At 35.6% G+C, this 72089-nt stretch overlaps 3 protein-coding genes and 1 non-coding gene across 4 annotated transcripts; 2 read left to right on the top strand and 2 right to left on the bottom strand.

Annotated features, from left to right (window-relative positions):
* The first annotated feature begins 15387 nt into the window (after nt 1–15387).
* On the top strand, nt 15388–17240 carry LOC145074000 (ubiquitin-conjugating enzyme E2 7-like). The gene is made up of 6 exons (XM_079020448.1): nt 15388–15572; nt 15673–15775; nt 16344–16441; nt 16621–16721; nt 16818–16895; nt 16993–17240. The coding sequence occupies exons 1-6, from the start codon at nt 15524–15526 to the stop codon at nt 17068–17070; spliced, it is 507 nt and encodes a 168-aa protein (XP_078876574.1). The 5' UTR covers nt 15388–15523; the 3' UTR covers nt 17071–17240.
* Nucleotides 17241–21270: 4030 nt separating this feature from the next.
* TRNAH-GUG (transfer RNA histidin (anticodon GUG)) lies at nt 21271–21342 on the bottom strand. The gene has a single exon. It is a non-coding gene; the product is annotated as a tRNA-His (tRNA).
* An 85-nt stretch (nt 21343–21427) lies between these two features.
* Nucleotides 21428–26134, top strand: OVA1 (methionyl-tRNA synthetase / methionine-tRNA ligase / MetRS (cpMetRS)). Its single transcript, XM_079020459.1, has 11 exons — nt 21428–21839; nt 22089–22232; nt 22324–22473; nt 22566–22733; nt 22801–22925; nt 23005–23098; nt 23684–23782; nt 23934–24114; nt 24898–25013; nt 25175–25459; nt 25607–26134. Exons 1-11 carry the CDS (start codon nt 21498–21500, stop codon nt 25787–25789), a joined length of 1887 nt encoding a protein of 628 aa, XP_078876585.1. The 5' UTR covers nt 21428–21497; the 3' UTR covers nt 25790–26134.
* LOC145074017 (F-box protein At1g30790-like) lies at nt 25980–27224 on the bottom strand. Its single transcript, XM_079020460.1, has one exon. It carries the CDS (start codon nt 27192–27194, stop codon nt 26037–26039), a length of 1158 nt encoding a protein of 385 aa, XP_078876586.1. The 5' UTR covers nt 27195–27224; the 3' UTR covers nt 25980–26036.
* Between the last annotated feature and the right edge of the window lie 44865 nt (nt 27225–72089).

Consider the following 72089-nt stretch of genomic DNA (forward strand, 5'->3'; position numbering starts at 1 on the left):
CTGATTAAAAGAGTTGCGGAATTTGTTCCCAAAATAAAATATGATAAAATAAAATTTATAAAAGCATTTCTTAAAGAAATGTATTTTCATTAAATAAAAAAATCTCGGGATGTCATGTTCCGATACAGACCAAAAGCATAAACAATATAAAATAGACCTTACAATAGTTATTTATAACTACTGATCTATAATCCAAAATCTCTCGTCAGGTCCACCAACTTATACTCTTGTGTCATTACCTGTAATGCAAAGAAAACTGAGTGGGTCAGGCTTGGGAGCCTGGTGAGCATATAGGGTTTTCAACCCACAATAATACATTTATTATATTCAATTATCAAACAATCAACCCAAATACCCATCCCCATATCTCTTTTATTTTCTCAAGGGTTTACCATAAGAATCCACAATCCTTCATTCATTCATTCCTAAGGATTTACCTAAAGAATTGGCACAAAGTCCATTTGCTACCACGGTTTATACAATAGGCACTACGTCGCATAGTCACCAGGGTTCATACAATTGGCACTACGTCTCATAGTCACCAAAGTTTACACAACAAGCACTACGTCTCATAGTCACAAGGGTTTACACAACAGGCATGAAGTCACATCGTCACCAAGGTTTATCAAATAGGCACGAAGTCGCATCGTCACCAAGGCTTTACTCAATAGGTACTACGTCTCATAGTCGCCGCTATTTCATCTACCCATGTTCTACCCAACACATTTGTAGATATAAAATACATATACAATTTAAATCATTTAACACCCGTATAAAAACATCAATTCCAAACCCATCTCAAATAGACAAATAATATATTTAACACATAGCACGTATTTCATAGCTAATACTTTATATTTATGTGTTAGAAGAAAGTAGCCATACACTCACTTGATTAGAAGATGATCAGACAGCACTACGGATTGTAAAAGTAGTATTCTTCGGTAGATCTGGAAAATCTTCACAAAAACCGGGCTCCTCGCGGGCAGAGCTTCGGCTCGTGAATTTTACTTCTCGAGATCTTCGAGGCCTCGGGACTTGCTTCGGGGCTCGGGAATGATACCGGGGCTTCGGGATATTTCTTGCACGAAAAACGATACAAAAACGCGAGAGAAAGAAGAGAAATGAGCAAAGGGATAAGGCAGCCTCGCACCCTTTATATAGGGGCTAGATTCACGATTTACGTTGGGCGTAATGGGGATAAGACCGCTAACTCCCCCCCCCCCTGGATAATATCAGATATTTTATAATTATATTTAATATCGAAATTATTTAATAAATTTCAAAAATTCATATCTTCCTCATACGAACTTCGTTTTCGACGTTCTTTATATCCCCACGTAGGTGAGACTACGCTCTACAACTTTCGTTTAGATTTTGTAGGCTAATTTTGACTTTATTTTTATTATTTATTTTTAGTAGGCCGGGACAGGAAAACTCCGTTATAAATTCATAACTTCTTCATCCGACGTCCGTTTTCGCCTATCTTTTTATCGTTTTACTACTATTAACGAGATCTTCGATTCTCATTTAGATTTTTTTGGCTAAAAACCGGTCGATCTCAAATCGAGTATTCGGGCTGCATACCGCTAAGTCGAAACTTAGAAAAATCATAACTTCTTCATACGAAGTCAGATTTGGACGTTCTTTTTATGCACGCTCACGGTTTAACGTATTCTACGATTTTCATTTAGATCACTAAGGCTAAATATCGCTCTAACGTAAATTCACTTTTTATGTCGCGCTGTGTCATGCCGGTTTGGTCGCGAAACTTCAACAGGTCATAACTTCTTCGTTATAACTCGGATTTCGGCGTTCTTTATATGTACGGAATCCTTGTAACATATACTATAACTTAGTTAAGATTACTCATTCTAAATAATCTTTTATCAAAAAGTCATTTTTGACGCTTATCGTCTCTAAATTGACTAGCCCTGATCTACAGGCGTTACATCTACCACATAGCATCCTAGTGCATAAACATATAAATCATATATTGCCTAGCTTGTCTGGGTGCTGGCATACCCCTGCGGCCCTATCTACCGATATTGGGATCTATCCTACCCCTCCTATCACATATCACATAACATCATAGCATACTAGCACATAATTATAACAGATAGCAACATACCAGGTAATTATCACAAAGACAATCATCTCTAATATAACTCTTACTAGTGGGCCAGCCTTGGTGCCTTAGACCTATTTCTACTGGAAGGTAACTCACCTCAATGTTGTGTAGTATCTGAACTATCCTCAGTGCTGGGATCAACTCCTCTCAAGCTCCTCAGCTCCTACACATAACAACCTTCCTTGGTTACCATTTCATACTCATAACCCTTTCAACGGTCAACTCAGGTCAAAGTCAAAGTCATGGTCAACACCCTGGTCAAAGTTAACTTTTTGTCAAAGTCAACATCTGGTTGACTTAACTTGCCGAGTTGGTCCACCAACTCGTCGAGTTCCATAATCCACAAAATACTGGAACTTCGATCCTACTCGTCGAGTCTTTCAAGAACTCTTCGAGTTCTCCTTCATACAGAATTTGGACCTTTTGATCATGACTCGACGAGTTCATACTTAAACTCGTCGAGTCCTGCTTCGTATAAGTTGGAACGTCTAGCCCTTGACTCGCTGAGTTCTTCCTTGAACTCGTCGAGTTCTTCTTCATATCAGTCGGTACATTGTCTTGAACTCGTCGAGTTCTTTGATCTTCAAGTCCATATTCACGTCTATTATGTTAAGTCCTCTTCTAGACTCAACCAGATTGCTCAGAAACAGATAAGGTTGGGGAACCATGACTCGACTCGCCGAGTCCTATGAACGACTCGTTGAGTCCCCCAAAATCCAAGTCCATACAGTCGATTTAAGTCGGGCTTATTGCATCTAAAGCATAGATCTGACCTCCTATGGTTGATATAACACGTAAAGTTACAAACTTTACGTGCATGCATGGGTGTTATGAAGCTAGAATGCCAAAACTAAGTCATAAAGGATTCCTAATGCATGGGACAGGGCCATAGCTCAATAAAGGTGGCAACCTTGAGCTTCCTGAGCTCAAAAGTTTCCAGATCTGAAGTCATTACTCTATTATGCACTCAAATCCCGAGAGTGACTTAGAAATGACCCATAAATGACAATATGCAAGCCCTAAAGAATATCTAAGTGATGGAAAGCCAAGGTTGAAGCTTTTTACCTCAAACAAACTGGAAATGCAACCAAAACTCTGGATCTACTGCCTTCTTCTTGGATCTCCAAGCTTTAAATCACTAAAATGGCACAATATAGCTCACGAACACTCACAAACTGATTACGGTTTCGAGAATAGGGTCTGAGGGTGATGGAGGCCGGGGTGGAGGCCATATAAGTTGTTTAAATAGGGTGCAAACCCTAAAATTTAGGGTTTCATTTAGACAGATCTACTCATCGAGTCGGGGCTTCCGACTAGTCGATTAGACTCTTCCACCCGCGTCCAAGATTCGCCCCTACTCGACGAGTTTGGGGCCTCAACTCGTCGAGTCCCAGTATAAAAATGCAAAAACGTATATTTAAAATATGTACCGGGAACCGGGCATTACATATACCTTCTGGAGGATGATTATAGGATACAAATCCTATATCCACAAAGCTTGGATCTTTCCAAGTGCTTCCCCAATGAAGCTCTTCCGTCAAAGATACACACAAAACAATCCAAGCTCACAAAATGGTTGGGTTTTCAAGGTGGCTACTTAAGAGGGTGGAGGCTGAGTATAGAGATGTCATATGGGGTTAGAGCCTTTAAATAGGGCTCACAACCACAAGGATTAGGGTTTTGGTGCAGCGCACCTACGCTCAACGTATGTCATTAAACCCCCTGCATCCAATCTCCCACCTGAATATCGTCTAAGGAAACCACTGCCTCATCATCCAACACATACTTCCTCAACTACGAAACATGGAAAGTGTTGTGAATCTGATTGAGCTCCTCAAGTAGATCCAACCTGTAAGCTACCTTGCCAACCCTGGTAATTACCCAAAAAGGTCCAATATATTTGGGGCCCAACTTCCCCCTCTTCCTGAAGCATATCACACCTTTCCATGGTGAGACCTTCAGTACTACCATATCACCGACCTGAAATTCCTACTCGAATCGACACCCGATTGGCATAGCTCTTCAGTCAACTATGTGTTGTTTGTAGCATCTGCCTGATCTACTGGATAGGCTCCATGGTCTGAAGGACTACTTCGGTCCTTCCTATCATCCTGTGACCAACCTCACCCTAACAAACCAGGGTACGACATATATGCTCATGCAAGAGCTCAAATGGTAGAGCACCAATGCTGGAGTGATAACTATTATTATAGGAAAGCTTCGCGAGAGGTGGGTAGGAATCCCAACTCCCACCTAAATCAATAACATAAGACCACAACATATCCTCGAGGGTCTGTATCATCCGCCCCCTCTGGCCTTCGGTCTGTGGATGATATGCAGTGCTAAAGTGTAGCCTCGTACCCAATTCCTTGTGTAACTTTTGCCAAAATTGAAAAGTGAACCGAACATATCAGTAAGAAACAATGGATACTGGGACCCCATGGTGAGTAACGATCTCTCGGAAATAAACATTGTCCAACTTTTCGGCTGAAGAACTCTCCCGGATAGCCAAAAAGTGGGCACTCTTGGTCAATTAATCCATGATGACCCATATAGCATCAAAACCCTTTGCCGTCTTAGACAACTTGGTGATAAATTCCATAGTGATTTGTTCCTATTTCCATATAGGAACCTCCAGACATTGCAACTCATCTAATAGAGTATATATAACTATCATGGGCTCTTCTAGACAATCTAGTGGAACACATGCAGGTTCATAACTTGTAAGGGACGAACTACATGTTCATATGATGTACTATGCTTCTTACTGACATGTATTGTGGAGAAATTCCTAAAATAGTACTGTCAGCAACGATATTTATGTCAGCAACTATATTTATGATGATCCTTATGATAGGTCCTTATAGATGAATATATAGAACAAAATGGGGATGAGAATTCAAGTTAATTGTTTTATATGAAATAGATAATTAAATAAATTAATTATATTATTATGGGTTAAAAACCTATGTACTCACTATGTTTCCCAACCTAACCCACACAATATCTTTGTATCACAGGAAGCAGTACAAAGATAATGATGTTTGGATCCGATGAGAGATTTAAGGAAATATATGTTATAGTATAAAAGATGTTGTAAGGCCTGCAATGACTACGTTTGTGCTTATGTTTTTTGTATCAGTTATAACATCCCAAGTTTTTAATAATCAATGAAAAACATTTCTTCAGAAATACTTTTATGGGACATATTCTGTATTCCCAAAAGAATACTTTGACTTAAAATAAGCATAAATAAAAGATCTTTTCTAACCGTTAAAATGGGATGTCACAAAAGGACCTTGCCACACCATGGTGCCTGCATATTAACAGCTTCCTTACCTGATTCCATTCCAGCTTTGGGATATTTTTCTTCCAATCTTTTAACATTCATAACTCCTTCTTTTGTAACCTGTTTTCTATGAGCATTATATCCACACGAAGGTGGGGATGAGTTCTATAATTCCATTAAGTCACTTCTGATAGACTAATTACAGGTCTTAATCTATTAAGTCACAAAAATGGCCCAAAAACCATAAATTTCCCATTTTACCCTTCATGGCCTAAATGCACCATCTCTTGCATTTTTTCTCTTGAACTCATTTTTCTCATACTATGTAACCGACTTAGACTTATCTTGAATCATTTCAAGAAGTTATCTCTTTTCAATTCATGAAATTCCTCTAAATGACTAAATTGCCCTTTTGGTCAATTATTCACCTAAAGACAAATGTTTCTAAATTTCAAGTTCTTACAATAATAGTCTAATCATGCATTCGTACACTAACAATACTAACTTTAGGTTTTCCTCCCTCATATAAAGTGTACCGAAGATAGTGCTAATATTGATGAATCGCCTTGAGAATACATAGTCATATGTAGCTAACAATAAGATAGTCAGTCGAATAAATGTTCATACCCAAGAGAAATTAACCAGACAAGGACCATGCAATAAGGCCAAATCAAGATTTCTAAGGCTATCTAATTTTAACTACATACAACCTATAGGGAATTCACTCAACAGTCAACCAATATTAACATTGACCTCAATTAAAAAAACATGGCATATGTCCCAACACAGGACTATCCTAATCTACCGCATAATCACATGCCAACAAAATACATGCATCATATCAACCATTGGGCATGCAATGTCACACATAATATAGTGAGAAAAATCACATGAGTATAGTAGTAGAATCTCAATAGCAACCTCTGCAAATGAAACAAATACCATAAACCACCTAACACCAAACCAAGTCAATCCTCAGTCAAATCCTCAAATCCAATAAAGTTTGACCAAAAGTCAGATTAGTTAAAAAGTCAATGGTCGACGGTGAATAGTCAATATGTCAAACGTGTTGCAATCCAACTTCCCGTCACATCACTAGCACTAGGCGACAAAATAGTCATGACTTTAGTTCCATATTCACGATGCAGGCCTTCCTTAGTTGCATTGCGTTTTTTGATGTAAATTCTTTTTTCTTTTTAAGCACTTGATCCCTTAAGACAATTACTCAAACTTTCCAAAACACTTTGAAATATGAACTTAATAGATAAAGTTTCCAACTTTATCCATTTTCATGCGTCGTACAAACTTTTCACAAAACCCTAGATCTAAAGAGCCCAAAATGGACAAATTTTGATGCATGGATTAAAGGAAAGGTGAACACACACTCATTTCACTCAATAATATCAACAAAACACTCATAAGAAACCTTTGGGACCTAGAGTTTCCAAACTCCCAAGAAATATAACAAAAGGGATCAAGTACACCTAAAACGATAGACCCATGAAGCACAACACATAAAGCATGAGACTTGATCACTTATAAAGCTTAAAAAGGAAAATAAAAGGTAGGAAACCTCTAGATCTTGCTTTATTAGGCACCAAGGATCTTGCTTCTTATTCAAGAATCACCAAAGAGAAATAAAGACACAAGGTATGAGGAAATAGAGCTAGGTTTTCACTCTAGGGTTTTCTTTGGAGAAGGAGGTTGGAGAAAATGATTGAACCTAGTAGCTAGTGTCCTTATATAGGGCTCAAGGCTTGAGATCAGGGTTTGGTTTGATTACGACTATGTGTTGCAACTTATGATGTGGCACACGCCACATATTTTCTATGACACACTTCGTGTTAGAAATTGGGATCTAAGAATATCAATATACTTGGATACTTTCTAGGATCGTGATTGCAATCACTTTCCAAAATCTGTGATTTTGACCCGCTTTCCCTTGGGTATCAAAAAATTTGATTTCGGCTAATCTAAGAGAAACAATTTAGAAGTCATGCTACTTCTAAATCCAAAAGACAAAATAATACCTTATCATTTTTGTTTTCTTGAAGTGATAGCGAGAATCGGATGACTTATTTTCGTGTGTGTGTGTGTGTATATATATATATATATAAACCTTATTTTGGAACACTTATCATCCTTAAAATAGATGTAAGAATTGGTTGGAATTTGGTTATAAGGTGGTTGACAAAATTTACATGCACTTGGCACCAAAAATTGTTGGGTTTTGAGCACAATAACACTCCTATGGTGCACATGCAACCCAAAATGATTTGGATCTATGTTTTCTCTAATTATACATGCATTTTCAATTTTTCCAAAGCATTCTCCCTAGCTAGCATACAATTGAAGCAATACAATATAAACTTAGTTTGGATGCTTACCTCTTGAGTAGGCTAGAGTTCTTGACCTTTGAAAGCTTGAGCACCCCAAGTGTAATGCCTCTAATGGTTCACAAACACCAAATGCAAGAGGAGGCTTTGGAGAAAAGGTTATTTAGCACAAAATCAACTTCACTCTCTTAGAATGTATGTGGGTGCCGATTTTAACTCTAGGAATGAGTATTTATAATGTGGCAAATGCTAGGGTTACACTTTGTAAACCCTAATGACCTTTCATATACTTAGGCTCCATGGGTTAACCTCCATGGACTATCCATGGATCATCTCAATGGTTTAGCCCATCCTAAGTAACTATGGTTCATTAGCTCACATTATAAGAATGATTGATTTACCCAATCAATCCCCACATATTTAATTAGTCTCTTTTGATCACAAATTAATTCCAAACTAATTCTTGACCAATACTAATTAAATAATATGATTTCTTAATTAATATAATATACTTATAATATATTAATAAATCACAAATAACCTTATTCTCAAAAGTACATCCTATCAAATTACACTGATGAAGGCAACCCAAAAGGACCATGCTACAATCAGGTCAAGTACATTCCAGTTATAGTTATGGGCTTAGACACCGAATCCAATAAAATGGAGGTTATAAATATGGTTATCTAGACATAACAAAATATTACATCAGCAGGATGTCACATCCCATGGTGGTGGGAAATTGAATGGTTAGACTCTTTCTTGATATATAATTTCGTTTAGGTTTCCGAGTGCTGTCCCTTGACCTTGTTCACGCCAGGGGCTCTGCCCCTTGGAACCTGCTAGGGGCTCTTCCCCTTGGTTTTGGGGTTTTTTTATTCAAAATATTTTTAAAAACTCATAAAATGGCAAACAAAAGACTTCAAATTTTCGAACATAATAAGCTAGTTACAACCCACCAAGAATCATCTTGCAAGTTATAGAAAGATTTAAACACCAATCAAAGAAAGGATGAAGAAATCACAACCTTTGTATTTCTTTGGGTCCTCTTGGGAGGCTTGGAAGTTGATGGGGACTGAAGACCTTTTGAGACACCAACAATGTATCAAGTTGATGTAGAATGTTAGTTCTTTGTGTAAAACTCTTAAGCTTTGAACCAAACCTAAGTATGTTTCAAAAAGAGCATAAAACGAGTAGTAATTCTTCTTGATTTAAAAGCAAGAGAAGAAATGGAGAGGGAGAAGGAGAAGGAGATCTCGACAGTTGCATCAAGGAAGTGTCACCAAAAATGCAAGCAACTAGCCTTCTAAAGCACACACTTGATCTAAAGGTCCTTAAGTGTTAGGACCTTTACACAAGCTTGTCTCACATGCATTCACCCATACCCATTTCTTTTTAATAAATAAAGTCTAAAGCCTTTCCTCTTATCCCTAACTCTATTTTTGTATATTTCAAGAGAAAAGAAAGGCTAGAGTTTTATATTTTATAGCCTAAGTTTATAAAATATAAACTTTAACTTTTTGGTAAAAGACAAAAATATTTATATAGTCCAAAATGTTGTACATGACATATTAATTCATACCATATGAATTATGTAATATTACTTGCTAATGAAAATTATTATTTCTATGAAATAAATAATTTCTAATTAATTATAAGAGTTTATTGAATATTTATTAAAATTAATTTCTAATAAATAATCAATTTTATCAAGTTGTTGTTAGTGTGATCCATTAGTATCATATGTTAATTAGCAATATCACTTTAATAAGATTCTTGAGCATACAAGATCCTTCAATCTCCCATTTGTGCAAAACTCATATGAGATTGATATAGATAGTGATGAACATCTAGCAACATTTCACTGCCCCCACCAACGTACGAATTTGTACCATTCTATCAACGCCCAATTCCCAAAAAGCTCAAAGCTACAATTGGTGTATAAGGTAAGTTTATCGGTTATCCCTTTGTCACAGACATCATGTTGAACATGAGATACGGATTGCGATCAATCTCATTAGGTGTTCAACTTTGGTAAGGCACCTTAGACTCTCAACACATAAGAGGAACAAATCTAATATTGACTACATAATTCTCTTGTATAGTTCACACCATACCTGAAAATGGCTTTTATAATTGATCGGTTAAGGACCAACATTTGACCATATCAAAGCACAACACTCCCTATACTTAAGTACTATGTATCTCAGGTTTTAAGGATACAAAGATAGTACCTTTTAATCAAGTATCATTCATGATAGCGATCCATGAGATGATCTTGATGTGGGTCAGTTCAATACTAGTTCTCTGACAAGTACCTATGAAACTTGGTTACAACCCATTGTCTACCTTCATCTGGTGAAAGTTAACAAATCCAATTCATATTAGTCTTACTTCGTAATTTCTCCCACAACTATAACTGACTATGAACTTCTAGAATAATAAGATTATTCATGGATTAAATATGTAAATATAGAACACAACAAGTATTGATGTTATGATCATATCCCAGTATATCAAAACATTATCTAGTTGTTGTCACAATGCTCAAATATCCAAATACTAAATCCAACTCAAAATCCTATTTATAGAATAATAATGTATTATAGCTGAAGTGTGACCATTTATACTTAGCTCAGAAGAATGACTTTATTAATGGGTTTGAGTAAACTTAATTTGTATGAATTCACGAATACTATCATCTCCATGTTTGACTTTACTCTTGGTATAGCTAAATATTTTGGAGAATATGATTGGTGTTATTTCATAACATAGAGTTTCTTAGGTTGATTAAGTTTACTTTCGAAGTCACAAAGATTTCTATGTGATTATTAAATGGCAGAAATCAACATAGTTTTTTAGCGAACTCATTCATCCAATCGTATTTGATTTCAACTTCTAAAACAGTGTATTCTTACTTTGTAGCAGATTGTGTCATTATGTTTTTCTTGGACCTTATTCCAATTAAACTTACTCTTCATTCCATAATGAAGTCATAATCCAATTATAATTCATAATTATCTATATTTTTTTTAGAAATCAGAATCATATGTATCTCTTTACATGAAGATTTTATTATAAACTAATTATCTCATATATAAGTCATCCGGTGACTTAACCATATATTTAATTGGCATCTTATGATATGTTCACAACATGATTATATACCAGGTCTTATGCATAATATGGCATGATGGATTCATTTGCCAAGTAAATCGAATATGAGTTATTTCAGCTAATTCAAACCTATAAGGTAGATTCTAATAAGGTTGGCTCAAAACTTAGTGTCATGTGATAATGTCAAGATTCCTCCAAAGGAATTTTGTGTTTTGATTTCTTTCAAGATGTTGTTCATATATGCACAAAGATATAAAACTTTTAACATTCATTTTATCTATCTCTATAGATTTTACATTCCAAGAATGTGTCTTGTTCTTCCCAAGTCTTTCATTTTAGAAACACATCCCGAGTCAAGGTGAAAAAGCCTGGCATGGCCAGAATGTAATTTCTTATGATTAAGTATGTCTCACTCATACAATATCATGAATGTCGCTATACTCCCACTAGTTCTTACTAAACACACGAGTTCTATTCATTTTGATATAAACACATACATTGTGGTTTTATATTAAAATGATTATTGCAACCTTGAGATGTTTGCTTTAGATCCAAAAATGGATCTCAAGTTTTACACATTTTACTAGGATAATATGGATTAAAAAACCTTCAGGCTAATATATATATATATATATATATATATATATATATATATATATATATATATATCTGCTAATAGATGTCTATTAAGAAAAATGGTCTTTCTTGAAATCTATTTGCTATATGTCATATTAAGAATATGATTTATAGTAAATAATATCCTTATTGATCTAATCATAGCTACTTGTGAAAAGGTGTGATCATAGTCAATGTCATGAGTATGATAAGGACTATAATCAATGACACGAGTATGATAAAATCCTTTTATGACAAGCCTTGCTCAATGTGTATGATATCTATGTATATATTCTTTTTAAAAGAATCTCTTACTCCTTCTAACCTTGCTATATAGAGGAAGATTAATCAAGTCCATACTTTGATTATTACACATGGATTACTTCTCAATGTTCATGACACTAAGTCATTTATCAAATTCAAGATTTGATGTAGTATCTTGGTAGTTGATGGATTCACTAGAAACCAACAAGAATAACTCATCAATGAGAGATTCCAAGTTTCTCAAGCCAGTGATGATTTCTACCATTAATGCGAACAGATTGTGTTTGTGGATAACTATTATTCAAGTTCAACAATTCCTAGTTGAAACTAGTGCCAACAATTCCTACATCAGTAGACTATGGGTCTTGAGATGCTTCAAGTTCCATGTGTCTCCCACTTTCTTTGTCACTAGAAGCTTACTTTCTGTTGACTTAATATTCAGAAAAATAAGAGAAATTATTCTTTGATGGGTTTGTATAATCTAAGTGTCCTTTTAGAATATGTTACCGATATGTAATTTTTTGGTGTTTGTTTTCAAGATACAATTAATAGTGATTAAGGTATAATCCCCAAGACCATAAAGGAAGATAATTTCTACCGATTAGAGAGTAAACTTTATCTGGTAAGGTCTAATTCATCCTTTATTATCACTTAAATCTTTTGATGGTGTTAATGGATTGTATCTCAACTTTATGTTTGAAACTTCAATAGATGTTTCAAAATTTATGCTTTACTATGTAAAATATAATTATAATTACTATAGTTATTAATAAAGCTGGTCTGGTATTTTGCATTAAATCATAAACAATCATTAAAAGGGAAGTCATACACCATAATGTATAATTCCTTAATATTTCCTCTACAGTTTAGTGAAAATATGATTACAAATCCTTTACATATATACAAGATTCATATATAACAAATAAACTATATTATCTGCCTTCAAAGATTTATTTCTTGAAGTTAAAATATGTGTGTTTCATTTAGATAATAAAGATAACAATGTCATAGATAAGTTTGATTTAAAACAATTTCAAGTCAAAAGTGCTAGCATATAGAGCTTAATTTTATTTATTAAATATTGATATTTACTTAATAATCCTATTAAGAGATCTAGTCTCATAAATAGAAGTTAATCATTTCAGAATATTAATATTATTGTTATGAAAAACAATCAAGTAAATAATCAAACATTTAAATAAAACAACTGAGATATAAATTTTTAGGCATGCTAAATTTAAAACATACATTGTTCCAAAACGAATATTATTTTATATTACAAGTAATATATCCTATAAGCATAAATGAGTGTAGTTCCAACTTGTTTGTGCTCAGTTGGTTACTTTTCTCTAAATATCTACAAACAAGTTACAAATATTAGCTTAACATTTAAGTACCAAGTACTTGAGTGTTATATGAAAAATATAAGTTCTATCTAGTATATACCTAAAGTACTAGTCTCCTCCATAATTTTTTTTTTCAGATAAGAGAAACAGTTCCTCTTCTAGTATCTATTTCTCCACAAAGAAACACGATCCATCTATATGTGGGTATTCTTGGATTTCTTGGGCTTAAAGGTGTTCGGTCTATAAAACATGAGTTTTTTAGATCACACAAAGTGACTCTTTTTTAGCTTTGCATTATTCCATTGTTTGAGCAAGTTTAGAACAAATATCACTACATTTATTGGAATATTGCTTAACCTATTTTTCCATATAATGATGTAATTGAGGTATTAAAGAGGTTAAATAGGTTTAAACTATTAAACCAAAAGAGGTTTGTTTCACAGACCCATTATGCATGACCAATATTAACAATCTCGTAAAATTGAGCCCAATCCTACACTGCAAAGTCATAGCCACATTCTGAAAACAACACAAATGATGTGAATATGGGATGACATGACTAAAGGCGAAGTTTATGTAATCATACATATTGGTTATGAAGGTTAATTCTTTAACCTCCCTAATATATTCCTTTAGTTGCAACACTTTATGTCATGTGTCATGCCCATACGAAATGGGCAAGGTATGATGGTTTATGTATATGGAAACCGCTATGAATATTGAGCGTAAGTAGTTTTCTTTCATAGGGACACTACCTATGAATAGACTTGGCAAAATATGGCACGACACGACAACCCGACGCGAACCTGACACGAAGTTAGCGGGTTAGGGTCAGAGATTTCGACCCGTTTATGTACACGGGTTGACACGACACGACACGATAATTAAACGGGTAGGGTTAGGGTGAAGACTTTCAACTCGAAGATGACCCGTTTAATTATATATATATATATATATATATATATATATATATATATATATATATATATATATTTATTTATAAATATTTTCAATATTATACATTTGTAGTGACCCAAATTCAAAAACTAAAAATAAAATTAAAATTTTCAAAGTGACTTAATTTTACTCCTCCTAACTACCTATCTCATTTGTTTCTTAACTCTAACTCTTTCCATTTTGCTTTCTAAACTTACTACTACCTTCGTCCCATATTTATTGACCAATTTTGACTTTTGAAGTCTTTATTTTTGTTTTTGATATATAACACTTAATGCAAAAGATATGAATGGATTGTGTATTAAATGTCTTTTCTATGTTTTAAGTTTTATCAAGTAATTTATAACACAAATAAAAATATTTAAGGTTAAAGTGAAAAATAAAAACTTCAAAAATAAAAAATGAACAATAAATATGGGACAGAAGAAGTATAATTTTTTTTTCTGTTCCATCTCCCAACTCCAACATTTCACTTTTTCATTTTCTTTCCTCCTTAAAATGTTTAAATCCGGCATGACACAACATATTTATAAGGTTTAAAACTTAACCCGAAACCCGACACAAAAATAAACGGGTTGACACGACACGACACGATAATTAAACGGGTCGGGTTAAGGTCAAACACTCTCGACCCGTTTAATGTCTTGACACGACACGAACCCGACATGTTTGCCAGGTCTACCTATGAACAACACTCGAAGCATGCAACTCATAAATGTTTGAATCTATATTTTTTTGCAACATCAATCAAAAACAATATTAATATAATTATAATTGAAAACAAACAAGTGATATATTCCAAAAGTATCTTACCACACGTTCAAGAGCCACAAAATAGAACTTAAAATGGTCCCTCACATCTTCTTGGCATCGGTAAAAGTTCTCGGGTTGGTTCTTTCAAAATTATGAAAGTAATCAGAGAGGTTGGCAAAAGCTTTCTTCACAAATAAGATTTGATGAACTTATTTTTCGATGTTGCAAAAGAATATTTAGAATTTTGTTTTAAAGAAGAAAATGATGGAAAGAAGCGATATGTAGTGCAAAAATTCTAAAGTGTGTGATATGTAATTTAATCGGTGCGGAATGTATAATGTTAGATTCACAATATCATTACGTAAAATCTCACTAACCATTCATTAACTCCGACTCCAAAACCGTTGTAACTACTTTTGAATTTCCAAAGAAAATAGTTATTTTTGAAATTCCAAAAAAAAAAAAGATAATTTTTGTTAATTAACTTTAATAAATTAAAATAGAATGATATTTGCCTTATTTACAGGCCGAAGAGAGAAGAGATAAAGGAGGTTGGAATCAGACGCCAACTTTGGTTCTTCTCTCTATTCCTTTCCTTTATATATACATCTCAACGCTTTCTAGACAACTGTGTCGGTTTATCTCTCAATCACAGGAGTTACAACCAGTAATCCCTCTCTACAATCGCTCTCTAGAACCTTCCTTTCTCCCACCCATGGCGTCTCCATCTCAAGCAAGTCTCCTTCTCCAGAAACAACTCAAAGGTCTCACCGTTTTCTCGATTCTAGGGTTCTAATTTCGATTTACTTTAACTTGCTCTGATTCTTTATTTCTTTCCATGATGATCCGTGGCTTATTTTACAGATCTCTGTAAAAACCCCGTTGATGGATTCTCCGCCGGTCTTGTTGATGAAAGCAATCTATTTGAATGGAGTGTCACCATTATCGGGCCTCCGGATACGCTATAGTGAGTTATTCTATTGCTTCTTGCTCAAATATTGTATCTGTATCTTATATATATACAGTTTAGAAGCTTAATTATATGAAATTGAGGCTGACACAGTCTGTCGATTGTTCTTGTTCTTACCTGTTCCTATGTTCTTGCTCTGTTTATTGATTTAATTGGGTTTCTTGGGGGGTTTTAAAGAGTTATATTTGTATTACAACACAAGATCACCAATCACACTACATTCTTTAGGGTTAGCAGTTCACAATGTTCTTGATCAATTGTAGAACTGCTGACTACATGATAATGAGATGTTCTATGACCTTTTTGGTTTTAAAATCAACATCTTATGTTCAATTAACTTGATGAGGAACCTAAGTTTGTTGGACAATGATTATGGTGACATCTTTCTTCTGTTTGGACTTTCTTGAGTAACCTTGAGTCCAATTCCTATGGTTTTCTTGATCAATTCTGAATTATGGTTTCTTCTTCTACTTAATTTACCATATTATGTTATGTATGTTCTATTTTTAAATCCATAGATGAAATTTAATGTTTCTGTCTAATGGTTATGGGTTCATTGTTTCAGTGATGGAGGTTTCTTTAATGCTATAATGACCTTTCCACAAAATTACCCAAATAGCCCTCCAACTGTGCGATTTACATCAGAAGTTTGGCATCCCAATGGTTAGTGATTAATTTCCTTCTTTCACACACTTTTAATTTAAAAACCCAATCTTTCCTCTTACTTTTTGTCCAAAATCACTCGTTTATCATCTAATTTTTATCAAGAACTTCAGATTTATAATAAGATGAAAACATCCATAACTATATCAAGTAATATAATAATTTTTTGGTGTTTACAGTTTACCCTGATGGAAAGGTTTGTATTTCAATTCTCCACCCCCCTGGTGATGATCCTAATGGATATGAGCTTGCAAGTGAACGCTGGACACCTGTCCATACGGTATGACACAGCTAATTTCCAAAAATACCCTTGTGTTATTATCAATAATTTCAACAAGAATAATGAAAGTTCTTATCAATAATTTGATATTTGCAGGTGGAGAGCATAGTGTTGAGCATTATCTCAATGCTTTCAAGCCCCAATGACGAATCTCCTGCAAATGTTGAAGCTGCGGTAATGACCATATTGCCCTTGTGTTATTTGTTTTTTCTAGAGCATTGGTTTAAGATGTTTGTGTTTAATTTTTTTTTTTTTTGGGGTGTGATTACAGAAAGAATGGAGAGATAGAAGAGATGACTTCAGGAAGAAAGTGGGGAGATGTGTAAGGAAATCCCAAGAGCTGATGTGATGATGATGATGATGATGATGTTGATGATGATGATGATGATGTAAAACCAACACTGGCTGCTGCTTCTTGCTACTACTCACTTGTAGAATTTCGCCATTGCTATTGACATTTTGTGTTTGTTAAATTCTGGTTTTTGATTCCTTTTGAAATGAAATGGTTGCTTTGTTTTACTCTCTCTTGTGTTTAGATTGGTTGTTCTCAAATGTGATTTAGGGACAAAAGCATTCTTTTGTTGCAAATTGGATTCACTTTTCTTTTTTGAATCTTGCATTTGGAGTTGAGTGAGTATTGCTTTAAGAATGTAGTAACAGAAATAACTACTGGGTTAATTACAAAATGACAAAATAGAAATGTCTCAAATGCCAATTTATTTTATTAGCTTTTTTGAATTTGAATATTTATAAAGAAATAAATGATCGTCCATTTCGCAAAGTGGGATTTTGAATTTGCGAAACAGGAAAAGATAATTTCCACAATTTATCTATACATCTTTTGTTTTGTGATGGTTTATGAAATTATTTCAAAATTACTTTATGTTTTAACAGTTTCTTGATGTATCATATCAACTAATATTCTCTAAATACTAGCATTTAGACTATGTGATGTGAACTTATACCCGAAAATTCAAACCTGACGGTAGGGATGTCAAAAAGTCCCGTGGGACCCCGAACCCATGGGGCCCCGATCCCGAATGGGGAATATTTGTTTAAAAAATCGGGGACGGGGGCGGGGGCAAGGTTAACCCCCGGTTTAGTTTTGGGGGCGGGGGCGGGGGTGGGTAGTACCGTCCCGAACCCCCAATGGGGACCCCGTTAATATTTTATTTATGTTAATATATATTAATTATAAAAATATAATCAATAATTGCAATGATTTTGAACATCCAAAATTCAATAAAATATCATGTTTTTTAAGTTTACAGTATAACGTTTTTAAGATGTTATAATATTTTTATTTTAAATATATATAATTATGCTATAAATAACTATTTTTATCCAAAATGGTTTCTTTTAGCTCAAAAAATAACTTCTTTTAGCCTAAATAACACATTCGTTCGCCCAAAAAAAATCAACCCAAATGGGGGTAGGGAAACGGGGGCGGGGGCGGGGGTAATCTTGGGATTCGGGGGTGGGGGCGGGGGATGCAATCCCCGCCCCGTTTGCCCCCGTTGACATCCCTACCTGACGGGTATACCCCAACAACAAGGCCTACGTGTGCCAACATTTCACATGAGCGGAGCATGTCTACAGTACACCACATCCCTTTATGCGGGCCTCCGAAATCCAGCCTCTTGGCTATGAAGCCCGGTGAGTCTCTCTCTCTCTCTCTCTCTCTCTCTCTCTCTCTCTTAAATATTGTGAAAGGTTGACGAGGGAAGTGGTGTGGCGTTGATGTGTGTGAAATGTTGAAAGGGTGAAAGAAGAGTAAGCCTAATAGCCTTAGCAAAGTGACTTTACGTCTTTGCTTGATGTTTACTACCAACTACGTTCTGCTAGGCATGCGTATGTATCTAGAATCAGCCCGACCTGAACCAAAAGAATAGGAACCGATCGAAGCTAAAATGAAGAACTTGAAACAGCTTGCTAGTGACTAAATCGGATCCGGTGTCGATTTTATGGTCCCAAAGTCATTTTCTAGCCCATTAAGTGGTTTTCCATGCACCATTAAGTCCTTTCCGATCCCATTATGTCTTTTCCAGCCTCGTTATGTCTTTTCCATCCCCATTAAGTCATTTTCCAACCCATTAAGTCATTTTGACCTCCTCAGTCCGGTGGAAAGGAAATCAATAGAATTGAGAACTATATTAAGTCATTTGATGGAATCAAGAATCATCCCGTATAGTATAGTATCTGTCCGGTTCGGTTGAGTTGGTCTATTTGCTCATCCTTATTTTCTACACACTAAAACCATTTCACAACAATTTGTGCTTAGTTTTGTGAGTTTTGTGAAATGTATTTCTTTCACATTTTAAGTTATGTTCAAATTATTTAACATATCAGATCATTCTGGTGATGATAGAACACCATGATTCACAAGACTGTCTAAGGAAGGAAACGTCGTTTTGATAGTCACACCAATATTGCCTAAAATAATCTTGGGTGGGGACCCGAGAAGACATTCTGATGGTAAAAGTAGTATTTCGTAGGAGAGAATAATAAGAATCAAAGCAAGAGCCTTAGGTTATGTGTATCTTAGCATTTTGTCGTGAGACTAAGGTATTTATATTTTTATACAGTATGAGTTACCTTTTATCCGGATCACTTAGAGAGTACGGTTCACATTTGAATAATGATGCCTTCTAGATAGACCAAACTTAAAAATCCTTACTATCTTTACTAATATAGATAACATACATTTGGATCAACAAAAAATTTGAGTTATCAAATGATCATATATATATATATATATATATATATATATATATATATATATATATATACACACACACAAACACAAACACACACACATGCATATTGAACTTTTGATGGGTTTTTTTGTCCTTAGTGTATTGTACAAGCATTTTATACGTAAAACCTAAGCAAATCAAATAGGCCCATATTAGCAATAGTTGAGAGAATTCAGGTATCTTCCGTATCCCCAGTTCAACTCATTCCCCATGTTTCTTCTTCAACAGACAGTTCCACAACCTCCAACCTCACTGCTCATTCAACCTTTCATGAGTTCAACTCTTTCCCCACGTTCTTACGCTCCCACTATTTATTGTGTGTGAAAGTTTTTTTTTCAAAGGAGTATAAAGGCCTCCACCTCATATTCATTTTTTTCCCTTCGTCTTCTGTTCTTATTCCTGCTAATTTGATTTGATTTATTGTCGCATGTCTCAAGTAATATGAAGAACTTATGACATCAAGTCCTTGTTAGACCTTTGATCTTCTGCTTTGAATCATTTATTTCCCTCGATTTTCTTTTGTTTAATTTAATTTTGATGTATTGGGTATAAATTTATAACTTGATTTGATTTTTTTGGTAGGATTAGAAGTAATTTGAAGAAGTCGACTTACATATGACTGTCAGTTGGATGCTCATGCTTGACTTCCACCGTTCCCTCATCGGTTTCTCTTTCATGCTTCTCGAACACCCTCTAGATATGGAGGTTTGATTTGGATAGTTTACTGAAACACAAAGAGGTTTGATGTGTACGTCGACAAGTGGTATTTAAAACTGTTAATGTGTACAATTTTGTTTTTGTGATGTATATTTTACTCATTACTATTTTTTATATTTTGTTTTAGCATTGGTGTGGAGTTTGGTGTACCTGTTACTAATTCAAATGTAGACATACCATTTAAGATGTGGCAGCTGACATATGACATTTGAATACTCAAGTTGTGAAACTACTTCACCAGTATCTGACATAAGTTTCAAACTTGGATCAAAAGGAGTACTCATAGAAGAACCATCTGAACAATTGAACTTCTTAAGTACTTTCTCAATGTAATGAGACTGTGAAATTGAGATTCCTTGATGTTCATCGTTCTCTCACTTTGATATCCTCCTTGGCACTTCCAAGATTTCATCTTTAGTGTATTCAAATAAAGGGGGTACTCAGAACATACACCACTTTCCGAGTATTTTTATTAAAGTTTAGGTGTGGAAATGTACTTGTAACGTCCCAAAAACCAAAGTAATTTTTTTTTTCTTTTTAAAAGAGATAAAAAATTGTATTTCATCAATCACAAGTCTCCAAAAACATTATTTTACAACCATACTAAAATCAGAGTATCTCTCAAAACATTGATAACTACCGGACGATATGTAGAATCACACATTTGTCTTTCCCCTATCTGTTGAAATACCTGAAACATTTAAATCCACATATATAACCCAAAGTTTAGTGAGTTTCTCAAAATACCTCACACAAAAATACCATACAATGCATGCACACATGAGCCTTCAGTCTGACTAGATTATCTCGTAAGGGCTACAGTACACTTGGATCGCTCTCCTGAGCCTACAACACGAGGTCGGACACTCTTCGCGTTTCTTAACCGGAGCAAACAAATTGGGTGACTATGAAAAACACACACCCATAAAGTTTTTTTTTTCTTTTAAAATATTTCCTCAAAAAAAAAAAGAAAGAAAAAGTAAGAGAGAGAGAGGATTAAGAGGAAAGGGAAGGATGTTCCCTTAAATTTGAGATCGAAGAGAAGTTTAAAAAGGTTCTAAAAATAAATATTAATGTGTGGCTGCTGGGATTCGAGCCCAGGTCTCCACGGCCACAACGTGGAATTCTTACCACTAAACTACAGCCACATTATGAAAGCAAGTTCCATATAATAGTTTTAATAGTAAGTTACAGGTCAGAAAACGCCGATGCCATCCCCAAAACTAAACCCCGCCCTATCCCCCAAACTCAAAGCTTCATACAAACACCATTCAGTGCTTAAACACCGAGGCGAAGAGTGGATATGGCGGCAAGGGTGCAACACTCCCTTCAATCTCAGAGAAACAGCATCACCGCCTTCTTCTTCTCCTCCTCATCATCGTCTTTTTCGAATTCCCTCAACAAAACCCAAATCAGCTTCCGTTCAAAATGGTTCTCACCTTCTTCCTCTTCTTCCAAAAGATCAGGAGCCGCTTTATACTGCACTTGCAGTAGCAATTCAGATTCTACAGATTCAAATTCAACACCCATGCTAGCAAAAGAAGACCCCTTTATCCTGACGACTCCTCTTTATTACGTCAATGCTCCTCCTCACATGGGCAGTGCCTACTCCACCATCGCTGCCGATGCTATTGCACGCTTTCAGGTCCGCCATTTTTATCGCATCTGCTTGGTTGCTTATGTAATTTGTTTGTAAATTCATGTAACATGTTTTGTTATCATATACTTATCCAATCAAATTTGTAGTTGGGTCACTTCGATTTTGTCTTACAAGAGTTACCACCTCAATTCCAAAGCTTTTTAGAACCCTAAAATGCAATACGGTTATGAAATGGCTTAGTTGCGTCAATCTGAGATTTTGATTTCTAAAATTTGTTTCTAATCTTTATCTCAGAGGCTTACAGGAAAGAAGGTTATATTCATCACGGGCACAGATGAGCATGGAGAGAAAATAGCAACTGCCGCCGCTGCAGGTGGCTCAACCCCAAACGACCACTGTGATGCAATTTCACAATCCTATAGAGCGCTTTGGAAAGATGTATGTAAATCAGTGTTACTGATAAATCTTATATGCTACTAATATATTCTTCAATGTTTACTAAGATTTGCTTTCTTACATTGAATTTCAGTTAGATATCTCTTATGACAAATTCATTCGCACTACTGATCCTAAACATGAAGCTATTGTGGAAGAATTCTATTCAAAGGTTCTTGAAAATGGCGATATCTATAGAGCTGATTATGAAGGACTATACTGTGTCAATTGTGAGGAGTATAAGGTAAATTACTAGATATATCAACAAAATTTGAAAAGGGTGGAATTTTTTTTTTTTTTTTTTTTTTTGAGATCATTGCTTTGTAACATCTACAGGATGAGAAAGAATTGCTGGAAAATAATTGCTGTCCAATGCACTTAAAGCCATGTGTCTCAAGGAAAGAGGACAATTACTTTTTTGCCCTTTCAAAGTATCAGAAAAGATTGGAAGATATTTTAGAGCACAATCCAGATTTTGTACAACCAATGTATCGTTTAAATGAGGTGAGACAATACTTAAAATGTTACAATTTGGATTTCCATTTGAACTCTGATGCATAAACTTTTTTAGGTTCAAAATTGGATGAAAAGTGGGCTTAGAGATTTCTCAATTTCCCGAGCTTCAGTGGATTGGGGTATTAGGGTTCCTAATGACCCAAAACAAACTATATATGTCTGGTTTGATGCATTGTTAGGGTAAAGTTACCTTTATTTATTTTTTTTATCAATTATTAGGCATGATTATCAAAGGGTTTTTTTTTTCTCCATTATGCAGTTATATATCAGCATTATCAGAGGATCAAGAGCAACCTAGTTTACAAAGAGCAATATCCTCAGGTTGGCCTGCTTCTTTGCACTTGATTGGAAAGGTATGATGGGGTTCTTAGTTTCCAATTTTTTATTTGCTTCATATACTAAATGGAAATTTTGAATTGGTTTAAAACTGTAAATTGTAACAAAGTCTTTGTTATCTTTTTTATTTGTAGTGTCTTGTTTGATTCACCTAAGTATCAATAAATGTACTTTGCTTTTTTACCCTTAGTAGCAATTTACTTACATCTCTTTACCCATAATAGCAACATATTTTCATTATTTACAAATAATAGCAATATGTAACCCGTAATGTCAATGTACTTACAATTCCTTACTCATAAGTCATAATAACAAGAGTAATTTACAGAAATGGTCCCTGTGATATTCCGAACAATAAACTCTCAGTCCAACTTTTTTTTTCTTCTAACTATACGGTCCCTGAGTTTGTCATTTGTTACGGAGAAAGTCCTTGTGATATTCTTAACAATGTAAAACGACTAAAATACCCTTATTTAATTTCTTTTAACATTATTTCTTCTAACTGCCTGGCTAACAACCATACAACCACAGGGACCATTTCTGTAATTTACTCTAATAACAATGTATTACTTACTATATTATGTTTGCTATGTTTTGTGCAGGATATATTGCGTTTTCATGCAGTTTATTGGCCAGCTATGCTGATGTCAGCCGGGTTGAGCCTTCCCAAGACTGTATTTGGGCATGGGTTCCTGACAAAGGTATCTATCTCAATGTTTTCATTTTAGAAAGAATATATACTTATTTTAAGATATGATTCACAATTCACAAACATACTTGAAAGATTTGGATTGGTTTTAAGTGTTTAAGTGTTTAAGAGGAGGAGTGAAGAGTATATGTGTAAAATTTTAGGATGGGATGAAGATGGGAAAGTCACTTGGAAATACTCTTGAACCGAATGAATTGGTTCACAAATTTGGAGCTGATGCAGTCAGGTATTTTTTTCTGAGGGAAGTTGAATTTGGAAATGATGGGGATTACTCTGAGGAACGTTTCATTAATATTGTCAATGCGCATCTTGCCAATACCATTGGTATGCACCCTCTCTCTCTCTCTCTCTTGCTAAATCAAAGAACACACTCCACTACAATTACAACACAGATTCAAATAAACAAAGAAGGTAGAGTATTTGTAATGTCAAATAAATCCTATATATCGGAGAGGTATGGAAAATCTCCAAAAGTTTTGTTTTCACCAAAATAATGCCTAACCTTCTAGAACGAACAGAAAAGATACAATTGGCCAATTGGGGCATAATGACAAATAGACTTCAATGAGGTTGTCCCCCCACTACTCCTATCCCATCTCCACCTGCAGGTAATGGTCTAAATAATTCAAACCGATAATAATAATAATAATAATAAGCATAAAAGACATTTTTGCCCCTGAAGTCCAAAACAGGTCCACGGCCACTAATTGCTTAGGATGGTAACTGGTTTGTCTTTTCGCACCCTCCTTTGATACACCATAAAGGCATGGGGACAGGTAAATAGATGCCAACATTTTCCTTAAAATTCTGTCAACATTGAAAAAAAAAAACAAGGTTGATATTGCCTTTTTCATGAGGTTGTGAAAATTTGAATAATAAAAAAATAAATAAACAAGGGTAATATTGTAATAGGTAGGGTGTTAATACATAAAGTGACTAACCTCTCACTTAGCCCGACAAGTCATTTTGATTTTATTAAGTAAAAAAGAAAAAAATCTTATCTATCTACATGCATTTAGTCATGTACTCATAACTCATTAAGTAAAAAAGAAACAACATCTAGATTGTCATTGAGCTTGACTATTAGTTATATGCTATCATATATAGGAAATCTTCTTAATCGTACACTTGGACTTTTGAAAAAGAATTGCCAGTCAACTTTGGTTGCTGATTCGAGTGTTGCAGCCCAAGGAAATGCCTTTAAAGACAATGTAGAGAAGTTGGTAAGATTCAAGAATTTAATTTTCCAAGTTATTACACCATGAGTTCTTACTCTAGTGACTTAAGTACTATATTTATGTCTTCTGTTATTAAGTAGAAGGCAGACTGCATTGCCTATTATTGGTGAAAAGAGTCAAGTATGTTAGTATGTTATTATCTGTAGGTTGAAAAGGCAAAGACTCAATACGAAAGTCTGTTGCTTTCATCAGCTTGTGAGAGTGTACTAGAGATTGGAAATGCGGGGAATCTTTACATTGATGAACACGCACCATGGTCTCTTTTTAAAAAAGGAGGCACATCTTTTGATTCAGCCGCAAAGGACCTTGTGATTATATTAGAAGCAATGAGGATTATTGCAGTTGCATTGTCACCTGTTGCACCAAATTTATGCCTCCGAATTTATCAGCAACTTGGATACACCCCTGAACAGTTCAATGCCACTACCTGGGTATTCTCCCTCTCCCTCTCCCATCATTGTGTTTTCTTTGTAATTCTATTTATGGTAAAACTAGGGTATTCATGTCTTTTCCTCAGAAAAGACAAATCGGTAGTTGTGGCTGTAAATGTCATTGACTATAACCCATTTAAAATGCAGAACGATACGCAATGGGGTGGGCTCAAGAGTGGGCAAATCATGGCTCCACCCAATCCCATTTTTGCGAGGATCGAAATCCCGTCAGAATCCGAAGGTGGGACCCTCGCGGAGAAGAAAGTTTCCAAGAAGAAAGAAAAGTTGCCTCGGACTCAGACTCAGACTCAAACTACTGTTGGAGCCTAATCCGATTATCCCAAGGTGGGGCCCCCTGGAGAAAGAAAGTTTTCAAGAAAAAAGAAAAGTTGCTTCGGACCCGAACTACTGTTGGAGCCTAGACAAAACTATGCTTTCTCTCGACTGTCATGTCATGCATTGTTGAGTTGTACTGTACAAATACAGAATGCAGTTTTCAAATATCATATAGTCTAGATGATACATACAACGTAATCATGTTATATTGACTTGTAGGTTATGCAGTAAAAGTTGTAACCTAGGTTAAACACTTAATGGTTTCTACATGTTCGTTAACACTGATAACATTCATGAGAGCGCTACTATAATCGAACTTAAAATCTGTTAGCCCACAAATCTCTATCTTTTTAGCTTCATTCTTCTTCAGATCATACAAGAACACATAGAACGGCTTCGTTAAGCTTCTCTCTGCAAATATCAACTCGCCGGAAAATGTGGTCCCGGCAAATTTGAATCTCCGACGGTCGTTCATCTCGCTACACATCCCTGGAATCTCCACGCGCTTCTTCAACCATTTGGCATCTTCCTCGTCTATCAGTACCCACATCGACAGTACGTTATCTTGGTGGTGAACTATAGCCAAACGCTGATCGAGTTCGATTAGAACAGCTTCTTCTGAATTGGAAATCGCATCATCAGGAATCTGAATGAATCGGAATTCTTCACGATTGACGTCAAACGCGACCATTACAACTTCTTCCGAAGCGGTGACACTCGTGAGAGCCCGGAAGTAGATCTGACCGTTTATGCAGACACTCTCGTTGAAAGGGAAATACGGCGGGCCGTCGGCGATTCTCCGCCACTTGTTGCAACCTGCTCCGACGGTGAATATTTTGTGCTCCATGATCATCTCGTCTTCGTGACATGTGATCCATGTGTCGAGCACCTTGTGTGCATTGGATACCGGGTCAAACCCGAAGGCGTTTCTCCGGTGATGTGTTGACGCCGGAGACAGTGGAGAGATCTCCGCTTTCGTCCATGGAAGCTTATGGAATTTACGAGTGGAAGGATTGCAAACACACATAGCTCCCAGATTGAAGCAGATAAGGCCATTTAGAGACTGTGAGACGAAGGGATGGGCGAATCCAGGGATTGTAAGGATGTGAGTTGGGTTTGGTAGGGATTTGGTTTGGTTTGGAGGAATCTTGACGGAGAAGACGGTGCGTTCGGAGTTAAAGCGGTTGATGAAGGAGAGGACGAGGGTGACAGGAGCTCCGGCGCCGGCGGAGGAGTTGGAGAGGTGGGACTTTGAGAAAGATGGATGGACAATGGTGGAGTTCCATCGGGTAGAGACGGACCGGAATCGGGTCAATGATTTGACGTCGAGTCGTGTGAGTATTTCAGATACTAGTTCATGTGGAATGTATTCGCGTCGGGTGTAATTTTCTTCATCCATGTTTCTCTCTCTCTTCACGTTTCAGTGAATGGGTGGAGGAGAGTCACTGGAGTGTGGTATAAATAGCAAGTTGGGGCCAATTTGGTCAACTTTGAGTGTTTGACTTGGCATTGTTATATCTTAAGTTTTAATTTTTTTTTATCGTTGTAATATGCTAAATATTTAATCAAATAGAAATTTAATTTTAGGATGGACAATGAGATGGACCTTATGCTTATCACATGATTGTAATGACGGTGCAATAATCTACAAGTTGTTTATTTGTTGACAACCGTCTATGTGTTCATAAATAGAAGAATTTTATTTTTATTAACTATATTTTTTGGTGTAAAAGCTTTTAAAATAATTAATTGTTTACTATATACAAAGACAAGAATTTATTTATTTAGTTAATACGTGACATTATCGTAGGACTTTTTTATATATAAATATGTCTCTCTTTCTTTTAGACTACAAGACATTCTATAAACTAACAAGACATAGAACAGTTAGGGTTTCGTATTATTATCAAATGAAAAGTACAAAATACAATAAAAGAAAAAAATATAATATATAGACTAACTAATTAGGGTTTCATAGTTAATTGACCAATATAAAACCTAATACAAAATCAATCCAAAATCTAATTAGGCTAACACCCCCCTTCAAACTCTCAAGGCTTCGTAAGAATATCAACAATCTGCAAGGTGGAAGGAACATAAGGAAGGGAGATAGTGCCATTCTAGAGATGATGACGTGTGAAATGACAATCAATCTCAGTGTGTTTTGTGCGCTCATGAAACACTGAATTCTTGGCAATCATTATCGTACTCTTGTTGTCACAACACAAATGAGTAAGTTGAGAGATGTGAGCACCCATATCTGCAAGAAGCCATCTCAGCCAAACAATCTTACAAGTGGCGATACTCATGGCTCGATACTCAGATTCTGTAGAAGAACGAGAGACAACATCTTGTTTCTTACTCTTCCATGATATCAATGAATCTCCAAGAAAAACACAATACCTAGTAGTGGACTAATGATCATAAATATCACCATCCTAATTAGCATCACTATAGGCATGTAGCTCAAGAGAGGATGTAGATGGAAACACAAGGGTGTGAAACTGAGTACCACGAAGATATCTCAAAATACGAAGAACGGCTCCCTAATGGACAGTAGAAGGGGAAGTGACAAATTGGCTAACCACATGAACTGCATGTGCAACATCCGGTCTAGTGACAGTCAGGTAAACTAAACTCCCTACAATGGTACGATAAAGGCTTGGATATGATAAGGGGACACCATCAGTTGGAGAATACTTTGCATTACTCTCTATAGGCGTCTCAATTGTCCGATTATCCATAAGTCATGCGCGTTCAAACAAGTCTGAAATATACTTTGTTTGAGATAAAAGATAACCCTTTGGAGACTAAACAACTTCAATCCCCAATAAATAACATAGCAAACCCAAGTCTTTCATAGCAAAACGGTGAGCCAAATCACACTTTAAAGACTTTATATCATCATGATCATCACCTGCAATAATCATATCATCGACATATAAGGAAATAATAATCCGACCTGCACTCGTACATCGAACAAATAGAGCCGAGTCACGGTTACTTGGCTTAAAACCAAGCGAAGTAATCACTGTAAAAATTTTCTCAAGCCAAGAATGAGGGGCTTGTTTGAGGCCATATAGTGCCCTCTGAAGTCGACAAACTTCACCTGGTTGGTGAACAATACCAGGGGGAGAAATGTATACTTCCTCATGAAGATCACCATTCAAGAACACATTCTTGACATCCATCTGATAAATCTTCAATTGGCGAATGAAAGAAACTGCAATCAAGGTGCGAACATTCGTTATTTTTGCAACAGGAGCAAAAGTCTCCTCATAATCCATACCATACTTTTGTGAGTACCCTTTCACAACGAGTCCGACTTTATAACGCCCAACGGATCCATCTGTCACAACTAGAAATTTTGGTGCCTTGTAATCACAACACTTATAACAATTATGAATCAATAACATGAAAACATGCATGATGCTTATTCTATAACAACAAAACTTCATCAAATACATCATTCTAGCCCTACAAATGGTCAACAAAGAATTGGAAAACCTTTGAAATTCCAATTTGAGTTCACTTTGGACTAGGATTTCCTTATTGGGCCTAATGGACTAATAAACTTCCAAATTATCTATCTTGAACCTAGAGCTCTCAAATGGGCCCTAATTAGACCCATATACATGAAACTTAACATGTTTGGGCCTTATGAACCCAAAATAATTTCGATTAACTTTAATGGGCCTTATTGGACCAAAAAAAAAATTTATATTAGCCCTAATAGGTCATAAAAATCATTCCTTGATTTTTATTGGGCCAAAAATCACCTAACTTAACCATAAAATGAACTTAAGCATTCAAGGCCCAAATTTTCTTTTCTTCCCTCTCCTCTTCTCGGCCCAAGCCCAACTACACAAGGAAGGAGAAGTTGACTTTTGCTTGCCACCTCACCATTGTTTCTTGGTTCTCCATGCAAATAACTCATGTATCCAAGCAACCATCCCTTCACTCATCTCTCTTCTCTCCTCTCTTTCTTCCTCTCGGCTGAACCCAAACACACACACACACACACTTCACTCAAAATTCTCTCAAGGAAACTCTCTCTACTCCTCTCCAAATTTTCGAGATCTAAGAGGCTTTCAAAGAGATTATTCCACAAAACTCATTATCTAAGGTAAGTTCATGCTTGGATCTATGACCTAGACTCTTTGTTTTATCAAAAACCTCTTCCTAATCCATACAAAATCATGATCACTCTCTTAGAAATCATCTAAGTCCGAGATCTTCCAAGGAAGGTTGCTAAAGCCGAGAAATAGCATCAAACTTCTTCTAGTCTTCTTCAAAACCAAAACTACAACTCAAGGTGAGCTTCATAAACCTCCATTTTCGGTTTTCATATGTTTTATGGGGGAGAATACAAGAAAATGTGTATATCTATGTGTATGTGTATGCTATGTGTGATTTTATGCATATATGGGTGTGATGTTATGTGTTTTTGTGATAAATATGTAACAAAAAGTGGTGATAATTCGAGATCTATGACATGAGAAAGGAAATAAACAAAAACTAAGTTCTTTTACACTAAGCTAGTTAAGAAAAATATCTTATAAGGTTATGAGGAACATACTTTAACATAAAACCCATTTTAGGACTTAAAATGTTAAAAATACAAAACTTGGGGTAAAGACTGCCAAGTCACGGTTTCTTGATGGTCAAAAGAGTCAAAACAGTTTTTACAATCATTTTTATGAATATTAGAATTTTCCAAGGACTTAAAACGCAAAATTTGAGTTATTGGGCTAAATATGAGCTTTTCGGCCCAACAAGCCCAAAGTTGCGAAAATTGAAGTTTTTAAGGGGCTGAATTGTAACATTCTATAAAACAGGGGACATGATGTGAAATAAAACTATTTCTAAGGTCAAAAATGCTTTTAAACTCCAAAAAGGATCAAAAAATGTAAACTTTTTGTATTTTTGGCCAAAACTGTAAAAATTGCAAAATTTGGGGTTCTAACCGAGAAACACCATTCTGGAAGGGCTAAAACTGTTTACTAAATATAATTTGGGTTAAAAATGTCTTTTCAACAAGTTTATGATATAAAAGTGTCAAGAAAATGTTTTAAGGACTAAAAATGAAATTCTTTTATATAAAGGACTAAAAGTGTTATTTTTATAAAAGAAAGGTAATGAAAAGGGTCAAAGTCATACTTCTAAACAAATTAATTCATTAAGACAAAATACAAGATATCCGGCTAGCGACAAAATGAAAAACGAATACACCTTGAATACCAAATATCGTTATAAACGAATTGATTCGGTCTCGAATCAATACAAAACAACAAACGTTAAATCAAAACACTTCAATAGATACGTGATGACTACAATGAGTAAATCTACAAACTTTGGGCTTATGAGTTTCAAATTATGCTTGTTGGGCCTTGCAAGCCCACCAACATGATCTTTGGGCCCAAAGGGATAACGCTTATATGTTATTGAGCCTTCAATGACCTAATATTTTATAAAAGGACTTTCAATAGCTTTGTGTGCTAGTGGGCCAAAGTGTTCCCCTAGAAAAGCTAGTAAGGTCACAGTAATCAAATGCGAGTTGGACCACCATGTCTTTCGCATCCATGACAGCTTAAGGAACTTACGATAGTAGTGGGAAATAATACTCCCCTTCTCTTCATTTGTTAAGGCTCATGAGAAATCAAAGTAGACAACATTAGGACAATATACAATATGGATTAATTCAATATTCATTCGTTAAGACAATACAAAAATCAGTAATCACGAATACATTTCAGTATCGGGAAACATCGGGTTTCCCGGGGAATTCAATACTACTCGTTCGAAATTTTATAACTATAATACAAAATACCCTTCATATATATATATATATATATATATATATATATATATATATATATATATATATATATATATATGTTTTTAAAATCATTCATGCATCAACTTATGGATCTCACACTTTAATAAACAAAAGTCTTTTCAGAAAATATCGGATTTTCTGGGTTTTACAAAATATACAAATCATTTTATCACAACACTGCTTATGAACTCACCAACATTTCATATGTTGACGTTTTCCAAAATAACTTGTATTCTCAGGTAATAGGTAAGCGGAAGATTTATAAGAAGTAATGTTAGATGTCATGTTGTTAAATGTACTCGAACTATTTAGGTTATGAATGTGTAGTGATGAAACAATGTACTTGATGTGAACAATTCCAGTTGTAATATATTGATGCATGGTGATGCTTATGTTATGATTCATGTATATTCATTGTGATGGTATTCAATTAAAGTCACGCAAGCCCTCGGACGTTTCCAGCGTCTGGTTCGGGGGTGTGACACCATCAGACTTTGTTTTGATTTTATATACCCAACGATAACCAATTGTGTGCTTTCCGGGCGGAATCGGAACTAGATCCTAAGTATGAGTCTGATAAAGAGCTGCAAGTTCCTCAACCATAGTAGTCTATCAAAGAGGACCAGAGACAACCTCTTTATAGGATGATGACTCAGGGATATGATGTACATTAGCAATAAAGGAGGAAAATAGTGGTGAGTAAGAAGAATAGACAAAGTCAGGAAGCTTTGTGGACTTCTTATTACGGTAAGGCGTCGATGGTGGGGGATCCTGATGATCTGCATGCAGAGGATCAACGACAGGTGGTGGATTAGCAACATGTGGTGGATCGGTGACAGGCGGTGGATCATCAATACCCATGCTAAACGAATCAATAATAAGAAGCTCCTCTTGGGTTACATCATGTGATTGAACATGAATGCTATAGAATGGAATGTGCTCCAAAAAGGTGACATTGCGAAAGACATACAATTTCTGATTTGATGGATCGTAACACCGATAACCTTTCTGACCAATATCGTATCCTATAAATACACAAAGGGCTGATTTTAAAGATAACTTATCTCTCTCTACACGAGGCTTCAAAAAAAAAAAAAACAGGTACACCCAAAAACTCGTAATGAAGAATAATCTGGAAGTTACCCAAACAACATTTCATAAGGAGACTTTCCCGAAGTGTACGCAGTATGAATGTGATTAATAACGTAAGTGGCGGTATTGACAACTTCTCCCCAAACGTATTAGGAACTTGAGCAGAAAGTAACAATGATCTTGCAGTTTCTAGGAGATGTCAATGTTTTCTTTCTGCAACACCATTCTGCTGAGGGGTGTCTGTACAAGATGACTGATGCACAGTCCCATCATGTAACACTTGGTTCTTTGCGGTTTTCAATCTAGACCCTTGGGGGTGGAAGATTTGGTCCCTAGGGGGCAAAAGTGTCAGTTTTTGGAAAGTCGAAGTACGCTAGGCGTACTCTTCAAGGTGGATGGCTGAGCTCTTCCACGGACGTTGGGCTTACGTGGAGTACGCTTACGTACATGAGCTGCTTTGAAACCCTATTTTTCGAGGTTGTACCATAAATAAACCATAAGATAGCCTTTTTTGCCTTGTTTAACTAGCCTCCTTACCCTTGAAAACCCTGATTCGTTCCTTAGCCATTGTGTGTTGCTTTTGAGCTCTTATGAGGCTTTTGTGGGGGATTTTGTGCATCTAGAGGGGAAGAAGAAGCTTGAAGACTCATTCTTTGGAGGAGGGCCTTGAGATCCTGCTTTACCACCTTCATTTCATGGCTTGTGAGGTATAAAGTTCAAAGCTTGTCATCTCATTTCATAATCCGTTCATCATTTTTCAAAACGAATACCATAATTAGTCTGAAAATGCTACGTCTAAAACATATCTAGCCTAAAAAAAATTGACAAACTATTTACAAAATATTATTGGGTTATTTAAGTTAAATTGAAATTTATATTTAAGTTGATCCTGTAATATTATATTTAAATTTATAATTTAAGTATTTTATACAAATTGTTCAAAAGTCGAGTGCTTGCACGTTGCGCAGAAACACATATATAGTTGAAATCTTTACAAATATATGTTTTTTTTTAAATATAACAATAACGTTGTTGTTAAATTTGATATAATAGTTCATATACTAAATTGATATAATATATTGATTATTTTGAATTATATGATAATATATACATCTATTATAACTGGATAATCTCAACCGTTTGAATGACTTTTACCCGCGAGTTACTCATGAATAAAATTAAATATAATATATGGTTTAATGTTATTTATAGTTGTTGCTATTGTTAATTGATTTTTTCAAATTTATTTGTTTAACGGTTTGATTTCTATCATTATAATTATTTAAAACATCAAACATTATTTTTTGATTTTAAAGGTAACAATATAATCATTTATATAGAGTTATATTTAACTATTGTTATTGTAAGTTATTTTAAACTACTTATTTGAAAACTTTTAACGATTATACAAATATTTTTAGGAAATATTTTAGTTAAATTGAGATTATAATTCAGTTTTTGCATTTAGCACTACAATTTATCACTTTTAACTATTCACAAAATATTCATTGAGTTTTTTAAGTGGAACTGAAATTTATATTTAAGTTAACACTGTAATGTTATATTTAAATTAACAATTTAAGTAGTTTCTCCAAATTGTTCAAACGTTGTAGCTTTAAATTGATAATGGTTTATTTACAACATCTTAATCTAATAAATTAAGTATAATCTGTTAAAAATTAAAGGTATAACTTTATAAGTTGATGTAAAAATGTTATTTTAATATTGAAATTTAGTTTATTTATGATTACACTTTTGGTTTCATATTTATTTAACCTTATTAACCAACTTATAATCATTATTAGAAAGACACTACAATTTATCACTTTTAACTATTTACAAAATATTATTTGGTTTATTTAAGTTAAACTAAAATTTATATTTAAGTTGATTATGTAATGTTATATTTAAATTTATAAGTTAAGTATTTTATATAAATTATTCAAAACTTATATTTATATTTAAATATCATTAATTTAGTTGATCGTGAAGAAATTATTTTAGCCGGTAAAGATGATCATTAGCTGCACATGCAATTTGAGCAAGTTGTTGCCCATCTTTCGCGGATATGTTACCGACTTAACGTGATACCAGAAAGGTATTATAACAAGTTGTTGGGGAGATTATTCCGGCTTTATCAATTACTTAAATTAGAAATGTTAATTTTGTCCTAATTACAAGTTTTTTATACTTATATTTAATTTATGTCGATGTTTATTTTAATATAAAATATTTCTGGAAATCAGTTTGAAAACAATCAACATTTTGTAATATTTAAATCTCAGCTGATGGGCAATGTTCAATTATATGAGTACTATTTGAAATGTCTAGAAGGATTAAGACGTATATCCGTCGTTTTCATGTGTGTGCTTGAAAAAAAAATTAATAGCAATAGAAGTTAATAAACAAAAGCCATGTACAGCAGAAGAAAGACCATCGTATGTATATTTTATTAAAATTTAATTATTATATTCAAAAAGATATAAAAAACTAATATGATAAACGGGGTTCTTTCTCATGCATGAATCATGATAGGTGCGTGACCCGAGACCATCGTAGGTTCGGGTTGGCTTAATTGGGCCAAGTCAACTTTGGTTGAGAGAAATTGTGATTTGTGCTGCGTACAATTGAAGTGAAATGGTTGACGAATCGTGAGGAAGATGGTGACATTTGGGTTGCTATCAATAGAGTTTAGACAAGCAGGATTTGGAGAAAACCGGGTAGATGGGGAACTTTTGACCCGGTCGAAACGGGTGATAAATGCTAATTTGGTTGATGCTTTCCGAAATGGTTGGGCAGAAATGTTACATATGACTTAGGTTGTGCAGAACAAAACTTAACCGATGTCCATTATACATAAAAAAAATGTATAAAAGTGGAAATTCTAAAAATGTAAAGTATTTTTGAGGTTTTTTCAAAAAAAAAAAATATCAATGAGGTTATTTTGTGTATAAAATGGGTGTCAGGGAGAGGGGTTTTAATAAAAAATGAATTTTTTAGAGGTTTGTTTAATATTAAATAAGACAGGACCCACTATCAAGTGTGGTCATACACCCCACTTGAATGGTCTGTCTCCACCACTGGCCAGAGATGATTGGCTGCTTTCTCACCACCACCCGCGGAGTGGTGCAGATGTGAAGTGGCTCCCCGTGACCTGACGATGGTCACACTTCATCACACACAATCATTTTCTTGTTTGACCCTCTTCAAATATGTGAAGGCTGTGAACATTGAACATCACCCATTTGGTAAAGTGATGATATGACAATTTATTACACTTTGAACGCCATATGAGCATCCGCAAAACTTTATGAGTAAAAAGGGAGTAAAACTTGGTATAGACCGAAACTAAAAAATAAGTTGAAATCAAACCAAAATGTATTGAAACTAGTTAATCTTGTTTGGTTGTTGAAACTAAGGGGGGCCTTTGGTACATAGAGAGAGACGTGTAGGAGAGGTATGGAGATGAAGTAACTATTTTAATGAATGTAGGGGTAAATAAGGAAATTTAACATTTAATATAGTGTTAGCCTGTTAGGAATTTAATTTTTTAGGGTCTATGAATTTTTTTCGAAAATCTTTTTGCAACCAAATACTGGAATAGGTAGGAATTCAATTCCAATTTCTACAAAATTTCATCAAACACCCCAAATCAAATAATGTCCTTTAAATAAATTTCGGATTTTAGAAAGAAATTAGAATACGTATAGATGTAAACGTGACTGAGTCGGTTTTATACTTTTATTAACTTCATAGTCAAGTTTTTCTAGAACAACAAATATATAACTAGAAAAAAGTCAGCTCGAAGTCGGACAAATTTACAAAGAGTTTAGCTAACTTCATAATCAAGTGTTGGTTATTAATTATGTACAATTGTTTCTGCCTTTGCTAACAGCGTTTTGCTAAAAAATGCAATTGTTAAAAGAGACTATAAACCTAAAATCAAAATCATTTTACATCAATTTAGTTTTTTTATTATTTTATTTTTTTTGAATTTCTGTTGCAATTCACATCCTAGATCATATTACGTGAAATAGGTATTTTATTATTATTTTTCCTCAATCTTGGTCGGTCGTCTAACTTGCTGCGTATTTCTAAGAAATGCAAATAAAATACTTTTCCTCGAATCTAAAAATAAAACTTAACCAAATATTATATTTTAGATGTTGAACGTAACGAAACAAAGAAAATATGTATTTTGAAATCAATATGATTTATATTTCATAATGAAAATTTTAAAAGACTGATCAATGACACTAAGATACTTTGTTATAGGAGACATGAAAGTTATTTTAGATTTAAAATATTTCCCTAAAAATATAATACTACTTTTAAACAACCGGAAATTAAGCATTATGTTTAGCTTCAGATGTAGAATAACGAATCACGTATCAAGAAATAATAGTTTAGTATATCTAAGAATAAATATAATATGTTTTTAGATAACCCATGTTCGCGCTTCAATCTTATGATAACCATTCATTTTCCTTAAGATCAACATTAATCTCACTCAGGAACTTAATCAAATATTTGGTTTGTGTGCATTTGAACTCAACCTCCGAGCACAATATTTTGTATGATAAAGATTACTTTCATTTTATGGATAATGACTTAAAATGATAACATATTATTGGATTTGTACACATTTAGTCTCTGATTTTTTTTTCTTGTCCACATTTTCCCTTTAAACTTGTTTTTCTGTGTAAATTAAATCCTTATTACCGCCAGTTGATGCCGGTTAAGCCGGTCATTTTGTGTTTTATGGGATTTTAAGAACAATCAAATTAGTTACGTGGCAATTACGTGGAATGACCCTCTTCCACCCTCATTTACGAAGAACAAAAATTAGGATTCCATTCTCACCCTCCATTCTCGATCAATACCTCATTACTCACCCTTCCATTCTCTGAAAATATCACTCTGATTTCATGGATGAAAACAAGATGAAAACAAGTTTGTTTCTCCGATTCCATCAAATATGTTGAGAAGCTTATCGATTTTCAGTGCAAACATGTGTATTTATTGAGTATTTGAGATATTGAAACTGATTTGACATATTTGGTTATTTAGGGAAACCTTTTTAGGGTTAATCATTTTATGATTCCCTACGGTGCCTTTACAGTAGAAGTTTTTAATCGAACTCTTCTAAGACATTGATTTTATATTAAGGCATAGATTTTATATTTATGGTATATATTTATTGTTCCCTATAAATAATCATTAGGTTACCTTTTGGTGTAAGCTTTTTACCATATTAGGGTTTTTCTCTGTATGTTCATCTCATAATCAATATACGAAAAACCTTTATCAGATTACTTGCATATGATGGTGATTGATTCTTGATTGTTCTTGATATTCCGCACTCGTCATCTCGGATTTATTCCCAACAATTGGTATTAGAGCGGGTTCCTGTAGATCTCAACGATTATTGCAAGAATCGATCTTGTTTATGGCGATATTTTATCATTATCTCACCTTGTTCTTCAACTTTGGTAAGTTTTCTGAAAAGAGAGTCTAATACATCGGTTTATTGCAAAATCTTGTTCAGATCTATTATCCTCTACTCATTATTTCATTTGATTTCTGGAAGAGAGTTAGAAGAAAATTTTCATGTTTATTTGAATTTTCGTGTTCAGATCTACTTTATCTCTCTAAAATCCATCTCAGATATGTTTTTTCTGTCTAGAAACCATCTCATATCCATTTTCTCTCTCTAGAATTCTTATCAGATCTACTTTCTCTCTCTTCAAGTTATGTCACTTGTTGAAGATCTAAACGATAAAATGAATTTATTGTTTGAATCCATTGTAGAACTTGGATTAAAGGTTACTAAGCCAATCTATGGTGTTAACAATGTGACCATGTTTCAAATCAATGGTCAATATATGTTGAATGATATTCCTGAGTTGTATAATCTTCTTGTTGATAAGAAAATATATGAATACTCATCTGTTAATTATCGTGAGTTAAGAAAGAATGAGAGAACAGTAGAATAATTTCGTATTATATATGAACATTTAGATCGGGAACATAAACAGATGTGGGGATGAAAATGGCTGAAAAAGAAAAAGAAGAAGTTCATCATGTTCTTAGTGAAGTTCATAATGTTCTTCATGGTTCTGAAGAAAAGATGACTCCAGGTGTTCTTGTTGAGGGGAGTCAATTGGTTCATGTTTTCCAGAAGAGTTACATTCCGAATCTGGTACTTCAGAAGATGAATCTCAAAGAAATTCATCTGAAATCGTGAAAGTGAAGACGTTTTGTTCTATTGGAACTCAAACAGATGATTCTTTATATTCTGAAGATGTTTTTGAAGGAATGATTTCTTACAGAAATCCAATGCTTCAAGAAACTCAAATTTATCAAACTCCAAGAGTTTGTGTGTTAAATTCCTCTAATGTTCAAATTCAGAAAGAAGAAAAGGTTGTTCAGATCTGAAATTTGCTTATGAAGCCTAGAAATAAGAAAAGGAAGAAGAAAAGAAAGAATAAGAGTAAAATAAAGAAGGTTTGGATGCCCAAGGTACAAGTTTCTAATGCTTGTGAAAAAGTTGAGAAAGTTGAAGTCAAGCATGTCCAAAGAAACTTTAATCTCATTTTTCTAAAGTTAAAAATGTTAGAAGTTGGAAGGAAAAGAAAAGAGAATTTGGTTGGTTTAATGAAATTTATGGAAAATTTTGTTTTCCAACTAAAAGGAGGGTATTGTTTTTAGAAGATGATAGATTTTCTTCAAATAAATGGGCTTGCAAGAAATGAACTTCAATGTTGAACCTTAAATGGGTATCAAAAGTCCCATAAAATGTTTTGTCCATTATAAAAAAAAAATGAAAAAGGGACAAAATATGGTGAAATCTTATAAAGATTTAGTCAAAGATGTGAAAGTGTGTTGAAGGAATCAATTTTATTGATTTTTTTAACTATTGGAAATGACAAAAGGTGAAAAAGTGGAAAAGATGGGGTGAAAAGTGACATTTTCTGCAAAAAGGAGGTTGCCATCTGACACATTTCAGAAAAAGGGGTACAAGTGGTCAGTTCACAACATTCAGGAGGGTCAGATTCGCAAACTCTTGAAAAATCGGGGTTAGTTTCGCTTGTTTGTTGTGTTCGTTCTTTGAAGCTAAGACAACCCAAGACACGAATCGCTGCGAATGTTCGCGTGTATTCGCAGGTTAATGTTCCAGTCCAATAAGAAGCGAAAGCCAGGAAAAATTAAGAAACAAACCTAACATCCAAAAGCGAAAGTCAGGAAAGATCATGAAACGAAAGGCGAAACTCATAGAAGCGAAGGTCACAAATGTCAAATAAGCGAATGTTGGTTTCTTATCTGTGAAGCGAACGTTCACTTTAGATCCTATTGCAATCGATTTGGAATCGGAAGTCACAGGTTAATCAAATCGTTAAGAATTTCAGTCTCAATATTGAGATCGATTCGGAGTTTTGTGATTGAATGTCGCAATGGGGAATTAATTCTAGACAAAACTGCACAAATGGTCCCTGAGGTTTGCTCAAAATTGCCACTTTGGTCCAAAAAAGTTTTGACTAGCACCACAGGTCCAAAGTTTTCATTTTGTTGCGAGTTTGGTCCAATTTTCTATAAACCTTTTCATAATGACTATTTTGCCCTTATATTTTTCTTTTTTAGTTTTTTTATTATTTAAATATTTATTTGGATTAAAAGAAAAAATAAAAAAGAAAATTTTCATTTTCTATTTTATTTTTATAAGTTTTTATAACAAAATAAAAAAAATAAAAATAAAATCTCTCTCTCTCTCTCTCTCTCTCTCTCTCTCTCTCTTCCAACACCACCCACTACCCTTATACCTCCTTCACTGGATCGAAAACCACTCCACCAACATACCTCAGACCTTCTTCACTCCCTTCCATCCTTTTTCTCGTCCATTTTCTTCAAAGATACACAAAGGAAAACATGGCAGCCACCACTCGTCACCGCACTGCCATCTTCTACCATCGTGTACCACCATTTCACAACCCATTATCCCTCCTTCTTCCGGTGACACAACAACCCCCAAGCAACCCTCCAACCTGCTACCTTACCTCTTCCCTCTTCCCCTCCGACAATCACTGTCGACATAAGCAAAAAGGAAGCAGTCGATAGACTGTCGGGCAGCCTCCTACCACCGTATATCTGCTCTTGGTCACCACCATCGACCACCTCTGTTATGCTTCTGCTGCTACTACGTAAGAATGACAATGAGAGGTTGAAGCAGCCGACAATATTAGGTTTAGGAGGAGAGTTACGTTACTCATGTCATCTGAATTTCGAGTTGCAGGTATGCTATCACTGTTGCTCCAATTGAGGGTTTTCGAGCCCTAATCACACCTAAATCAAAATTGTCTGGGCAAGCTTCAATATCTGGTAAAATCACACCGCAAAGAGAGGGTAATTCGAACCCTAGATGGATGAAGCAGGAAATGACGAGGGAGCTGTTTACGAATCAATACAGGAGGCAAAGCAGAAGATGCTCGACTACCTTTCTTCTCCGGTGAATAAAGAAACATAGCTGCTTGTGATCGGGACTGTTTCAGCGGAGATCGACCCTGATCAGAGGGTGTTTGGGTTCGCCAGTCGACACACGAGGGAGAGGCTGGATAGCTTGATCGGAGGCAGCAGCCTCCGGTCTCTGTTTTGGGTTTCTCGACGCGTGAAAGAAAAACGAGAGAGAGAGAGAGAGAGAGAGAGAAAGATAGAGAAAGAGATTCTTTTTTATTTTTCTTTTAATAAGAAAAAACATTTAAATAAATAAAAAATAGAAAAAGAAAATAACAAGGGTAAATCCGTCATTTTAAATATTTTTAAATCAAATTGGACCAAACTCGCAACAAAATGAAAACTTTGGACCTGTGGTGCTAGTCAAAACTTTTTTGGACTAAAGTGACAATTTTAAGCAAACCACAGGACCATTTGTGCAGTTTTGTCTTGATTCTAAATCGGAACATATGAAATCAGAGTCATTTGGAGGTCTGGGATTGGAATTTACAAACTGTAATCGGAGCGAAATTGTTATCGATTCGGACTCGGAATTGACTTGCTGAACTCGGATTTGGAAATCTTGAATCGGAATTGGATCCATTCATCACGTTCGGAATTGCATAACACCGAAATCAAAGCTTCAAACTCGGAATTCAGAAATCAAAATCAATACGCAGCATCAATACACAACATCAAAAATCCAAATTCGAAATCGGAATTGGATTTTGAAATCAGAATCGAAAGTTGATTGAAGTTTATTTTGAGAAATTGAATATTAATCGGAGTCATTTCATTTGATCATTCGATTTTGACTTTCAAAAGTCAATTACTATGTTCTTAGTTGATTCAATGAAGGCGATAGGAAAATTTTCAATTCACGTCCCCGCAGTTTGTATGGCTTGACAGATTTATCCCCATATTTCAATATTTCACAATTTCTTGGGATTTTACCATTTTTAACCCTTCTTACCAACACATTTTCATTTCTAATCCTTTTCTTTGGTCTTATTCATTTTTAATCCCTTCTAAATAATTGCTTCTTACTCCTTCCTTTTGTCTAAATTTAAATATCGGAAAATACAAAATTAAATTTTGTTATTTTTCCGGTTTTATTTTTTGAGAATTGGGTATTTTCTAAATGGATTTATTTCATCAAATCTGACGGGTTTTGAAGATTGTTGGTGATTCTTAACTTTCTGGATTCTCTCCATGGCATTTGTCGAAGATTCAAGGGGGAGTGATGATTATTCAAGGGAGAGTTCGTGTTTCGAAGATTATTCTTATTACTCTCGCTTTAAAGACCCCATGTGCTGATGAGTCTCACAATTTAGGGGGAGAAATGCCAAGAAGATCGGAAATCGTGATCTTCATCAGTTTCAACATCTAAGGGGAGATTGTTGAGTATTTGAGATATTAAAACTGATTTGTCATATTTGATTATTTAGGGAAGCATTTTTAGGGTTAATCATTTTATGATTCCTTACGGTGCCTTTACATTAGAAGTTCTTTATCGATCTCTTCTATGACATTGATTTTATATTAAGGCATATATTTTATATTTATGGTATATATTTATTGTTCCCTATAAATAATCATTAGGTTAGTTTTTGGTGTAAGCTTTTTACCAGATTAGGGTTTTTCTCTGCACATTCATCTCATAATCAATATACGAAAAACATTTATCAGATTACTTGCATATGATGGTGATTGATTCTTGATTGTTCTTGATATTTCACATTCGTCATCTCATATTTATTCCCAACAGTATTTATGTATACCTGAAGTGAGATTGAGTGAAGGGCTTAAAACACTACAAAATGAATGTGACTACTTTGAGTTTCTTGAGGTTGCAAATGCTAACAGACATGTGGATGTGTATATTGACCACGATAATAAACCTATATTTGAGTGGATTGAGAAAGAAGAACCAGACAATGAAGAACTTGAATATTCAGAAGAAGATGTTGAGTCTGTTTTGGAAGATAGTGAGAACTGTGAACATGAAGAGGATGAATCTGTTATATCAAGCAAAAGAATCTTCAAAAGAACCTACAATGATAAGTTTTTGAACAAGTTATGTCCAGTAGTTGTTGCAAATGAAAATGAAGATGACAATGAACTTTCAGTTGTCTACGCTAGGTATGACGCTACTCAGGAATGGGGGAAGATGAAGCCTGGACTAGGTATGGGATTCTCTTCTCCTGTTAAACTTAAGTCATCTCTCAGTAAGTATGTAGTAGCACATGTATATGACCTGTATTATGTGAAGAATGACAAGGACAGTTGCTTGTAAAGTGTTGTAAAGGAAAAACACCGTAATGCTCTTTTAAAATGTGGGCTTCCTGGATGAAAAATGAGTAAATATTTCAAATAAAGTCCCTTAGAGAAGACCTAGTTGCTCAAGGGCATTCAAACTTGGGTCAATTGTTACCTATAAGTGGATAGGAAAATAGTTTGTCACTGATATATTAGATCCCCCTAAAATGAGTTTGAGGAAGATGAAAGCCATGGAATCCAAGTTATTCAACATAAATATTAGTGTCGGTGTAACATCCATAAAATCATAGGGTAAAATTTTCATTTTTAATATATATTCAAACATTCATTTATCCTTATTCAAACATTTAAAGGTATTTCAGAGTAAAACAATTATCAGAGTAAAATCCCAAAATCACAAATTGGGAAAAAACACAGGTGTATGCATTGCAATTAAGCCGGACCCTTCCCTTTCAAACCGGAAGTACTTGAAACCATAAACCACAAACTGTAAGCTCAAAGCTTAGTGAGTTCCCCAAATACCACATACCATACATATGATACGGGCCATACATACCATATATATTCAACAATTAATAGAAAGTGTTATGTGCCAACCATAGTATTGCCATTATGCCACGAGCCATATCATGGTCTTCCTTGCCATGTCAGGAGCCAAAACCTTGGTTCATACAGACAAGTTCCAGGAGCCACCTCCTGGTCTTCCATGCAAGAATCATAAAGACAACTAACATACAATCTACAATTACTTAACTAATTAACTACCAGAGTTCAGACTCTGGTCTTGCATACAGATTACCAGGAGCCGCATCCTAGTCTTTCATACAAAATGCTAAGGTCCATCCCTGGTCTTCCTATAATACATAAACCAAATGGGCCGACATTGGTGCCTTCAACCCATAGAACAGTAAGGAGACTTACCTCGAATGATGAAGCTCATTGAAAGAAATACCTAGTTGCTGTCCTGATAACTCCCCGGTCTATCAGAATAAAATAACACCCAATTAACACTTGGGTTTCAATCTATGGCCCATAATCCATACTTGGGGTAAAATGACCATTTTACCATTAGCCTAGCTTGAACCAAAACTAAGGCCCAATTCCAAAAACCTAAATGGCCCAAAACCAATATATCAACAAAGGCCCACTTATGGCCCAATTTTCTAAATTGGGTCCAACCCCATATGGGCCTTATCCTAAAGCCCAATAATTCCCTTAGTCCAAAAAGTTTGATTATAGATGGACCAAAAGGCCTAAAGCAACAAAGTCCAAAGAAGTGGCCCAAAGATGCGAAGCCCAAAAACACAACAAGTCCAAAGTCCAGCTAAATGATGAATGCATGGCGTACGCTCATTACTTTGGGCGTACTCGACGAATCCAGATCGCGACGAAAACTCGCTACACAGTGCGTAAACTGACTTATTCCAAAACCTTTTTTTATGGCTTAACCACTTAAGCACTTTGCACCCACACTTCATAGAAACTTAAAATAAGCTCTTAATACATAAACCTAGCACCTTTATGCATTTGCATGTCTTAATGGGACCCAACAACCATCTTAATCCATTAATACCCATATTAATCCAACTATAACATGCATGGACCAAAAGAAAGGATCAAGATATCATTTTTACGAACTTATAAACTCAGAAAAGGCAATATCTAACAATCTTAGCTCCTGGAGTGGCTCAAACTCACAAGGAGAACTCAAAACCCTAAAATAAGCATAATTCTTGTAACACCCTGTTTCAGATCGTTTCTGTTTTGGGGTGATGATTAAGGATTGGGTATTGGCAGGCTTACGATCCTTGAAGAAGTTATTTTTGGGCTCATTTGGAGGTGGATGATGTATATTGGATGATTCGGGTATTCGGTTTACGTTTTGGAGTCAAAGGGTATTTTGGTAATTTTTCAGCTCGAGCTTTTATGGAAATTGAATGATGTTTGGGAACTGGTAAGGAAAGTATGAGTTGATTAAAGTGTATATCTTCTTTTTACCTTTTCATGGATATAAGGATCGTCGGAATCGGGTTGGTAACAAAGAAGTTACGACCTTCGGAGTATATTAGGGTTAAGGGGTTAAGCAGTATGTGGGGCCTACATATATGTACACATGGCGTACTAGTTCTAAAGCCATTACGCAAGGCGTATAATGGTGTACGCAGGGCATACAGATATGAAGGAGGATCGCGCCTTCAGGCACGCATGTGGGGCGTACAATGGTGTATGCGGGGCGTACGTGCATCTCATTAAGTCTTTTTTGGTTGGTCCTTATACCAGCCTCCAAATTCCCAAAACCCTAGAAATCGTCTCTAAGCCTCCATGGTTGTAATTTTGAGCACATGATGTGCATTTTGGTGTTTTTGGGTCATTTCCAAGAAGATGGAGTTTGATGCAAGGTTGTGAATCAAGGATGAGCTTATTGATGTGGTGAAACGAACTAGTTTTAATCCTACTAACTTAAACACAAAGACAAACACACGAAAAGCAGTGTATCTATCGATTAGCAGTTTAGTTCAGGTAAGTAGGGTATCGAACACAAGGAACGGTAATAATTAAATTAAATACTAATATTATCTAATTAAAACAATTAATAAAAGTAGGGGGTTTCTCTAGTTTTGCAAGACTAGAAACTTAAACAATCAATTAACACTTAAACAAAGACAATTAACAACTAAGAAGAACAAGAAAAGACAACTAGATTCAATGATAATAACTTATTCTTATGGTTGATTTCGTGGCAAGTGAAATGGATCAATATGTCAATGGTTACCGATTCCTAATGTGATTGAGTTCATGTTCACTATTACCAATTCTTTAGTAGACAAGCTAATTCAAATAGTGGCCAGTTGATTAAACTAACAAGTTTCCTAGTGTTCAGTTTGTATCAAGTAAGACTTGTAATAATAGCTAATCAAATTTGCTCAATTCAATCAATTCATATATGGTTGTTCATCACACATGCTCACATATTGATTTACATATTTTATAGTTAACCCTAGTTTCATGTTCATTATTCCTAGGCATACAATCTTGTTTTCACAAAACTATATGAATTAAGTAATCAAGAAGATGTTCATGCAACTTAATAACTTAGTTAATAACAAAAAAAATATTTATCATCAATACATGAGGATCTTTAACAAGCTTAAGAAGATGAATAACCAAATTAATATTAATCCAACCACTCAATCAAACCATGTTCATAAGATTATCTCATCCAAACATAAGTAAAAAGCTTTTAACTCATATCCACAGCAAGTAATAACCTAAAATCAAAATCTACTGATTCAAACATGGTTCAAAACAAAGATTAAGAAAAGAAGAATGATTATTTGCCTCTGATACTCTTCTAAATTGTCTCTTAGGTTGCAATCTCGAAAACTGAAGCTTCAAGAACCCTTCTGGTCTTCAATAATCGCAGCTAGCCTCTCGAAAAAGTTAGGGTTCGAATGAGAAGCATTTCTATATATAAATTCTGAAAACAGGTCCAACTCGACGAGTTTTCACCACCAACTCGTCGAGTTTTTTCGATAATCCGCGTATACATCGTGTACGGAAAGGCATCTTCGAATCGGGAACATTCTGACCAACTCTTCGAGTTTAGGCCCAACTCGTCGAGTTTACTTGGAATCAACATTTTCTCCAAACATGAAACTCGTCCGAAATTGTGTCTAGTTTTCAGAACATTTTGAATCTCGTCAATCGGAGTTACGGTTCATGATATATGGCCAAAACACTGACGAGGGGTCAAGCTGTCTAGCAACATCCTCTAACCATTTATCAAAAAATTTCAAATCTTCATCCACTCCACACTCCTCATCTTCTTGCTCAATTTCCTGTACTACTTCCTCAAAAAAAGCATCAAAAGCATCGAGATTTGGAAAATACATAATATATAAAAACTAAACTATATAAAAAAAATAAAAATATATGATAACAATTAGCACATAAAATTAACTATTTAGAACCGTTCCCCGACAACGACGCCAAAAACTTGATGTGTGTAAACCAACTAGTTTTAATCCTACTAACTTAAACACAAAGACAAACACACGAAAGGCAGTGTACCTATCAATTAGCAGTTTAGTTCAGGTAAGTAGGGTATCGAACACAGGGAACGGTAAACAATTAAAATAAATGCTAATATTATCTAAATGATACAAGTAATAGAAAGGGGGTTTTCTCTAGTTTTGCAAGACTAGAAACATAAACAATTAAATAATACTCAAACTAAGCAACCAACAGCTAAGCAAACAAAAATCAACTAAATCCAATAATAGAAGATACTTATGTTTAGGTTTGAATCATTTATTCCTATGGTTGATTTTATGACGAGTGCAATGGATTAATTAGCATTGGCTACCGATAAGTGTGATTAGGTTCACGTTCGCTATTACTAATCCTTAGAAAACATATCAATTCAAGTAGTGATCAAGTGATTAAACTAATAGATTTCCTAGTTTATTAATTCGAGTTAACTAAGACTTGTAATAAGCTAATCAAATATGGTAATTCAATTAACTCCTTGTTGATGGTTCGTCACACAAGCTCACACATTAACTTACCTATTTTCTAGTTAACCCTAGTTTCATGTTCATTATTCCTAGGCATACAATCTTCTATTCACAAAACTATATGAATTAAGTAATCAAGAAGATGTTCATGCAACTTAATAACTTAGTTAATAACAAATTTTTTTTATCATAAATACATGAGGATCTTTAACAAGCTTAAGAAGATTAATAGCCAAATTAATATTAATCCAACCACTCAATCAAACCGTGTTCATAAGATTATCTCATCCAAACAGAAGTAAAAAGCTTTTAACTCATATCCACAGCAAGTAATAACCTAAAATCAAAATCTAATGATTCAAACATGGTTCAAAACAAAGATTAAGAAGAGAAGAATGATTATTTGCCTTTTATACTCTTCTAAATTGTCTCTTAGGTTGCAATCTCGAAAACTGAAGCTTCAAGAACCCTTCTGGTCTTCAATAATCGCAGCTAGCCTCTCGAAAAAGTTAGGGTTCGAATGAGAAGCATTTCTATATATAAATTTTGAAAACAGGTCCAACTCGACGAGTTGTCACCACCAACTCATCGAGTTTTTTCGATAATCCGCGTATACAACGTGTACGGCAATGCATCTTCGAATCGGGAACATTTTGACCAACTCGTCGAGTTTAGGCCCAACGCGTCGAGTTTACTTGGAATCAACATTTTCTCAAATCATGAAAGTCGTCCGAAATTGTGTCTAGTTTTCAGAACATTTTGAATCTCGTCAATCGGAGTTACGGTTCATGAGATATGGACAAAACACTGACAAGGGGTCAAGCTGTCTAGCAACATCCTCTAACCATCTATCAATTTTTTTCAAATCTTCATCCGATCCACACTCCTCATCTTCTTGCTCAATTTCCTATACTACTTCCTCAAGAAAAGCATCAAAAGCATCAAGATTTGGAAAATACATAATATATAAAAACTAAACTATATAAAAAAAATAAAAATATATGATAACAATTAGCAAATAAAATTAACTATTTAGAACCATTCCCCGACAATGGCGCCAAAAACTTGATGTGTGTAAACCAACTAGTTTTAATCCTACTAACTTAAACACAAAGACAAAAACACGAAAGGCAGTGTACCTATCGATTAGTAGTTTAGTTCAGGTAAGTAGGATATCGAACATAGGGAACGATAAACAATTAAAATAAATGCTAATATTATCTAAATAAAACAAGTAATAGTGTGACAACCCAATAGTTTCTATTCTGTAAAACCATCCACAGCAGGTGAAGTCAAATCCGTTCTGCTAACTTTCAAACTTTTGAGATAAGTTTGAGCATTTCAGGATTTACACTTAAGGAGATATCAGGAGAGAGGTTGCACTAGGGTATTGTGCAACTCTGTTTTTCCAAAGCTCATTGGTATTAGAATTCAATCCATGAATAAAATATTTTCTGCCAAAAACCCTAGGGGTATATATATGGTTCTTGACCATATTTATTCATTAGTTGCATTTCCAGCTAGAGAAAAGCCGATTTCTCTCAAGGATCTTCGCCCGATCACCCCCAACTGTAAGTACTTCAACCTAGAGTGTATATAAGTGTGTTATATGCCTTAATAACATGAAAATCAAGCCAAAACACCAAGGAAATGGTGTTCACGGCCCAAGATCTTCTTGGACCGTGAACACTAATTTTGAGGACCAAAGTGTGACCAATGTCCCTCCAAGCCTTGGAACTAAACCTAGAGACTACCATTACTTGTTTTAGACCTCAAAAACATTAAGAAACAAGGCTAAAAGTGAGTTCACGGCCAAGGATGTTCTTGGGCCGTGAACTCCATTTTAGGGTGCCAAAATGCCCTAAATGCCTTCCATAAGCCAAGATACAAGCATAGCACTTTACATTGATGTGTCTAGGACCCAAAGCAACCAAAATACCAACACCTATAGGTGTTTACGGCCGTAAGCACATGACCAAATGGTCCATGGGCCGTAAACTCAAGATAGAGGTGTTTTGATGCCACAAACACTTCCTAAGGATTACGCTTGAATTTAGGATGCTTCCTTATGACCTTTAGGACCCTCATAAGCATAAATGGCCATGAGTTTATGGTAGTAAACTCATTTGGGCCGTGAACTCCTCAAAAACTCCAAAGAAGGTGGTCTTTCTCATCCTAGGCTAGAGCTAATGTCCCTAAATCATTCCCTAGCCTTCAAACTTGCATTTATGGCCATAAACTCCCTTGGGCCGTGAACTCATGGAAGTAAACTCATGTGAGTGCCTTTATACCTTAGTATGTTGAATCACATGTGATTCCAACACTTGGTCAAGGTGTTTCCTAGTCCCGGAAGGTGTTTCTTTTCGTATTGTTGTTGTAAACACTATATTCATGTCAATATGTGTCCTTATATGTCATTTAGGACTTATTGTGTCTCGGGACTTCATTCGTGGAACTTCTCATCCTTACACGCATACCCGTTTGAATCACCCACATCAGGTGAGTTCATACCCCGTAATGAATCATTTAACTATTTTAAACTGTTTTAAGGGGGGGGGGGGAATACAGGTTGAACACAATGATAATTGTGTAAATATTTGTTGTTAAACATTCTTCAAAATGTTACTTATGTTAATTATAAGTTGTCAACACATTTCAAAACTCTGTTATTAAAGTTAAAGCATAACTTAGTAGGGAAAGGAGTCATTTCAGTAACAGTCCAAGTAGAGCATTAGTAACTATTATAGGTATAGTTTAGGAGAATGATATTCATTACTTCTAGTACAATGAAGCACACAAAGAGTCAATACCAGAACAGAACAAACAGTGAAGAGAATCAAACAACACCATAACAGAACATAACAAACAAGTTAATTTGCTATAGCATGACAACACCCAGACAGGATCTAATTATACCAATGAATCACTAACGCATTATTGATAGTTATATTGGATATACATGATCATATAACTTTAATGTGAATTACACGGCTTGCATGGATTTGCTAGGGTCGCGTTGGGTTCCCTCAATCTCCTTACATGAGAGCGTTTAGTAGGGGTTCTAGCTTTCACATTATGACCGTAATAAAATAAATATCTTTTTAGGTTAATAGTACCTCTGCATGTCATTATAAACGACATTAGGGTACTCACTTCTCCCATTACTTTCATAAAGTGTCGGTAACACTTGAAGGTTAATCTATTTTCTATTCGAGATAATTATAAACTAGGGAGAATATACTTTACATTTGACAAAGGAACAGTCGAGTTTAACTCAGATCAGAAGATGCCTTGGTAGAAGGCTACGATTAAAGGTTAGGATCATAGTGCTAGCTTTATGATTCCTTAATGTATACACTATAGAATACATATATGCCAATAGATTCCGACAGCTAATAGGATGTGTGCCTTCGCTTCATTTCCTGTTCTCGTTTGATGTGGTCTTGAACCGAGTTCCCCAATCTATTATCTACCAGAATATATATATATATATATATATATATATATATATATATATATATGCTTAGTATACATTAAGTCATCATAAGGGTACCAAGTATGGATCAGGTTATAGGACACAGAGTCAAAGCACAGTTTTTCTACTACAGAACTTACTTATCAAAGTCAGTATTTTGATAGACAAAACTAGAGATTTTCCAGAAAAGGGCTTAATACGTTTTATTAAGCAGTACAGTTTTAAAAGAATTTAAGTGAGTTAACTCTATAACACCTTAGTTTATACACTATGTTTATATATAAAACTAATATCCGATAGATAGCTAAATGCGTGTTTTCCCCCGACGTCCTGTTCTCGTTAGATTGTGGGCTTAGGGCAAATTCCCCCAATTAACTATCTACCCGATATCAGATTATATATAACAATATAAACAAAGCTATTATAAAAGTAATCACCATGGTCAATATTTGACTATAAGAAAAATAGGTTTTCTTACAAGAACTCTCCATTAGATATAAAGGAACCATTACAAATAACTCCATGAGTAACAAGTGAATACACCAAGGTTATATATGACAACGATCTAACAACCAATTGAATGTGTGTTATCCGCCTTACTTGTTGTTCCCTGTTGGGTTGTGAGTTTAGGGCAGATGCACACAATCGATTGTTTATTTACTCTAAGTATATATAACTTGTACCCACTTAGTACACATAGGAAGGCTTGTAGTGTCATTTTACTTAACTTCCATCAAAGTAGGAAATATAGGATTTTCTAAAGGAACATACGATCGTTTCAAAACAGAACTTACAGCTTACATTACTTGTGCTTATACATTTTCAACCACATTTTTACAGCTTACTCACATCACTAAAATCTTATGAACTCACCAACCTAATTGCTGATCAACTCTTTCAAATAACTTGTATTCTCAGGAGACTATTAGACAGGTGCTCGTGCTGGGACTTCAGAAGATGGAGCATTATAGCTTCAAGTCTTATTTTGTTATTTGTTTATGACTTCTATGTTTTGTGAACACATTAATTGTAAACACTTTCTTTCTAAATGAAATGGTTGTTCATTACTTGCTTACCATATACATATCTCGTGATACTTGACATGACGTCTTCCACCCCTAAACGTTTCCGCCGTTCCGGTTTTGGGGTGTGAAAAATAGAAAGGGGGTTTTCTCTAGTTTTGCAAGACTAGAAACTTAAACAATTAAATAATAATCAAACTTAGCAACTAACAGCTAAGCAAACAAAAATAAACTAAATCCAATAATAGAAGATACTTATGTTTAGGTTTGAATCATTTATTCCTATGGTTGATTTTATGACAAGTGCAATGGATTAATTGGTATTGGCTACCGATAAGTGTGATTAGGTTCAAGTTCACTAGTACTAATCCTTAGAAAACATATCAATTCAAGCAGTGATCAAGTGATTAAACTAATAGATTTCCTAGTTTATTAATTCGGGTTAACTAAGACTTGTAATAAGCTAATCAAATATGGTAATTCAATTAACTCCTTGTTGATGGTTCGTCACACAAGCTCACACATTAACTTACCTATTTTCTAGTTAACCCTAGTTTCATGTTCATTATTCCTAGGCATACAATCTTCTATTCACAAAACTATATGAATTAAGTAATCAAGAAGATGTTCATGCAACTTAATAACTTAGTTAATAACAATTTTTTTTTTTATCATAAATACATGAGGATCTTTAACAAGCTTAAGAAGATTAATAACCAAATTAATATTAATCCAACCACTCAATCAAACCGTGTTCATAAGATTATCTCATCCAAACAGAAGTAAAAAGCTTTTAACTCATATCCACAGCAAGTAAATACCTAAAATCAAAATCTAATGATTCAAACATGGTTCAAAACAAAGATTAAGAAGAGAAGAATGATTATTTGCCTTTTATACTCTTCTAAATTGTCTCTTAGGTTGCAATCTCGAAAATTGAAGCTTCAAGAACCCTTCTGGTCTTCAATAATCGCAGCTAGCCTCTCGAAAAAGTTAGGGTTCGAATGAGAAGCATTTCTATATATAAATTTTGAAAACAGGTCCAACTCGACGAGTTTTCACCACCAACTCGTTGAGTTTTTTCGATAATCCGCGTATACAGCGTGTACGACAATGCATCTTCGAATCGGGAACATTTTGACCAATTCGTCGAGTTTAGGCCCAACGCGTCGAGTTTACTTGGAATCAACATTTTCTTAAATCATGAAAGTCGTCCAAAATTGTGTCTAGTTTTCAGAACATTTTGAATCTCGTCAATCGGAGTTACGGTTCATGAGATATGGACAAAACACTGACAAGGGGTCAAGCTGTCTAGCAATATTCTTCTTTCTTCAAAATCCAAGATCCAAACTTCCAAACGCTGGTTCCGCTTCCTTTTCCACCCGAGCATGTCATTGTTGCTGAAAAATGAAATTCTAAACAAATTAAGCACCTTTTGTTCATTAATAAGACACAAAAAACATAAAGTATTAAGATAATGCATGAATTTTATAATTAAATATGCCCATATCACTTATGGATCTGGATTATGTGCTTCATTTCTAGCTTGTTTGAGCTAAAAAGCTTGAACCTTGTTCATTTTTAGCTTAGTTCTATCATGTATGAGTTTTTGGTCTCATGGATGCGATTTAGTGGTTGATACCATTCCTGGAGCTTAGAGTTACCACTCTTGGTGTTTCTATGTTCCTAGATTCATAAAGTTGGCACCTTTAGGGCTTAGAATCCCCATGCTTGAGTTTAAGCGCATTTAATGGAAGTAGAAGGTTATTGTGACATCCCAAAATTCACAGTTATTTTAAAATTTTATTTATGCTTATTTAAAAATCAGAGTATCCACGTGTCAGCCTCGCATCCTCTTATAATTTAATCAACTTCTAAATTCCGTAACTTTCGCATACGAGCTCCGTTTTTGATGTTCTTTATATCACGCGTAGGTAGAAACATGATCTACAACTTTCATTTAGACTCCGTCGGCTAATTTTGAATTTATTTTTAAAGTTAGAGTAAATTACACGAATGGTCCCTATGGTTTATGGTAATTTGCATGTTTGGTCCCTAACTTAATTTTTTAACTCGGAAGGTCCTTACTGTTTGTTTTTGTTACACGTTTGGTCACTGTCTTATCTAAAAAAACTATTTTCCCTTGATTTTTTTTAATTTATTTAAATAAACACACCCCCAACCCCACCCCTCACCTTACATTACTTATCGCATCATTTTTCCCTATTTAAATAATAGTCTTTTTAGGTAAGATAGAGACTAAATGCGTAACAAAAACAAAGAATAGGGATCAAGTATGTAACAAAAACAAACATTAGGGACTTTCCAAGTTAAAAAATAAGTTAGGGACCAAGCATGCAAATTACCCCAAACCATAGGAACCATTCGTGTAATTTACTCTTAAAGTTATATTTTAACATGCTTAGACATATAAAGTCCGTTACAAATTCATAACTTTGTCATCTGACGTCCGTTTTCAATTGTCTTTATATCGTTGATCTCCTACTAATGAGATATTCATTTCTCATTTAGGTTTTGTTGGCTAAAAATTGGTCGATCTAAAATCCAATTTTCGGGTTGTGCACTGATATACTAAATCTTAGAAAAATCATAACTTTCTCAAACGAAGTCAGATTTGGACGTTCTCTATATGCACGGTCTCAATTTAACGTATACTACAACTTTCGTTTAGATCGTTGAGTCTAAAAAGTATTTTATCGCAAACTCGCTTTTTACGACATACAACGTCGTGCCGGTTTTGTCGCAAAATTTCGATGGGTCATAACTTCTTCGTTATAAGTTAGATTTTAGCGTTCTTTATATTTACGGAATCCTTGTGAAATATACTATAACTTGGTTAAGATTATTCAGTTTAAATAAGCATCTATCAAAAAGTCATTTTTAATGCTTATTGTCTCTAAATTGACTAGCCCGAATCTATGGGTGTTGCAATTATCTCTCCCTGAGGATGATTACGTCTCAGAATCATCAACGAAACAGGGATTGTATGATGAATCCATATGTTATATTTTCATCCTAGGTAATAATCTTAACTCCTTTGTCCTATCAAACGAGTATCTAACTCTTGGACTTCTTGACTGCTGGCAGTGCGTAATCTTGCTCCCGCTTTTTATCCTATGTTAGACTTTCAATCGTAACATTCAAGTTACAAAATAATCCTTATTGGAGTCTCCTTCTTCTTCTTAACAAACTTAACTTAAGATAAGTTAATTCCTTCGATTACCATAATAGACGGATGGGTCATGTTCTAATGACCTCATGTCGTATGATGCAACGCTTAGACTCAGGTCTTTTAGAGTCAAATTTTAGAACATAATATACCTTCCTTCATGTTCTCGTGTGATATAATCACATTTTAGCATGTAGGACTTCTAGCTACAAGCTTTTTCCTTAACAACGGTTGCAATGCTTCTATTAATCGCTTCGATTATCTTTCACTTCAATCTTCTGGCTTAAGTCAGATGCTACATCGATCTTGGTTCTCTGAACCACGTAACATACTCATCTTAGTCAGAATTGATTTGATATGACCACTAGGGTCAAAATAACAATCATCTTCTTAGTCATTACTAGACCTGGCAATGGGGCGGGTTTGGAGTGAATCGACATTGATCCAAACCCTTTTAACAAATTTAAAAATCCGATCCAAACCCGCTCCGTAACCCGTAGGGTTTTGAATAATCATACCCATACCCTTATCCAACGAATCGGCAGATATCCAAACCCGCCCCGTAACCCATAGGTTTTTGAATAATCAAACATATTTTACTTAAATCATAAAATCACATTTATTAAAAAAAAACTAAGTTTTGATTTAGAAAACACATTATGTACTCGAGGACTTTCTATTGGAATTAAAATCATTATTTTAGTTACTTCCGATTGGTTTTTGATCGTCGATTGCATTGATAGAGAATTGCAATTACAAACTTTCTTCCTGTTGATAAATGACCTTATTGATTTATAAATGAAATTGGTGATACATGATGAAATATAAATTGAATGAAATCATCACTTTTGGGAGAAGACTGAAAGTCTAGAAGTTGAGTCCTCGAGTCCTATGTAAAAACAATTGATTCTTTGGCCTTTTCTCTTTGGACTTCTTATTGGAATTTAATATAAACTTTAGGCAATATAAAATATAAATTTATATTTCTAAAATTTATATGGGGCGGGTTGTAAACGGAGTGGATCGGTAATGATCCATACCCGACCCTTTTAATAAAAGGGTTAGCGCGTACGGGTCGTTAACGGGTAAACGGATCAAAAACTATGCTCCAAACCCATATAATTGTTAAGGGTTTGGGTTGGATCAGGGTCAAAACCCGCTCCATTGCCAGGCCTAGTCATTACCGAAACCATGGTAACGACAGACATGAATCAAACAAAATCAATTACTAGCGCCTTGGTAACCTTGTGACTTTCCCAGATCTAAGTGTGAGTCTTTTACTTCCAGTAGTATAGGCCTCTACTACCTTTCACACCTACTCGTACTATCCCAAGTATTGTCTCGCAGTTCTCCAAGTCACCACGCAATAAAATCATATAACAACTTAACACACCAGATAACAAAACCAAGGTTTATATTTTTTTGTTAAAACAATTACATAGATGTTCACTTTCACCCTATATTAGGCCTCTTATATTAGGCTACCCCATATGATACTATTTATATGGCTACTTTATAAATCCTAACTCCTAATCCCTTGCATTGTCACATACTTCATTAAGGATCATCTGGAATGCTCTTGCCTTTGGCTTTGGTGGTATGTTTGGCTTTGTAGCTCCTTCTCTATTTGGGCAGTCTTGCTTGAAGTTTCCTTCTTCACCACACTTAAATCAAACTCCTTTCTTTGTCGTGCATTCGTAATCATAGTGACCATCTTCCCGTATCTAAAGCAGGTCACCTCTATAGAGTATCTCCTAATGTGTTTCCTTCTATACTTTTCACACCACCTTTCTCCATTGCTATCCCAATACCTCTTGTTGTTGGGATCAGACTTCTGGAAACTATTTTTCTTGTCAGATCTTAAAGACCCCTCAAACTTCCTCTTCTCCCTACCTCATCTCTTTCCAGTCCCTTTTCCCTACGTTGGGTCTCCAAATTCTTAGCAGCTCTAACGACTGTCTTCAATGTAGTTGCCATTTTTATTATTACACCAAAGTCTGCTGGCAATCCGTTAGCAAACCTATCTATCTTGGAAAGTTCAGTAGGCACCAAGTAGGGGCATAGCTTCATCTTCTCAATGAATTTGGTGGAATACTCGTCAATACTCATCTTCCCTTTCTTCAGGTTCTGAAACTTGTTGTTTAGGTCTATCAGATCTATCTCTAAGCAGTATTGCATTTTCAATTGCTCCATGAATGCTTCCTAAGACATCCTTAAGGCTTCTCCCCATGGCATTGTATCTGCCAACAACTTCCAGCAACTTAAAACTCCGGTCTTTATTTGTTTGACTGCAAAGATGGTTTTCTGCTTGTTGCTACAGTTGCAACTTTCAAATACCATCTCCATCTCGGAGATCCAGTCCATAATATCCACTGGCTTTGGGCTTCCAGAAAGACTTGGTGATTTGAAACCCAAGAAGTTCTTGCGCCTATCCCTGTGAATCCCTCTATTCAGGTCGTTCCTCCTGACCACTCGGGGTTCAACTTGACTCACAATACGACTGTAATTCTCTCCTCTAACAACTCTTCATTTGGTTCGGGTTGCACAATAAGCACAATAGGTTTATCCTTATTCTGTTGAAGTAAAAGCCTTGTCTCCTTCATTTGACGATCCAACATCATTTGTATCATTGCCTATACTCCTTCCATTATGATTGGCTCGAGTGTAGCTGCTACCCCTGGTGCACGCTTAATCACTCGTGGCTCATGCTAATGGTTACCGTTTCCCAGTCCGCTTCGACTTCTCACAATGTCGCTTAAACTAATGCTCTGATACCAACTGTGACATCCCCAAATTCACGGTAATTTTAAAAATTTTATTTATACGTACTTACAAATCAGAGTATCCATTTTAATGAATAATATTGGGGAATTTGTTCTCAGAAAACATGATAAAGATATTATCAAAGCATTTCCGAAGAAATGTATTCCGTTTATATTAAAACATTGGGATGTCATCGTTAATATAGACACACAAACATAAACATACCTTACATTCATTTACACTAATGATTACATCTCCTTTAATCTCTCAGTGTAATGTATCTTCGTATCGACACCTGTGATACAAATAAATTGAGTGGGTCAGTTGGGAAACCTGGTGAGTATATAGGGATTTCAATCCCGCAATGTTATATCATTTATATATTTCAGAACCCACAACATATACAATTTCACATCATATAAGCAATATTACCCAACCTCTTCGATCCTCACAATGATAAGATCCATACTCTCGGATCTAAAATTAACAGATTTACCTAATCTATACTCTCGAATCAAGTATGTCTAATCCATGATCTTAGATCAATGACAAAGGACTATATCCAATGCATACTCTCAGAATGACTATGTCTAATCCATGCTCTCGGATTAATTACAAATGACTATACCCTCTCCATACTCTCTGTAACATCCCGAAATATCAAGAGTAGAGTTGAAGGGCTAAAAGAGTAAGTTGTGAAAGAGTGACTCGACGAGTCCATGGATGGACTCGGCGAGTAGAGTCGCGACTGGGTCGCGTGCTAAGTAGCCGACTCGGCGAGTCAGTGAGGAGGACTCGGCGAGTAGGCGCTGATTGGAGAAAACCCTAATTCTCGGGGTTGAGCCCTATATAAAGAACATTATGTTTTCCTCCCAGCCTCCTTATCACCCCTTGAGCCCCAGAAAACCCTAAATCGCGGAGAAGCACCATTGTTGAGTGGATTGGAGCTTGGAGAAGTAATTGTTGAAGGAATTTTGGGAGATTGAAGGCTTGGAGCAAGGGGCTTTGCTTGGGTTCGAATTACATTGCAGTTGGGGCATCTCTTGGAGGTAATATCTCGTTCTTGGGTTGTTGTTATGTTGTTTCTTCATTTTGGGAATTGTGGGAACTTGTCTATGGATGTAATTGGAAGTCTAGAGGTTAGATCTGAGGTTGCTACCTCAGATCTGGAATGGAGAAGGATCAGAGAGCATGAAAGTCCCTGTGTTGGAGTGTTTTGTGGAGCCATCATGTCCCCAAACCCTAGCCCAATGTGAAAATGGCCTAGATCTCTTTGGATTCACGTAAATTTTGCCACTTTACGTGATGGATGAGTGGTAGGAGGCTAGATCTATGTTTTGGAGCAATTGCATGGCCTGGAATGCTTCTGAATGGATTCAGACCGGTGGTACTCGGCGAGTCACATGGGTGTACTCAACGAGTTGCTTGAAGATGAGCTCGAACTCGACGAGTTGGAAGAACAACTCGGCGAGTTGGATGAAGATGGTCTGGAACTCGGCGAGTTGTATGAACAACTCGGCGAGTAGGTTGAAGATAGCCTTAGACTCGGCGAGTCAGTTGTTGGACTCGGCGAGTCTTGTCGAAAAGTCCCAATATCTTCTGGTCGAGTTGAGAATCGGCGAGTCAAGGGATGACTCGGTGAGTTGTGTGCGAGTGGACTTAGAGTTGTTGGACTCGGCGAGTCTCGGGGTGACTCGGCGAGTTAGGTCGCGGATTGAGTGAAGTTCTGATTATGGGAACTCGGCGAGTCATAGGGTTGACTCGGCGAGTAGGGTCTGTTAGGGGTTGACTTTGACTGAGGACTTGATTTTGACCAAGGGTTGACCGTTGACTTTTAGGGTTTGGTCAGCGATGTGGCCTTTGGGCCAAGAGAGGGGTAAAATAGTCTTTTACCCTTAAGAGGGTGCCATGAGAGGATTGATTCTAGTCTCGAGAGTTATATTCATGAGAGTATTTGCCTGACGTGTTAGGCGGTGGCGAGTTCGAGATTTAAGTGTGGGGATATCTGCTTTCTGCTTTCCAGGTGAGTCTTCTCACTATACTTTACCTTGAGTAGGTAACCAGAGTTATGTGACAGAGTATTTGTATGCTATGTATGTTATGTGTTGTACTGCATTATTTCTATGTGATCTATGCTGTGCATGTTTTCAGAGCTGGGACCAGAGGGTTCCTAGAGTTAGAACCGGAGGGTTCACAGAGCAGGGTCCACGGACCCACAGAGTTATAGCCTCGAGTGGCTAATGTGTGTTGTGTGCGGTATTTTGGGAAACTCACTAAGCTTCGTGCTTACAGTGTTTTGTTTTATGTTGTGTTGCAGGTTTCTTTCAGTATCACGGGACGGCACCGACTTGATTGTACACACCAGAGAAAGAGTCATGTTTGAGGATCCTGGTTTTCTATACAAGTGAAAATGGAGTTATGTTTTGTAATTCGATTATGAATGAGATTTTAAACAAGTGTTTCTAAGAATTAAACGTTTATTTTTAAATGAAAAATTGTTTGAAATTTTAGGGTGTTACACTCTCGGACTAAGGATGAATGACTACATCTAATCCATGCTCTTGGATTAATGCCAAATTTTAAAGTTCTACCCTCCGTGTATATCTCACTCGTACTCGTAAGAAGATACTATCCAATATTCCTCTTAATTAATTTAGGTTTACTCTGTATCCTAAATCATCATATATCATTAGATATGCTCTTAACAAATATTCCAAGCAATATCAAATATTTCATACATAAACATATATGTAATACTTTAATTAATACTTGTATTAAAATCATGTTCATGAAATGGACTATGCACTCACTTGTTAAAGTGATGACTCGAAATTCGGGCAGCGCTTCGCTTTTAACAATTTTGTTTCCCTTCGACGAAACGTAGTATCATTATTACGAGATTTTAGTCTAATATTTAATGCGACTAATTATTAACTACGAGCGATAATGTTTTATAAGTGTTAAACAATTCAACTACTATGCACAGACAGTGGCCAGACATGAAACACCGGAGGGCATGACCATTTTGGCATTAAGCTGTTCTGAAATCCAACAACCCTATGCGGCCCTTCAAACCAAATTCCCCGTACCGCAAGCAGTTAAAAGGTATTATAATAACACTTTGTATAATTTATAATACTTAGCAAATATATTTTTTATAGGTTCATAATTATGATAATGAACTTAAGCTGGGCTCTGTGGGGGGCGAACCCTTGAGCCGAAAGATCTTCTTCTCAGAGCCTTCTGGCATTCCAGGACTTACCTCTAGCACTTGGGAAATACTAGGGAATTGGAGGGACTAAGAGAGGTAATTGAGAGACAAAGATTGGGAAATATGTGAAGAAATGAGGTGATCCTCACACCTATTTATAGGCTGAGGCTTCAGACTATGTTTGGCGTAACCTCGAAGTATGCTGCATGTACGAGGATCTACGCTCCGCGTATCAGGGGCAGGTGTCATCATCTGAAGCGAAGCCGTGGAGAGCAAGGAAGGGTCAGGATCGTGCCACGTGTCAACCTCACATCCTCTCATAATTTAATTAACTTCTAAATTCCATAACTTTCGCATACGAGCTTCATTTTTGACGTTCTTTATATCCACACGTAGGTAGCGATATGATCTAAAACTTTTGTTTAGACTATGTCGACTAATTTTGTCTTTATTTTTAAAGTTATATTACATGCTTAGACAGATAAAGTTCGTTAAAAATTCATAACTTTGCCATCCGACATCCATTTTCGACTATCTTTATATTGTTGAGATCCTATTAATGAGATCTTCAATGATTATTTAGGTTTTTTCGGTTAGAAATCGATCTATCTAAAATTCGATTTTTGGGTTGCGCACTGCTATCCTAAATCTTAGAAAAACCATAACTTCCTCATACGAAGTCAGATTTGGACGTTCTCTATATGCACGCTCTTGGTTTAACGTATATTACGACTTTCTTTTAGATCGCTAAGGCTAAAAAATATTTTATCGCAAACTCACTTTTTACGACACACAACGTCGTGCCGGTTTTGTCGCAAAGCTTCGACGGGTCATAACTTCTTCGTTATAAATCGGATTTTAGCGTTCTTTATATGTACATAATACTTGTGATATATACTATAACTTGGTTAAGATTATTCTATCTAAATAAGCTTCTATCAAAAAGTCATTTTTAATGCATATTGGCTCTAAGTTGACTAGCCCGAATCTACGGGCATTATAGTTATATTTCGAGATTGGGTTCGTTTGGGTCATGAAAAGTCACCAAGTTAGTGACTTTATGGTTCTAGACGTTGTTTTTGATTTTGATCTATGGTTTGGACTTCTGGACTTAAGCATTAAGACCTTAATTGTTGGAACCTAAAAGTGAACCTCTAGCAATCCTAAGTCCCAATGTCATTCCGAAGTGAAGATTGTTTCGGGATCTGTTTATGTCCAGACTTGAAGATATGTTAGTGGTGTGGCGATTGGAAGTGAAGGCATTCCGGAATGGACTTTATGTCTGGAATGTTTGCTGATCCGGAATCTTTGTTTTGTCTTTTTACATTAATTATGTTTATCTTTTGTTTGATTTAACTTGTCATAGGACTTAGCTTTATTTGACAAACACGGATATTCAGAATGTCAGATGTAGCTCTTTTATCTAGTCCTTTTATTGTAATTGCTTAGTACCATGTTTCATGTACTCCTATTTATAGGAGATTTCGATGTTAAATCAACAACGGATGAATTTCACTCATTTTTAGCAATATCCAAGTTACTTCATCTTTCTAAATATTCTTTCAAACATTCTTCTTGTTCTTCATTTATTAACTTAGCTTTGATCATTATCTTCTCTCTTCATTAAATGGCTTGATCATTTGTTGAATACATTAACTCAGACTTGACTGGTCTATCCAGACTTGACTAGAACTTTTATTAGCAAGCAGACATTGATCTTAAAATATGAACTCAAGGTTTGAGTTTTCAAACCTTGTCCTTGCGCATTAGATTGTTCTTGTTCTCACAATTGGTATCAGAGCTTGAGTGGTTGTCCTTTGAATCCATAAGATTAGATTATAGTTGGTTTGAAATTACCTTGTTGTTTCAACCATTTCTGTGTTAAGGATAAAAGTTCTTCTATATACCACTTTTGCTTGAAGATATCTTAACTTCTATAGCTGCTTATAATCCTCAACAAATGATTTCAATGCAAATCGAAAATAGCATGGGTGGCCCCTACACATGCCCCATTGGTAGTTGTGGAAGAATATGATCTCTAGAAAGTTAGAATGGAAAGATTTTTACTAGCCAAAGAGAAAGGTGAAGCTATTTGGAGATCTGTCAAAGAAGGCCCTCATGTTCCTATAAGAACAGTTGTAAGAGATGTTGTTGCTCAGCTTATGGGTCAAGATGAGACTCGTCCAACTCCTCTGAAAGCTGATGATATTGAAAAATTGCATGCTGATCAAGTCGCCTTCTCTGTAATGGTGTTTGGTGTTCCTCCTTCACTCTTTGAACACATTAAGTTGTATAAATCAGCAAAAGAGATTTAGGACACTCTCCAATATTTGATAGAAGGTTCGGAAAACATGAAAGACAAGCATCTCACCTCGGTTGTCAATGATTTTTAAACCTTCACTACCACTCCTGGTGAATCAGTAGCCTCAGCCTCTAACCGTTACTGAATCGTAGTCGACAACATAACTGCATATGGGATTGTTTGAACTCCCTTAGAGTACAAGCTCAAGTTCATTAACAACCTCGGTAAAGGATGGGGGAATGTGAAATCTTGTATCCAAAGTAATGGCTCCTTGAAAAAGTTAAAGCTTTATCAACTTTTTGATGAACTTCAAGGACATGAATATAATGTTGCTCAGACCATAAGAGAACTCTCCGGAGGTCCTCTTGCTCTTGTTAGTTCCTATGAACCAACCATTCCGAACCCTTCCACCTCGGATCCCTTCAAACCCATGGTTCCATCTGCTCAATCTTCCTTACATGTATTACCCACACAAAACTATCCTGTTGATGATTCCGAAGCTATAGACTCTGAACTCTGTTTCCAATAGGAATTTGCTCTACTCTCCATGAAATACAAACGTCCCTTCAAACCATCTTACAAACCATACCAAAATCAATTCTGTGATCCTCACCAAAATAACCCTCAACCATACTCTCCTCCGGAATCTCAACCAACTTCGGACAATCCTCCCTTATACAAACCAAACATCCCAAAACCAAACTCTACTTCGGAACCACCGCAGAATCCAAAATCTGACAAGCCAAAAACTGTGTGCCTTAAGTGTGGACATGCAAACCACTTTGAAAAAGATTGCTTGGCTGAAGATCCGCAAAAACCAAAGATCAAGGATTCTGCATACTACGACCCAAGAGCTCAAGAGATGGCAGAAAGTGAAAAATATTTTGTAACAACTTTATCAGAGGATGTAGAAGGATATTGGTCATTCGGAGATGATGATGACATGGTTACTGGAAGAAGTATGTGTTTGATGGCAAGACAAACCGTTGAATGTAATGAAGGCTATTGGTCCTCTGGGTCAGAAGATGAAGAGGATGTTGCTGAACCACACTACTGCTACATGGCCACCAATGATCCACATAGTCGAAGCATCGTTCAGCAGGTAAAATTTACTGATAATAGTTTTGATTTGTCTCTTTGTGAACCTTACCTAACCTAAATCCAAATAGATATGAGCACAATTTATAAAGCCTATGAGTCCGCCATAGAAGCCAGTGAGAAGGAGTGTGAATTAAATTGTCTTAGGTTACGTTTTGAGGATAAGAAGTTAAAAATCGAGTCTTTAGAGCATGAGTTGGTAATGTCTAAATATGAATGTAACATTTTTAAAGACAAATGTGAAATCACCTATTATGAAAGAAACATTTTAATTTCTGATAACAAACGTCTCAATGCAAAAATAGATGCCTTGCATAATTCCATTGCCATACTTGAAGCAAATCAACAATAGACTCATAACTTTCGTCATCCATGGTCAAAAGCTCCTAGTTTCGGAAGCAAGTTTTCTGTCACACCCCCAAACCAGAACGTCGGAATCGTTCGAGGGCGGATGACTTCATGTAGTATCGTAACAGTTGAATACATAGTAAAGAATGTAAAACAACCATCATATATATAATTAAAAGTTACATTGTTGAATAATACTTGTTTCAAAAAAAAATTACAATATGATGAAAAAATGAGTTTTAAACTGACGCCTTAGCGTCACTTATCCAAAAGCTAAAGTTTACCTGTATTACTGAATTCCTGAGAAATACAAGTAAATTTGAAAGAGTAGATCAGCGTTTAAGTTGGTGAGTTCATAAGTATTTAATGTCAATGTTTGTATAAATTTGAATGAAATTGTTTGTAGATGTTTAAAAACTCCTAGAAAATCCCATATTTCCTACTAGTATAAAAGTAGTCTTCTACCAAGACCCGACTGTTTTTGAATGTTTGCTTCTAGAAATCCAATATTTTTCCATAAGTGTGTGGTAGTTTAAAAGTTCCAAAACTATAATGCAATAGTGTTTTTCATGCCTAGAATAGTAAATTTATGAATGTATAAAATCACTAAGGCATTTGATAACCCCGTAAATCAACGTGTTTTTAATACTCCATGTGAGTTTTGTAACCATGCTATTGACCCAGACTGCCTGTAATAACGTTCTGCCCTATTGCCAACACTCTTCCTATGCCGCCAACATTCCTTGCGTTAGGGCAGTCTCTCTTGTAGTGTCCAGCCTCACCGCATCCAAAACACGCCAAGCCCACACTGACTCCAGGGACTTGGGTGATTTGTCGTGTCGGTGCCTTACAGAAACGCACAGTGTGCCCTTTCCTGTTGCAGTTGTTGCAGTGCATCTCTCGAAGATTTCCGTTGTGATGGAAATTGCATTTGCTGCACTTCGGTAGGTTCCCAGCATATTGCTTTGCTGGTGTAGAGGTAACAGGAGCAACAGTGCGGGTAGTAGCAACATGGACTGCCACAATTTGTTGGTTCTTGGAAGGTTCCTGTGAAAATTGACTCTTCCACTTCTTCCAAAACTTCTTGGTGTTGTTGTTGTTGGTACTTTTATTGTTGTTGTTGTTGTTTCCTATGGTTTGCTCCGGAACAGCAGTCGCGAAGCCTTAGCAGACTCCATGATCAACGAGAGCTTGTGCCAACTGTTTGGCACTATCGAAAGTGACTGGTTTGGAAGCTAGTACACTTCCTCGGATCTGGGGTGACAGTCCCCAGATATATCTCTCAATCTTCTTGCTCTCTAGAGCAACCATCCCTGGGCAAAAGATTGCCAAATCACTAAACCTATTGGTATAGGTTGTGATGTTCGAGCCTACCATAGTAAGGCCCCAAAGTTCCCGCTCTAGCTTTTGTACTTCTCCCCTTGGACAGTACTCTTGCATTAGCATTTGCTTTAGATTCTCCCAGCCCATAGAATTTGCCACTACCAGAGTTAGTGACTTGACATGGCCATTCCACCACGTCAGAGCTCTCTCGGAGAATGTACAAGCAGCAAACTTTACCTTGCTCCCTTCCAGACATGTACATATCTCGAAAACCGCTTCTGTTTTCTCTATCCACTACGATAAAGTTATTATCCCTACAGATCCATTAAAAGATATGGGCTTGCTATTAGTGAAGTCCTTGAAGGTGCAATTAGGGGTGAGCATTTGGACCGGTGGACCGGACCGGACCGGTGAACCGGACCGGACCGGACCGGACCGGACCGTTTTTTTGGACCCCCGGGCCGGTTCTCGGTTCTAAGATTTCTCACCGGTCCGGTCCGGTTTTTTTCCCGGTCCGGTCCGGTTTTTACCGGGTTTAGAACCGGTTGGACACGATTAAGATTTTTGTGACGTTTTTTAAACGCACATAACTCATTCATTTAAGTCGGATTGACCTACGGTTTTTTCCAACATTTATTTTATAGTTTGTAGATGAATTTAGACTATAATTTTGTTTATTTTGGTATTATATTCACCGTGTTACAATCCTTCAAAGTAGAGCTATCAAAGCTGAAAAAATTCAGCTTTTCAGCAACATTTTGTAAGCTGTGACGTTTTTTAAACACTCATAACTCATTCGTTTTAAGTCGGATTGACCTTAGATTTTTTCCAACATTTAGTTTACAGTTTGTAAATGAGTTTAGACTATAATTTTGTTTATTTTGGTATTATATTCACTGAGCTACAATCCTTTAAAGTAGAGCTATCAAAGTTGAAAAAATTCAGCTTTTTAGCAAGATTTTATAATCTGTGATGTTTTTTAAACACCCATAACTCATTCGTTTTAAGTCGGATTGAACTACGGTTTTTTTCAACATTTAGTTTACAATTTGTAGATGAATTTAGACTATAATTTTGTTTATTTTGGTATTATATTCATTGAGTTACAATCCTTCAAAGTAGAGCTATCAAAGCTGAAATATTTCAGCTTTTTAGTATTATTTTATACTATAATTCCGAGTCCGCGTTTAGCACTTGTGGTAGAGTTGTAAGTGAGTATCAAACTAGTTTATCGACATTGATAGTTGAAGCTTTGTTATGCACCCAAGATTGGGTGATAAAGTTTACAAATCCGATAGTTAACAACGTTGGTGACATCTTGAACGATGATGATATAGCTTTGGGTAAAAAAATTACAATATTTATTCTTTTTTTATACAATTATTACTTTTTATTAAATACTAACAACATTTTCATTTGTATTTATGTAGAGATTGCACAAGCTTTAAATATGTTACATATGGATGACAATGATATGGGGAAGAGACCAATGGAAAATTAGATTATGAGTTTATGAAATTTGTTAGTTTGATTGATTTTAAAGTTTAAACTATGATTTTTGTTGTTACGGTAATACTTTTGTATGTTTGTCTTAAAATTGTTTAACTTTTGTTGGTGAACTTGATTTATATGTTAGTTGCTTTTATTTGGAAAATTAATTTTTGCAAATTGCAAGTTATAATATTATACATCAATGTAGATTAGTTAGGCATGAAACGGAAACATATTAATTTTGCAAGTTATAATATTATACATCAATGTAGATTACTTATTATACTCTATGCAATTAAAGTTGTACCGGTCCAAACGGGTCCAAAAACCGGAAAACCCGGACCTGGACCCGGACCCGGACACGGACACGGACACGGACACGACTCATCCGGTCCGGTCCATGGTCCACAAAATTCTCCATAACCGGTCCGGTCCAAGAGCCGGTCCGGTCCGGGCCGGTCCAAATGTTCACCCCTAGGTGCAATCTCCTGAACGACCCTGACGTTGGCCAGTCGTAGAGCTATTTACTCCCCCTCCGGACCCATTATTACTCATCTGTGCCATTGCTGCTGTCACTGCAACTGTTATAGTAGCTATAAAGGCGGCATTATCCGTTGATGGGGGTGGTGGTGGTGGAGATGTTGTGTTGTTGACACGACGTGTAGATCTACGGGGCAGCATCGTGCTGCTAAAGAAATAGAATGAAGAACATAAGTCTTTAATGATTGGACACCGTGTGTTAATAAATTTGCTATATTCAAGAATTTATGAATTTGACTAGCCTACTCAAGGTTTTAGAGCTTGATTCATAATAAACGTTTGTATAGTGATAGATAAATTTATGAATCTGAGTGGTATTCAATGAATTAACACACAAAGGAATTTCTTCATATATATTAAACATACGTTGAGTTACATTTTGAAGTTAAGAAAATTTCAACCCTTCTAAGAGTCTCCGATACAGAAGTTAAAGAAAAGTAAGACTTTTAGCCGAGTTTCTATTCTATAACAAAAATTTTGGGATTCGGGCAAGTACTACTTGCGACGTAGGTTGCACTTGGAGCTTCACTCTATGTCTGATTTATTTGCTTCCATAAGACGCCTATCGAAGGCAGAGTTGGGCATCATCCTGCAACCTGTACAGTCGACGGATGTAGGAAGTGTGAACTTGTACTTCCACATTGACTTCACGAATCCGGTTTGCTTGAACCCCTGATTGATAGGACTGGTTGGCTAATTTGCCCACCATGACTGGGAGTGCTCGGTTGGCTGAACCTCCACACCCAACGTCGTTAAAGTCCCGACACATACCGTAGGGAGGACGTAATCCTTGCTGTCGGCTACAATGGTGAATGTGACTTCCCCAAATGGGAGTTGGTCCCTGAAAGTTTCTCTTAAATGTGGGAGGTTGAGCGACTGGTGGGTTGATTACTTCTGGCTCTGAGTCTGTCCCGAATTCTTCTCCTTCCTCCAACTCTATAGGTTCCTTGTCTTCTTCGAGGTCCTCCTTTACCCATCCTCCGTCGCAGTGATTTGGGTAATAGGGATCTCCGGGTAGATAGAATCCAACCATTGTGTCTGTGAGAGAATAGAGATATGAGAATTATCTAAAAATTTAAAACATGTAAGTTAAACTATTGTATTTACCAAATACTCATATAGTATTTAAGTTTGTATGTTTGATACCAGTGTTTATTTTGTTAAGTTTTGACTTGTTGCTCACTACGACCATTACTCGACATACACTAGTTCGATCTCGGATAAATATAGTTGATCAGGCTATATTCGTCCCAAATTCGATTACATATTTTGAGGCCTAGTCGTAGTGTCCAACTTGTCTTAATACTTCTTGTATAGTTCTAACTATGAAAACAAATCATTGTATGCATGCATTTGTGTTTTTTCGACCCAATAACTTAAGTTAAATGAAAAGCGGTTTAGGTGTAACAATGTTTTGTCAGAGAATTTTGGTCCCTATGCATTTATAGTTTGTATATCCTATGTGGTTCGATATACTAAGTTCACCATAAACAATGCTCTGATACCAATCTGTCACACCCCCAAACCAAAACGGTGGAATCGTTCGAGGGCGGATGACTTCATGTAGTATCGTAACAGTTGAATACATAGTAAAGAATGTAAAACAACCATCATATATATAATTAAAAGTTACATTGTTGAATGATACTTGTTTCAAAACAAATTATAATATGATGAAAAAATGAGTTTTAAACTGATGCCTTAGCGTAACTTCTCCAAAAGCTAAAGTTTACCTGTATTACTGAATTCCTGAGAAATACAAGTAAATTTGAAAGAGGAGATTAGTGTTTAAGCTGGTGAGTTCATAAGTATTTAGTGTCAATGTTTGTATAAATTTGAATGAAATTGTTTGTAGATGTTTGGAAACTCCTAGAAAATCCCATATTTCCTACTAGTATAAAAGTAGTCTTCTACCAAGACCCAACTGTTTTTGAATGTTTGCTTCTAGAAATCCAATATTTTTCCATAAGTGTGTGGTAGTTTAAAAGTTCCAAAAATGTAATGCAATAGTGTTTTTCATGCCTAGAATAGTAGATTTATGTATGTATAAAATCACTAAGGCATTTGATAAACCTGTAAATCAACATGTTTTTAATACTCCATGTGAGTTTTATAACCATGCTATTGACCCAGACCGCCTATAATAACGTTCTTCAGGCGTTGGAATGTGATGACGTTTGTCACCCAGACCTATCGGTCTAACTGTAGCTAACAGTTTAGGTGAGGGATTGTCAATCCCGTATAGATCTATACACAAGTATCACGCTCTCCCTACAAGAGATTATGGTATATAATACAGGACTTTAACTACATACTTGAAAGTACGTGAAGTTGAATGTCTCACAAAACTTAGTATCAAACAGATTTACGTATGAAAAGTCCAATTATTCTTGTATATGAAAGTGTTTCCTTTATATAGTACTTATAGTATGTAAAATCTCATGAATATCTAGTAAACTATACCTATTATAGTTTTTCCAAATGTGCGATTCATTTGTATGGTAAACCCTAGTGTAGTGTCGACTTTGTATGTAGAGTATAACATTTGTAATAACATTATTGAACATTTATACTCAAAATATACATAAAGTGTTTGATATTTATATAACAAAAGTATAGCAAAATATTGATGTATTTCACATGAGGATAACCGTGAGTGTACTTGTATTCCCCCCCCCCCTTAAAAGTGTATAAAAATGTTTACAAAACATTTGAAAACGTAGTTATAGGGTATGAACTCACTTGATAGATTGAAGAAGGTGGGACGAAAACCGAGCAGAACTTTGACAGGAGAAAGCGGATTTCTCGGGAACGTCGGGAGCGTAAAACTTCCTTCGGGACTCGGGTATGAAAACCGGGACTTCGGAATATTCCTTGCACACTAAACGGGGTAAAACGCAAGAGAATGAGAGAAAATGAGCAATTATGCCTGGAACCCTCGCATCCCTTTATAGGGGCTGGGAACCCTCGGTACGCGGGGCGTACCGGATGTCATGGCTTATCGCGTCTTCGGACAAAGCATTTGATGGGATGGCATAGAGGTGTAGGGCGACGTGGACGAACCGAGGCCTAGCACCCGAGTACGCTGGGCATAAATCGTCTTGGTGTATGTGCCTCGAACTTGTAAATTCCGTAACTTTTGCATACGAACTCCATTTTTGACGTTTTTTATATGCGCACGTAGGTGATAATATAATATACATCTCTCGTTTAGTCTTCATTGGCAAATTTTGACTTTATTTTTAATTATATATTTTTAATAGGCCGGGACACGAAAAGTCCATTTAAAATCCACAACTTCTTCATCCGATGTCCG

Source organism: Lactuca serriola, chromosome 9 (assembly GCF_051521515.1).
Source record: "Lactuca serriola cultivar US96UC23 chromosome 9, Lser_US96UC23_V15, whole genome shotgun sequence".
Classification (NCBI taxonomy): domain Eukaryota; kingdom Viridiplantae; phylum Streptophyta; class Magnoliopsida; order Asterales; family Asteraceae; genus Lactuca; species Lactuca serriola.

Excerpts from the sequence above, each read along its gene's own strand:
- LOC145074000 (XM_079020448.1), top strand. The coding sequence starts at position 15,524 with ATGGCGTCTCCATCTCAAGCAAGTCTCCTTCTCCAGAAACAACTCAAA. Across the intron at positions 16,442-16,620 it reads AGAAGTTTGGCATCCCAATG|TTTACCCTGATGGAAAGGTT; the intron begins GTTAGTGATTAA and ends TGGTGTTTACAG. Across the intron at positions 16,896-16,992 it reads CTGCAAATGTTGAAGCTGCG|AAAGAATGGAGAGATAGAAG; the intron begins GTAATGACCATA and ends GTGTGATTACAG.
- OVA1 (XM_079020459.1), top strand. The coding sequence starts at position 21,498 with ATGGCGGCAAGGGTGCAACACTCCCTTCAATCTCAGAGAAACAGCATC. Across the intron at positions 23,783-23,933 it reads GGCATGGGTTCCTGACAAAG|GATGGGATGAAGATGGGAAA; the intron begins GTATCTATCTCA and ends GTAAAATTTTAG. Across the intron at positions 25,014-25,174 it reads AAGACAATGTAGAGAAGTTG|GTTGAAAAGGCAAAGACTCA; the intron begins GTAAGATTCAAG and ends TATTATCTGTAG.
- LOC145074017 (XM_079020460.1), bottom strand. The coding sequence starts at position 27,194 with ATGGATGAAGAAAATTACACCCGACGCGAATACATTCCACATGAACTA.